The sequence below is a fragment of the Phoenix dactylifera genome, chromosome 4 (genome assembly GCF_009389715.1).
Source record: "Phoenix dactylifera cultivar Barhee BC4 chromosome 4, palm_55x_up_171113_PBpolish2nd_filt_p, whole genome shotgun sequence".
In the NCBI taxonomy this organism is placed as follows: domain Eukaryota; kingdom Viridiplantae; phylum Streptophyta; class Magnoliopsida; order Arecales; family Arecaceae; genus Phoenix; species Phoenix dactylifera.
This window is the reverse complement of record NC_052395.1, coordinates 28,271,804-28,343,892: the sequence shown is the minus strand read 5'-3', so window position 1 is coordinate 28,343,892 and position 72,089 is coordinate 28,271,804. Positions and strand designations below refer to the sequence as shown.

At 39.2% G+C, this 72,089-nt stretch overlaps 1 protein-coding gene across 3 annotated transcripts; it reads left to right on the top strand.

Moving 5' to 3' along the window:
- Positions 1 to 47,768: 47,768 nt before the first annotated feature.
- On the top strand, positions 47,769 to 64,020 carry LOC103697810 (beta-glucosidase BoGH3B-like). 3 transcript variants are annotated; one of them, XM_008779746.4, is made up of 11 exons: positions 47,769 to 48,167; positions 49,364 to 49,583; positions 49,689 to 49,893; positions 50,275 to 50,365; positions 50,492 to 50,637; positions 51,134 to 51,377; positions 51,480 to 51,584; positions 51,769 to 51,951; positions 52,110 to 52,311; positions 62,820 to 63,303; positions 63,488 to 64,020. In XM_008779746.4, exons 1-11 carry the CDS (start codon positions 48,165 to 48,167, stop codon positions 63,585 to 63,587), a joined length of 1,983 nt encoding a protein of 660 aa, XP_008777968.1. In that variant the 5' UTR covers positions 47,769 to 48,164; the 3' UTR covers positions 63,588 to 64,020. The 3 variants fall into 3 exon arrangements, with proteins under 3 accessions (XP_008777968.1, XP_026657186.1, XP_026657187.1); XM_026801385.2 differs by lacking the exon at positions 47,769 to 48,167 and adding an exon at positions 48,174 to 48,423; XM_026801386.2 differs by lacking the exon at positions 47,769 to 48,167 and adding an exon at positions 48,440 to 48,886.
- The last annotated feature ends 8,069 nt before the right edge of the window (positions 64,021 to 72,089 follow it).

Genomic DNA, 72,089 nt, shown 5'->3' with positions numbered 1-72,089 from the left:
TGCTAGGGACATACTGGCACACCTGCAAGAGTTGTATGGTGAGCTGAGTTGCACAGCTCGTTTTGAAGTGTCCAAGAGGCTTTTCAAAGCAAAGATGCGCGAAGGGCAGTCTGTCCATGATCACGGTCTGACCATGATCAAGGACCTGGAGGAGCTTGAGAAGCTCGGTATGGACATGCACAAGGAATTACAAGTGGATTTGATCCTACAGTCACTTCCTGATTCATTTGGTTAGTTTATAGTAAACTACCACATGAATAAGATTGAATGCACTAAGACTGAACTAATCAACATGTTGGTAACTGCTGAGGGAGCCTTGAAAGGTTCAAGGGGCAATGTCCTTGCTGCTGAGTTGACTTCTGGTTCCAAGAGAAAGTCTACTTGGAAGAAAAAGAAGCCTGCTAAGAAGCAGAAGAAAGACAAGAAGCCAAAGAAGGAAGCTCAAAAGAAAAAGGCTAACGACAAAGGAAAATATTTCCACTGCAATGTCGAAGGCCACTGGAAGAGAAACTGTCCTTCATACCTCGAGAGCCTGAAGAACAAGAAAAGTGACACACCTTCGGAAGGTATAGACTTGCTCATAATTGAAACTAATCTAACGGTTTCTTCTACTTCTAGTTGGGTTATAGATTCTGGTTCTAGTGCTCATTTGTGCACTACCATGCAGGGTCTAAAGGAAAGTAGAAGGCTGGCGGAAGGTGCGGTAACCCTTCGGGTTGGCAACGGGGCAAAAGTTGCTGCTGTGGCTGTGGGCACCTACCATCTGCGACTACCGTCTGGATTTAGTTTAATACTTAGAGACTGCTATTATGTACCTGCTGCTAGCAGAAATTTGATTTCTGTTTCATGTCTAGCACAGGAAGGTCATGTTTTTACATTTGACAAAGACTGCTGTTCTATTTATTTAAGAAATAAAATAGTTGCACGTGGTTTTATGATCGACAGTCTCTATCATTACATATGGATGTATCTGTGAATGTTACCGAGCAAGATGTGAGTGCCAAAGGATCCAAAAGATCCAGAGATGAGATAAACCAAAGATATTTGTGGCACCTCAGGCTTGGCCATATTGGAGAGGACAGAATGAACAAAATGGATAAAGATGGACTTTTAGGCTCATTGACTTCCGAGTCATATCCAGTTTGCGAGTCCTGTCTTCAAGAAAAAATGGCAAGACTGCCCTTTGTAGGACATGGGGAGAGGACCACTGAAATACTTACCCTAGTACATACAGATGTATGTGGCCCATTCGATGTGCTAGCCAGGGGACGTTATTCTTACTTCATTATCTTTACCGATGATTATTCGCGGTATGGGTATGTGTATCTTATGAGACACAAGTCTGAGTCTTTTGAAAAGTTCAAAGAGTTCAAGAATGAAGTAGAAAAACAAACTGGAAAACCTCTTAAGGCTCTTCGATCAGATCGAGGAGGAGAATACCTTAGTGGGGAATTCCGGGACTATCTCAAAGAAAACGGCATAGTCTCACAATGGACACCTCCGGGTACACCTCAACTCAACGGGGTGTCAGAGAGGAGAAATCGGACCCTATTGGATATGGTCAGGTCCATGATGAGCTTCACTGATCTACCTATGTTCCTTTGGGGAGATGCCTTACTCACAGCGATTAATTTATTGAATAGAGTTCCCTCTAAATCCGTTCCTACCACACCGTATGAGATATGGCATGGTAAGAAACCAAGTCTGGGTCATCTCAAGATTTGGGGATGTCCGGCCCACGTCAAGCGACTACAGGCGGACAAGTTAGAGGCTAGGACCATAAGTGCTCGTTTTATAGGATATCCTAAAGAGTCATTAGGATACAATTTCTACATCTCAGAGGATCACAATGTGTTTGTGAGTCGTCATGCCATCTTTTTGAAAAATCAGTTTATCCTTGATAGAGGCAGTGGGAGAAAAATTGAGCTTGAAGAGAAAGTCTCTGAAAAGCAACGAGTCATGGATCCTATAGAACCCATTCATAAAGAGCCAGTACACGATGTCCCTCGACCACCTCGTAGATCTAGTAGGGTCTCCCATCCTCCCGATAGATACTTAGGTATACTAGAAGAGGATACCGAGGAAATGTTCCTAGTGGGAGATAGGGATCACATACAGGATCCCAAAACCTACAACGAGGCGATATCTGATATCGATTCCGAGAAATGGCTGGAAGCTATGAAGTCAGAGTTAGACTCCATGCATTCCAACCAAGTCTGGACCTTAGTAGACCCACCAGAAGGTATTGTACCTATTGGATGCAAATGGATCTACAAAAGGAAGATAGGTTCGGATGGAGAGGTAGAGACCTATAAGGCAAGGCTTGTGGCGAAAGGGTATAGTCAGCGCGAAGGCATTGACTATCAGGAGACCTTTTCACCTGTAGCCATGCTAAAATCCATCCGAACATTGCTTGCCATTGCAGCATTTCATGATTATGAAATCTGGCAGATGGATGTGAAAACTGCTTTCCTGAATGGATATCTTGATGAAGATATCTATATGGAACAGCCTTTGGGTTTCACTTCCAGTGATGGAGATCACAAGGTCTGCAAGCTGCAAAGGTCCATCTATGGACTAAAGCAAGCATCTCGGAGTTGGAACACTCGTTTCGATGATGCAATCAAAACGTTTGATTTCATCAAAAACGAAGAGGAACCGTGAGTTTACAAAAAGGTGAAAGAGTAGATGTTCTACAAGCCAATCGCAATATGTATTGCGAAAGTTTTTTTTCTTTTGATTTGTCCAAATCATGTACATGACATTTAAATATGAATAAAGGCGTTATGTTTTATCATATGCTGTTGATTATATTTATGATAAACTCCTTAGATTAGGGCAATGGTTTTAAGACTATGATGAGATCATACTAGTGAGACTTAAAATCCTAAAATCCTAATCTTAAATATTCCCAGTCATTGGTACATTGAGTCGGGGATCAATGATTACCGGAAAGACTGGCATGTCTTATGTATGCTCGATGCAGAGGATGATTGATCTCACAATCATTTGTGTGGAGACACTAATACAAAGATGTGGGTGCTCATTAGAGGAATGAGTTCACTGAATTGACCTACAAAGAGAAATCTTATGAAGTCTTACTTACATGTCAAAAGATGATTCTCTTAGTGGGAGTTGTGCAACTGATCCTATGACCTGAGATCACCATGGTATCTTGTGCACATGAACCCATATTTTGGTTTACACTCATTCATGACAATAAGTTATGTACGAGGTCTTCTGGATATGGTGAATTGTGTACGAAGATTATGAGTAGGTCAACAAGGAATTAATCACTTCTAGTAAGAGAAGATAGCATCCTATTTATTCTAATCATATGATAATTCAGGAAGCCTTTGATCAAAGCAGAATGAAAATTAGAAAGAGTTTCTAATGTTTCATTATTTGAATTATCATTAAAAGATTGAGAAAAATATGAATATGAAATTGAGTTTGACATATATTCATACTCATATACATATTTGGGATGCAGTTTGATTAAAGGATTGAATTGCATGGTAACTTGCCACTGAAGGGTATTTTTGGTATTTCCACCAAATTTCATATTTTCCGGGTAGACATGACACGTTGCTAGACGTCAATCTTGTTTTATAGGTTTGATCAAATTAAAGAGTTTAATTCGATCACCAATTAGAAAGGATTCTAATTGTTAAGTTCGGGTTCGCGCAGTTTGGACTTAAATCGATTAGAAGAGTTCTAATCAAGTTGGGTCAACTCGCACTCACACCTATTGCTGGCTAAGTATGGAACCCAATGGGTCACACACAAGGAAACTTATCAAGGGTCTAATTGGATTAGATCATGTTTGCAAGATAAATATCCTAGCAGGTGTTGCAAACCTTAGCTCCTGATTCGAATTGGATTCGAATCTGATTCGAATTGGATTCGAATCTGATTCTTAATTGATCTAATTTGATTAGATCATATTCTAATATGGGTTAGCCAAGAGTTGGCACCTAATTGGCTTGGTTTGAGTCTAATTGGATTACATTTAATAAATCATTCAATCTAGACCGTTAGATCTTGATCTACCGTTGGATGAAGACATAATGGAGAGTTGGTTTAACCCAATTGGATTGGGTTAGAGGATGGCTACCATAATTGACCATTGGATTTTAATCCCACCATTGGATGAAGACATAATGGGTCAAGTGAATGGCGCCTTGCATTGGAGCCCTTGGATCATCATCATGAAAGATCAAGAGGTGAGGCATGATGGACATGTGATTAGCATGTGATGTTGACTTGGTCAAAATATGGCACCACATGAAAGGACATATCATTTGATACACCTCCTCACTTGATCTGCACCTCCTCTTATTTGATATGGCCCTTTAGATGATGCCCTTTCATGAGAGGATGTGTGGATGGGATGCATCCCTTGGAGATGCATCCCTACACCTATTATAAATAGGTTAGTACTCCATGGGTTTCATCATTCCAATTCCACCCCACTCCTCTCTTCTTTCTTTCTTACATTAGTTTCTTTCTTTCTAGCATTGCTTCTAGTGTGTCCTAAGCCAAGACAAGGTGGTCTTCTTTAGGACAAAAGGATTAGAAGTGATTTTAGAAGGCTAAAGGAAATTAGAAAGGAAGGAAAGCAAGCCATTAGAGTTCTTTAGAAGAATTCTGCATTAAGGATCAAAAGTCTTTGGAGCTAAAGTCTTGATCAAGTTTTCGTGTGGATCACCATTGGAGGGCGGACACTTGGACGCCTCGTGGAGATTGTACACTTTGGATTAGCGTTTGAGGTATTCTACTAATTCTGCATTTATTTTATATTATTTGATTGTAATCATTAAGGTGATCTAGGCTTAAAAGGGTTTCATGCATAGGGACTTTATTAAGAAAATTTTAAAATCCCTAGCTTCCGCTGCCCATTATAACATGCTAAAACCCTACAGTGGTATCAGAGCTATCCTTAATTGGTTCAATCAAATAATAATGCATGATGTATGATTATTAATTTACTATGAGATAGTAATATCATATGCTTAATGAAATGCTGAAATATATGATTCATATATGATATGATATGTAATAAAATATCATGATATGAAATTTTCCATATGAAGATATGTTGAAGCATGTTAATTAGTTGCTTATGATTTATACATGCTATGAGATAGCTATGATGCATGATAGCTTATTTTAGATATGTTAAATATATGTTACAATTAAAGAATGTGCTAGAGACTAGTAAGCCCTCAATAAAAATTATATTAAGTCATAGTGTTGAAAAACTTTGAGCTAACCCATTCTAGAACAATTAATCTAATTGGTGTCTAAGGAAAGCACTAAAGGTGGTTACTTAATTAGGACCTTACTCTCTGAGTAAGGGGAGCCTCCCACCTGCTTACCTGGCCAATTGTTTGATTGCCTATTATGGATAAGCTTAATATTGATATAACACTATTGATAGCCTTCCTTCATGCCTCGATATTATTATGTCAAGATCCATGCTAGTTTGTTGTGCTAACACAAGACTTGCAATGGGGACTGATGTTATACTGTCTTGGTGCATTAAGATGCTTATGGCATATTTTAATATATTGCCTTGTTGTGCAACCACAAGGGCAATATTATTTGAATATGACTATATGGAAATGAAGGGTTTGACTTAACTAAAATATTATTGTTTGTTGTGCTAACACAAGGCAATAAGTATTTTAAGAGGACAAGATAAAGTTGAGAATTGCATGAGATGCAATTGGAAAGAGTTTCCTACCTTTGAACTCATAAGAGTTTGTTGTGTAAACACAAGGCTTTTTATGATGAATTAGGATCTCAACCCTACTAAGAAAAATTATATTTTCACGTTTATCATAGGAGAGGGCTATGATATTCGATAAAAATAGTAGGAGACAAATTAGATTAAAGTCCTTATCTAGTTGCAAACATGTCATCATGATTGGTCTGCTTATATTAGTTTTGTTCTTGCATATGTAGAATTATTAAATGGCTTCTTCACTTTCACTAAGAGGCATCTTAGATGCCAACAAGTTGACCGGACCAAACTATGTGGACTGGTTGAGGAATTTAAAGATAGTACTCACTCAGGAGAAAATTTCCTATATACTTGAAACCCCTGATCTTGGAGATCTAGGGGATGATGCTACAGAAGAGGAGGTTGCCACACATAAGATGTGGAAAAATGACAGTGTGACTGTCAAATGTATCATACTTGCCTCTATGAATAATGAATTACAGAGGCAACATGAAGGCATGGACACTCAATCCATACTTCTCAATTTAAAAGAGTTGTATGGAGAACAAAGCAGGACTGCTAGGTATGAGATATCTAAGCAGTTGTTCCGTGCTAGAATGAATGAAGGAACTCCAGTGCAAAACCATGTTCTTATGGTTATAGACTTGATCACCAGATTAAGTCAATTAGGTTTTGCTATGGATAGTGAGCTCAGTCAGGATTTGATCCTGCAATCACTGCCTGATTCATTCTCTCAGTTTGTTGTGAACTTTCACATGAACAAGCTGAACACCTCCCTGCCCGAGCTGTTAAATATGCTCAAAACAGCTGAAGGGCATATTAAGAAGGATAAAGGTCCACTCCTTCTTATAAATAGCACCTCTATGAGGAAATCGGGAAATAAGGGTTCTAAGAAACGATTGAACCCCAAGAGTAGCATCAAAAAGAAAAAAGGAAAGAAAAACTCCGGATCAAGTACCTGTTTTCATTGCGGCAAAGCTGGCCACTGGAAAAAGAATTGCAAGAGTTTTCTTGCAAGTATGAAGACCGATGCAAGAGTTGCATCAAAAGGTATGTTTATGTTACATGCCAACTTGTCATTAAGTTCTTCAAATTCAAATTCATGGGTATTGGATACCGGCTGTGGTTTTCACATTTGCAAATCTTTGCATGGACTACAGAAAATTAAAATTTTGAAGAAAGGTGACTTCGAGCTGTATGGCGCTGGAGGAGAGTCCATCCAGGCTGAAGCTGTTGGAACCTACAACTTGGAATTGCCTTCGGGAAAGCTCCTACAATTAGAAGATTGTTATTATATGCCCAAAATTATTAGAAATGTAATTTCCATTCCTTTGTTGTTAAAGAAAGGTTTTGAAATTAATGGAAAGGGCAATGGTTGCTCTATTTATTTTTCTAATAAGCATCTTTGCAATGGCATTATGAAAAATGGTCTTCTAGTTTTATTACTTAATGACAATGTCTTTCATATTAATAAAAGCAATAAAAGAAAGAGAGAGGAAGTGAATAATACCCTCCTTTGGCATTGCCGACTTGGTCACATAAGTGAATCAAGAATCAACAAGTTATACAAAGAAGAGTTCTTTGATCCTTATGATTATGAATCATTAGGAACTTGTGAATCTTGTCTTATGGGAAAAATGACCAAGTCTCCATTCACTGGACATGGAGAAAGGGCAAATGAGTTATTAGGACTTATACATACAAATGTATGTGGTCCTATGACAACTCCAGCTAGAGGTGGATACTCTTACTTCATCACATTCACTGATGATTTATCAAGGTTCGGATTTGTGTATCTTATGAAACATAAATACGAAGCCTTTGATAAGTTTAAAGAGTATCAAAGTATGGTTGAAAAACAAACCGGAAAGTGTATTAAAATCCTTCGATCTGATCGAGGAGGCGAATACCTTTCTAGTGAATTTTTAAATCATCTTAAAGAAAAGGGCATTCTCTCTGAATGGACACCTCCGTATACGCCACAACTAAATGGTGTAGCTGAACGGAGGAATCGTACTCTATTAGATATGGTAAGGTCCATGATGTGCTTTACAGATCTTCCTATTTCCTTCTGGGGTTATGCCTTAGAAACTGCTACATATGTGCTAAACAGGATACCTTCAAAATCTGTATCTAGTACTCCATATGAGATATGGAGAGGTAGAAAGCCCAATCTTAAATATTTTAAAATATGGGGCTGCCAAGCATATGTCAAAAGAAATTTTGGACATAAGCTAAGTGCTAGATCAGATAAATGTACATTTATAGGTTATTTCAAAGAAAGTATTGGATATCTCTTCTATCACCCTACTGAACAAAAGGTATTTGTTAGTAGGCATGCCACTTTCTTAGAAAAAGAGTTTATCTTAGAAAAGGGCAGTGAAAGAAGAATTGAACTTAATGAAGTTCAAGACCTACAAATAGAAACACAAGAAATTCTTCAACCAGATGTACCCATTGATGAAGTACAACCACAACACACATCTCCTCTCCAAAGGTCAGATAGAGTGCGAAATGCACCTAAGAGGTATGGGTTTATCATTGAGAATGATGAAGCCCACATCGTCGAAAATGATGATCCTCTGACCTATTCGGAAGCTATCATGAGTAATGACTCTAACAAATGGTTAGAAGCTATGAAATCCGAAATAGACTCTATGTATACCAACCAAGTATGGACTTTGGTTGATGCACCAGAAGGTGTAAACCCTATAGGTTGCAAATGGGTCTATAAGAAGAAGATTGGAGCAGATGGCCAAGTAGAAACCTACAAGGCTAGGTTGGTGGCAAAAGGTTTCAGGCAAAAGCAAGGAATTGACTATGATGAAACTTTTTCACCAGTTGCCATGCTTAAATCTATTCGGATTTTGCTTGCAATAGCTGCATACTATGATTATGAAATTTGGCAGATGGATGTCAAAATCGCCTTCCTTAAAGGTTATCTTGAGGAAGAGGTTTACATGACACAGCCAGAAGGATTTGTCTCAAGTGGGAGAGCAAATCAAGTATGCAAGCTTAAGAGATCCATTTATGGATTAAAGCAAGCATCGAGGAGTTGGAACATCCGTTTTGATACAACAGTCAAAGAGTTTGGTTTTATCAAAAATGTGGATGAACCATGTGTGTACAAGAAGACTAGTGGGAGTGCTGTTGTCTTCTTAATATTGTATGTAGATGACATACTAATCATTGGAAATGATATTCCAATGTTACAATCGGTCAAGACTTGGCTATCAAAAAGCTTTTCCATGAAAGACTTGGGAGAAGCATCCTATATACTTGGTATAAAGATCTATAGGGATAGATCTAAAAGGATGCTAGGCTTGTCCCAGTCTAAGTACATAGATCGTGTGCTGAAAAGATTCAGCATGGAAGGAAGTAAAAGAGGTTACTTACCTATGAGTCATGGCATACGTCTCTCTAAGAAGATGTCTCCTAAGACATCTGAAGAGAGGAATAGAATGAATTCTATTCCCTATGCTTCGGCAGTAGGATCAATTATGTATGCTATGCTATGTACTAGGCCTGATGTTGCTTATGCCTTAGGCATAACAAGCAGATTCCAGGCTGATCCAGGAGAAAATCATTGGATAGCTGTGAAAAATATTCTTAAGTACTTAAGAAGGACTAAAGATATTTTTCTAGTTTATGGAGGATCTGAGTTGAAACTAGAAGGATTTTCTGATTCTAGTTTTCAATCAGATCCAGATGATAGCAAGTCCACTTCAGGGTATGTCTTTACCCTAAATGGTGGTGCAGTGAGCTGGAAGAGTTCCAAGCAGCAAACTGTAGCTGACTCAACTACTGAGGCAGAATACATCGCTGTAAGTGAAGCCGCTAAGGAAGCTGTCTGGATGAAGAAGTTCATCGCTGAGTTGGGAGTAGTTCCTGAGATTGCTGGACCAGTTTCAGTTTATTGTGACAACACTGGAGCTGTTGCTCAAGCAAAGGAACCAAGATCTCATCACAAATCCAAGCACATTCTAAGACGCTTCCACCTCGTTCGAGAGATCATCGAGAGACAAGACATAGTCATTGAACGAGTAGACACAAAGAACAACTTAGCAGACCCGTTCACTAAAGCTCTACCACAACAGCAGTTCGATCGCCACCTCGATTGTATGGGGATAAAATATAAGAGCGATTGGCTTTAGTGCAAGTGGGAGATTGAAAGAGTAGATGCTCTACAAGCCAATCGCAATATGTATTGCGAAAGTTTTTTTTCTTTTGATTTGTCCAAATCATGTACATGACATTTAAATATGAATAAAGGCGTTATGTTTTATCATATGCTGTTGATTATATTTATGATAAACTCCTTAGATTAGGGCAATGGTTTTAAGACTATGATGAGATCATACTAGTGAGACTTAAAATCCTAAAATCCTAATCTTAAATATTCCCAGTCATTGGTACATTGAGTCGGGGATCAATGATTACCGGAAAGACTGGCATGTCTTATGTATGCTCGATGCAGAGGATGATTGATCTCACAATCATTTGTGTGGAGACACTAATACAAAGATGTGGGTGCTCATTAGAGGAATGAGTTCACTGAATTGACCTACAAAGAGAAATCTTATGAAGTCTTACTTACATGTCAAAAGATGATTCTCTTAGTGGGAGTTGTGCAACTGATCCTATGACCTGAGATCACCATGGTATCTTGTGCACATGAACCCATATTTTGGTTTACACTCATTCATGACAATAAGTTATGTACGAGGTCTTCTGGATATGGTGAATTGTGTACGAAGATTATGAGTAGGTCAACAAGGAATTAATCACTTCTAGTAAGAGAAGATAGCATCCTATTTATTCTAATCATATGATAATTCAGGAAGCCTTTGATCAAAGCAGAATGAAAATTAGAAAGAGTTTCTAATGTTTCATTATTTGAATTATCATTAAAAGATTGAGAAAAATATGAATATGAAATTGAGTTTGACATATATTCATACTCATATACATATTTGGGATGCAGTTTGATTAAAGGATTGAATTGCATGGTAACTTGCCACTGAAGGGTATTTTTGGTATTTCCACCAAATTTCATATTTTCCGGGTAGACATGACACGTTGCTAGACGTCAATCTTGTTTTATAGGTTTGATCAAATTAAAGAGTTTAATTCGATCACCAATTAGAAAGGATTCTAATTGTTAAGTTCGGGTTCGCGCAGTTTGGACTTAAATCGATTAGAAGAGTTCTAATCAAGTTGGGTCAACTCGCACTCACACCTATTGCTGGCTAAGTATGGAACCCAATAGGTCACACACAAGGAAACTTATCAAGGGTCTAATTGGATTAGATCATGTTTGCAAGATAAACATCCTAGCAGGTGTTGCAAACCTTAGCTCCTGATTCGAATTGGATTCGAATCTGATTCGAATTGGATTCGAATCTGATTCTTAATTGATCTAATTTGATTAGATCATATTCTAATATGGGTTAGCCAAGAGTTGGCACCTAATTGGCTTGGTTTGAGTCTAATTGGATTACATTTAATAAATCATTCAATCTAGACCGTTAGATCTTGATCTACCGTTGGATGAAGACATAATGGAGAGTTGGTTTAACCCAATTGGATTGGGTTAGAGGATGGCTACCATAATTGACCATTGGATCTTAATCCCACCATTGGATGAAGACATAATGGGTCAAGTGAATGGCGCCTTGCATTGGAGCCCTTGGATCATCATCATGAAAGATCAAGAGGTGAGGCATGATGGACATGTGATTAGCATGTGATGTTGACTTGGTCAAAATATGGCACCACATGAAAGGACATATCATTTGATACACCTCCTCACTTGATCTGCACCTCCTCTTATTTGATATGGCCCTTTAGATGATGCCCTTTCATGAGAGGATGTGTGGATGGGATGCATCCCTTGGAGATGCATCCCTACACCTATTATAAATAGGTTAGTACTCCATGGGTTTCATCATTCCAATTCCACCCCACTCCTCTCTTCTTTCTTTCTTACATTAGTTTCTTTCTTTCTAGCATTGCTTCTAGTGTGTCCTAAGCCAAGACAAGGTGGTCTTCTTTAGGACAAAAGGATTAGAAGTGATTTTAGAAGGCTAAAGGAAATTAGAAAGGAAGGAAAGCAAGCCATTAGAGTTCTTTAGAAGAATTCTGCATTAAGGATCAAAAGTCTTTGGAGCTAAAGTCTTGATCAAGTTTTCGTGTGGATCACCATTGGAGGGCGGACACTTGGACGCCTCGTGGAGATTGTACACTTTGGATTAGCGTTTGAGGTATTCTACTAATTCTGCATTTATTTTATATTATTTGATTGTAATCATTAAGGTGATCTAGGCTTAAAAGGGTTTCATGCATAGGGACTTTATTAAGAAAATTTTAAAATCCCTAGCTTCCGCTGCCCATTATAACATGCTAAAACCCTACAAAAGGTTAGTGGGAGTGCTGTCGTTTTTCTCGTACTGTACGTAGATGACATTCTCCTAATAGGGAATGATATTCCCATGCTAACCTCGGTTAAGGTCTGGTTGTCAAAAGAATTCTCCATGAAAGACCTTGGGGAAGCATCCTATATTTTGGGAATAAAGGTCTATAGAGATAGATCTAAAAGGATGCTTGGCCTTTCACAGAAGATGTACATAGAGGAGGTGCTGAAAAGGTTCAGCATGGAAAACTCCAAGAGGGGTCTCTTATCCCTAAGGCATGGAATTCATCTCTCCAAGAAGATGTGCCCCAACACATCTGAAGAGATTCAACGCATGAGCAAGATTTCTTATGCATCGGCAATAGGAAGCCTCATGTATGCCATGCTATGTACACGACCTGATATAGCTCTTGCTGTGAGTGTCACAAGCAGATATCAGTCGAATCCAGGTGAAGAACACTGGACAGCTGTGAAGAATATTCTTAAGTACTTGAGAAGAACTAAAGATTTATTCTTGGTTTTTGGAGGATCATCAGAGTTAAAGGTAGAAGGGTACACAGATTCAGACTTCATGACTGATGTCGATGACAGGAAGTCAACATCTGGATATGTGTTCTTGTGCAATGGTGGTACGGTAAATTGGAAGAGTTCTAAACAACCGATTATTGCTGATTCTACTATGGAAGCTGAATACATCGCCGCCTCTGAAGCTGCTAAGGAAGGCTTTTGGTTCAAGAAATTCATTGCAGAGTTGAACGTGATGACATCAGATGCCATAACACTCTACTGCAATAATAATGGCGCCATAGCCCTTGCTAAGGAGCCAAGGTCTCATCAGAAGTCTAAGCATATAGAGCGGCGCTTCCATCTCATACGCGACTATGTTGAGAAGAAATATGTAGAGGTGCAGAGAGTAGACTCCGCGGATAACGTGGCGGACCCGTTCACTAAGCAGCTGAGTCAGCAAAAGACTGAAGCCCACCTTGAGAAGATGGGCCTAAGATACATGACCAATTGGCTTTAGTGCAAGTGGGAGATTGTTAGATGTATGCCCTAGAAGCCAATTTGGCTGACACATTGTTGATTCTAGGGACATAATTTTGTACTTGACTATTTATTATTGAATAAATAAAAGGCATCTTTTCATTCATATTGTTTATGTGTCTATGAATCGTCCAAAGAATTAATAAGATGATGATACATATTCTCAAGAGTTGAGAATTTGAGCCATGTATCATTGGTGATTAATTTCTAAATGCTCCTGATCAATGGATCATCACGAGGACGGTGATCGATCCGATCAGTGCACAGATCACTCTCCTTCTGGATGGACGAGGCTGGAGTCCACAGTGTAGGGACACTGAAGTGATAGTGCAGGTGCTTGTTAGAGAACAAGGGTACTGAGCGTGACCAAGACAAGAAGTCACTTGGATGTCTATCCACTCGTCAGTGACTTGCTTGATGTTGCAGTAGTGTGACTGATCCTTTGACCTGCGGTGCTTCAGCTACTCACAGTGAGGTTATTGTAGTTTGACTGCACAAATACATGGTCTCTAGCCATATGGGTCCATGCAGTGTAGATTGGCTGCAGTAGGTTCACTGTAGGAGTAGGGTATGCACCTATAAGGAATCTATCGACCTTGATAGAAGAGGAGTGATCCTATGTGATTTATTAGACTGAGTTCTAAGACCTTGGCCAGGGCAGTAATATAAAGTGGAAAAAGAGTTTTCCACTATCGAACTCGAGTCGAATAAATCTTGACATATGACAGACGATGGGGTTTGACGAGTTGTCCATGACCTCCGTCCTGTAGGGATCCACGATAGTAGGACTGTATCACACGTTAACTGCACCTAGAGGTTCATCATTCCATTCTGCTGGGTGGCCACTACATGCTGCTAGGTGTCACTGGTGGATGGTGGGACTCATAGGGATTATCTTGATGATCGATAAACCCTAATGAGTTGAGTTGGAATCGTTCCAACCCATTGAAAGGAGTTTTCAATGATATTGAGATAGAGATCACAATATATCTCACTACCAGTCAGAATAGAACCTATGGGGTCACACACACTAGAAGTATTGACCGATCCGATGGTTGAAATCGTGATTAGGAATCACAAGAAATCAATTTGATTGATAAGAAGTTGAAGAAGAAAAGGGAATTAATTAATTGGACTTGAAACAAGAATCCTACTTCGGGTAGGATACCTAGAGTTCTAATTGGATTAGGACTGGGAATCCTAGTTGGAGTAGGACTGGGATTCCTACTTGGAATAGGATTCCTCAATCCTAATGAGATTAGGAGTTTTGAATCGAAATTGGATTCCTACTTGGAGTAGGATTCCTAGAAATCCTAATTGGATTAGGACTACGGATTCAAATAGAGTCCTAATTGGATTAGGACTAAAATTAAACAAATCCTAATTGGATTAGGATTCCTTAAGTCTAAATTAATTAATAATCTAATGAATCAATATGACTCCTAATTGGATTAGGATTGAAAAGTTCAATTGAGTCATGGTTCATTCAAGTCCTAATTGGATTAGGACTAGCGTAGATTGAACCCAATATGGTCAATCCTAATTAGATTAGGACTTAACCATAAGAGAGGCACCCAATCCTCTTTGGAAGAGGATTAGGGCATCACAAGAAGGAGGGATCACGCCCCTCCTCCTCTCCTTGTGTGCGGCATGAAGAGAGGGGCCGGCGCCCCCCTTCCCTCTTAGGCAATATGTCTAGGGCTCCTAGATTGTAGGAGCCCTAGATGGCTTTATAAGGAGGCATGAGGCCGGCGCCCTAGGAATAAGAGCTCTCCCTCTCCTTGCAGCCGTGGCCTCCTTCTCCTCCTTCTCCATCTTCAGCCGCAAGCAAGGAATCAAAAGAAGGTGATTGGCGGCCCTCCTCCATCCTTGCTTTCTCCAGCGCAAGGAAAATAAAAGGGCTGCAGTCAGGCTTTGGTTCTTCTTCAAAGATCCTTCTTCTTCCTCCTCTCTAGTGCAATCAAGAGTTGATTGAAAGAGAGGACATCAGCCATCAAAGCTATCTCTGCAAGGGAGCTAGCACCCCGGTGAGATAGAGAGCTTGGATCGGATCCTGCTTCGTGTGGATACCCGTAGAGGCCGGACGTTTGAACGGCTTCAAGCGAACCCTCTTCCAAAACCACGAATTCAGATTTGCGGTGATCATCTACCCGCGCAAGGTGAAGATTTGATCTTCCTAATAGTTTTAAAAGTTTTAATTCTTACCTAATTACGAAAGGTCTCGAAACAACATTCATGCGATGAACGTCGATCCCGCACATGCCTCTTCCGCTGCCACCTGATTTAATTTTTGAAATATCAGCGGCATGGGCGGGTTCCCAACACCACTCAGCCGATAGAGGTCCGGATCTCTCCTGAGCAGCTCCGGGAGTTGCGGCAGGAGATTGTACGAGATCTTCGGGACGACCTACTGAGGGAGCTCCGAGGTCCAGCCCCTGCCCCCTCTTCTGCATTAGTTTCCTTCTTATCAGCCGTGACCGAGATGACGGCTCATCTGAGGGAGGAGATCTTCAATGTCAGAAGCCTTATTCAAGCCCAATTCTCAAATATGAGCGATGTCACAAGCAACATAAGAAAGATGCGAGATGACATCCGACACGACATGGGCAGCCTGAGTCAGGGGGCCGAGCGACTGGCGAATGTGTTGATCGCCAAGTTGGACAAACTCCAGGAGACTCTGACTGAGCTTTCCACGATGCATAGTAGGGCCACCTCGGCGATCATCACACAGCTAGGGAACGTCACTGATGGGGTCAGTCTACTCATGGAACAATCAAGACTGACCAAGGGAGCCACATCCTCCTCGAGGAAGCCCTAGCTTATTTTTTTTTATTTTGACATGTATTTGCTGCTTTACTCTTTGTATTCACAAATGTACCTACACATACATCAATACAATGAGTAGACAATTTTCTTCAATATTGTGCAAATTTCATCTCTAATTGCTTATGTGATGTGATTTCTTCCTTTTTGATATGATGACAAAAAGGGGGAGAAATATATTTAATAGATATGTTAAAGGAATCAATGAAAATCAATAAAAAGAAAACTTTTAAAACACACAATAATTTGTTCTTAGTGGATTCGATACCTCGAGGCTCATTATCTCTCTGTTGGGGCTCCTAATGGAGTAATCTCCAGAATCTATTCAAGGGATATTCGGAGATTAGTTGAATCATACTCAAGAACAAATTGGCAGATTTTTTCTCTAAAAACCAAAAATTTAAGTTCAAAAGCTTTCATACACTAAAAGAAATTTCAGAGAATCAAAATAAAGTTGAATGCATGTGTTGAGGGGGAGAATCTGAATTTTTAAGAAAGCAAAATTATTAAATATATATAAGCCAAACAATTGATTGCATGACATGAAGGTTTATATAATTCCAAATGAAAGGGGGAGCTTTAACTTCAAAATTTATTGTTTCACACCTTTCAAGTTTGGATAAATTAAATAACCAGACACTTGAATTCATTTTAAAATTTTATTATAAATCTCCTTGTTTGTTGAGCAATTCACTTTACATATACTCAATATTTTGTCATCATCAAAAAGGGGGAGATTGTGGAGTGATTGATTATAACCCTATTTGATTTTGATGAGCTCAAAGCATTTGAGTATATCTTATGTTTACTAATGAATTCAATTTAGTGTTTCAGTGAAATTCTCTTAAATTTATGGTTAAGTGTCTCTAGATTTGGTTCAAGACATTTTGGATAAGTTAAGAAGTCAATATGAACCAAAGTCTGAGACTCGAGTCGACTCCGGGATATTACGAGTCGACTCCAAGCGTATCAGAAGCACTGGCACAGGCTCGAGTCGACTCCGGAACATTACGAGTCGACTCCGACTGAGAACAGACAGACGAACAGAAAGATCCAACTCAAAATCTGTCAGCAAGTCAACTCCTGAAGAGCGCGAGTCGACTCCGATGCTTGCCAAGTCGACTCCAGAATAGTATGAGTCGACTCCAGGGAGTTACAGACAGAAAGACAGAGAAGTTATTTTGGATCCTGAGAGCCGAGCCGACTCATGAGGAACGCGAGTCGACTCCGATGGTTGGCAGGTCGACTCCAAAGAAAGCGAGAGTCGACTCCCAGTGTAATACAAGGCAAAAGTTAGAGAGCAACTTTCGGACACTGAGAGCCGAGTCGACTCCCACAAAGTCCGAGTCGACTCCAAGGCAGCGCTACCCCAAAAAGACAGAAGACTGTTTTTTGGATACTGAGAGCCGAGTCGACTCCGAAACAGTTCGAGTCGACTCCAGGACGGCACGAGTCAAAAGACAGAAGATCGGGAGTTCGGACTCTGAGCGCCGAGTCGACTCCCAGAATTTCCGAGTCGACTCGAGTGAGCAAAGTTGAAGAATACATCTATGGATTCCTTGGAATGAGTCGACTCCAAAAGTGCCAGGTCAGCTCCAGACTTTGGGGAGTCGACTCCGGGTTAAGTCGAGTCGACTCCCAGTCGAGAAGAGCACTTTAATTCAAATCCGGAGCAGTTACCGAGCCGACTCCAGAAAAGCATGAGTCGACTCCTGCTGCAGCCGAGTCGACTCCGATCCCAACGGAAACATTGTCAGGATGTGCAGAGTGTGGAGAACGGCTAGAAGATTGTGTCTAACGGCTAGTTTCCGTGGGGAATGGCTTAAATAGCCACGGAGAACTGGAGCAAAGTAGTGAAGCGACATTCTATTCAAAGAAAACAAGAAATCTTCATCTACCAAAGGATTTCAAAGAAAAAGAAGGAAGAGGGCCATTAACTCCATTCAATCAACTCTTCCCAGCATTAAAGGAGTCTCCTTCAGTCTTCAAGTCTTCAAGACATTCAAGAGGAGACCCCGAGTTCCAGAAGCCCTCCCTTACATCTTCATAAATTTGTTTGAGGGCTCTTAACTTCTCTCTTATTTATATCGTTGTATATCTGCTTGTTTAGAAGCTCTATTTTTCTGTTTGTCTTTGTTCAAACCGTTTGTTCCTTACTTGATTCAATCAGGAGATTGAAACAAGGATGTAAAGGTTTGTTGGTGAGCCTAGGTTGAAACCAACGTATAAGGGTTTGATTGTGAGCCTGGAAAAACAATCGGGTGGTTCTAGTCGGTGAGCCTGAGAAAACCGACCGAGTTCGTTGTGATCTCGCAAAACAACAAGTTAGATTGTGAGCTTGTAAAACAACCGGCTGTAATCCGAGGGGTTATAGTGAATTCCCAAGTGAGGCTTGGGGAGTGGACGTAGGAGCAAAGGTTAGCTCCGAACCACTATAAATTCCTTGTGTTTGTGATTGCTTAGTTGTCTCTTACCTTCATTTCATTCACTGCACATAGCATCTAATTAATCAACTTGCAAAAAGTATTAATTAGTTATCCACAAATATTTAAATTGTAATAATTATTTTAAAACCCAATTCATCCCCCCCCCCCTCTTGGGTTGTCTATCTGGGCAACAGAGGTGCTGGGAACGGAACTGGGAGCTGATCCCTTGTCGATGGAGGAGGCCATGGAGAGGATCTCGGACGGTTGCTGGCTTCCAGATGCTGTGAAGATGAGTTGGGATCTTGTTCCAAAATAGGGGAGGATGGAGTTCCTTGCCGTGAAGCTCGGGAGGATGAAGCTGCGGACGTGGAGCAGGGGGAGAGAGGAAGATGAGGATAAGGAAATGAACTCGGAGTGTGGAGTTGGGAGGTTGGTTGTGCTGCCGTTGGTTGGAGATCTGGGAGATGTGATCCGAGAAGATAAACTTGGGAAAGAATGGGAATAGGAACAGGGGATTTTGTTTAGACTTGGTTCTAGATGGATGTTGTGAATGCAGGGAAGCTGGGAAGGACGTGGAGGTTTGGATTCGGCTGGGAGGAAGTTGTTCCGAAACAGGGAAGAATACGTTTGGATTTGGTTGGGATATGGCTATGTTTTGAAGCTAAAATAGGGATGAACTCGTGATGAAGATACGATGGGGAGGCGTTGGAACGTGGAATAGATCACAAATGTGGTGAGCTGGACACAGAGGAGATGAGGAGGAAGCGCTTGGACCGGGATCTACCGGAAGAAAGATGGGATGCTCATCCAGCTGGGAGGGAACTCATGACTCGGACGTATGTGAAACAGGGGAGAATCATAGCATATGCGAACGGGAGATGAGGATGAATACAGTTGCTGGGTTCATGTGGACGGAAGGGGATGAGGATGCTGGGATAAGGTTGATTACAGGGGGAGTTACCATGTGAGATTTGTTGGACTTGATTCGTGAGCTAAGAAGAAGTTGGAAGAATAAGATCACGGGATAAGATTTGTTCCGCTGGAATCAGAGGATGAGCTCATCCGTGGATGCTGGAATAAGCTGGTTCGGATTTGGAAGTTGGGGAAGATGGAACGGCTGGGAGATACTTCGGAAGGAGATTGGCTGCGGATGTTTGGGATTAATCCGGGAGTTTGGATGAAGCTTTGAGTTTCGAACGGAATGAATGTGAGAACGATCCGAAAGAAGGGGAAGTTTGGATATGAGAGCTTATATGACTCTGTTCCTAAATAAATGACGTGGAGGGAAGCGGAATGGCTGGGAGGAGTTCTGGGATTATTCGTGGAAAGTTGAAATGGATTGAAGGGGCGAGGCTTTGGGATCTGTGCAACTAAGATGGTATGCTTTGAGATCTGAGAGACAAATATTTGAAGGGATTTTATTGTTTTTGAGATTAAAATTGGATATGTGGAAAAAGAGTTGGAACGAGTGGGAAGAAAATTAGGTGACTGAATCAGAGGGTCTTGATTTGCGGGGTGCATGCGATTTGGGTTCAGAGATCATCCTAAATCAATTCGGCTTGGCCTGCATCCATTAGACTCAACCAATAATAATAATAAAAAGAATCAAACTTGAATAATTTATTTAAAATGAAATGATGAAGGAAAACATATTTTTTAGTTAAATTTACAAAATATGCGGATTAAAATAATGATAAGTGCTATGAATAAGATATTAGTTTATGCATTAATTAGCACTTTTCAACTATGATCAAGGACCTCGAGGAGCTTGAGAAGCTCGGTATATCCATGCATAAGGAACTGCAGATAGATCTGATCCTGCAATCCCTTCCTGATTCATTTGGGCAGTTTATAGTAAACTACTACATGAATAAAATTGAATGCACGAAAACTGAACTACTGAATATGTTGGTAACTGCTGAGGGAGCCTTGAAAAGTTCAAGGGGCTCTGTTCTGGCTGCTGAGCTGACTTCTGGTTCCAAGAGAAAGTCTACTTAGAAAAAAAAAGAAGCCTGTAAAGAAGCAGAAGAAAGATAAGAAGCCTAAAAAGAAAGTTCACAAGAAAAAGGCTAATGACAAGGAAAAATGTTTCCACTGCAACGTCGACGGCCACTGGAAAAGGAACTGCCCTTCATACCTCGAGAGCCTAAAGAACAAAAAGGCAGACACACCTTCTGAAGGTATGTTAGACTTGCTTGTAATTAAAACTAACCTTACGGTTTCTTCTACTTCTAGTTGGGTTATGGATTCTGGTTCTAGTGCTCATTTGTGCACTACTATGCAGGGTCTAAAGGAAAATAGGAGGCTGGCGGAAGGTGCAGTGACCCTTAGGGTTGGCAACGGGGCAAGAGTTGCTGCTGTAGCTGTGGGCACCTATCTTCTGCGATTACCGTCCGAATTTAGTTTATTGCTTAGAGACTGTTATTATGTTCCTGCTGCTAGCAGGAATTTGATTTCTATTTCTTGTTTAGCACAGGATGGTCATACTTTGACCTTTGACAAAAACTGCTGTTCTATTTATTTCAAAAATAAATTAGTTGCACATGGTTTCATGATTGACAGTCTCTATCACTTACATGTCGATGTGTCTGTGAATGTATCTGAGCAAGTAGTGAGTGCCATAGGATCTAAAAGATCCAGAGATGAGATAAACTAGAAGTATTTGTGGCACCTCAGGCTTGGCCATATTGGAGAGGACAGAATGAACAAAATGGAGAAAGATGGGCTTCTCGGTCCATTGACTTCTGAGTCATATCCAGTTTGTGAGTTTTGTCTTCAAGAAAAAATAGCTAGATTACCTTTTGTAGGACATGGGGAGAGGACCACTGAAATACTTACCCTGGTACACACTGATGTGTGTGGCCCATTTGATGTGTCAGTCAGGGGTCGTTATTCGTACTTCATTACCTTTACCGATGACTATTCATGATATGGGTATGTGTATCTTATGAGATACAAATCTGAGTCTTTTGAAAAGTTTAAAGAGTTCAGAAATGAAGTAGAAAAACAGACCGGAAAAACCCTTAAGGTTCTTCGATCAGATCGAGGAGGAGAATACCTTAGTGGGGAATTTCGGAACTATCTCAAGGAGAATGGCATAGTTTCACAATGGACGCCTCCAGGTACACCTCAACTCAACGGGGTGTCAGAAAGGAGGAATAGGACTCTATTGGATATGGTCTGATCCATGATGAGCTTCACTATGTTTCTTTGGGAAGATGCCTTATTATCCGCGATTTATTTATTGAATAGAGTTTTCTCTAAATCCGTTCCTACCACACCGTATGAGATATGGCATGGTAAGAAGCCGAGTCTTGGTCATCTCAAGATTTGGGGATATCCGGCCCACGTCAAACGACAACAGGCGGATAAGTTAGAGCCTAGGACCATAAGTGCTCGTTTCATTGGATATCCTAAAGAGTCATTAGGATACAATTTTTACGTCTCAAAGGATCACAATGTGTTTGTGAGCCGACATGCTGTCTTCCTGGAAAAACAGTTTATCCTTGATAGAGGCAGTGGGAGGAAAATTGAGCTTGAAGAGAGAGTCTCTAAAAAGCAACGAGTCATAGATCCTATAGAACCTATTCACATAGAGCCAGTACACATAGTACCTCCTCCACCTCGTAGATCTAGTAGGGTCTCCCATCCTCCCAATAGATACTTAGGTATACTAGTAGAGGACACCGAGGAAATGTTCCTCATAGGAGATAGGGAACATATACAGGATCCCAATACCTACAACGAGGCAATATCTGATATCGATTCCGAGAAATGGCTGGAAGCCATAAAGTCAGAGATAGACTCCATATATTCCAACCAAGTCTGGACCTTAGTAGATCCACCAGAAGGTATAGTACCTATTGGATGCAAATGGATCTATAAAAGGAAGATAGGTTCGGATGGAAAGGTAGAGACCTATAAGGCAAGGCTAGTGGCGAAAGGGTATAGTCAGCGCGAAGGCATTGACTATCAGAAGACCTTTTCACCTGTAGCCATGCTAAAATCAATTCGAACATTGCTTGCCATTGCAGCATTTCATGATCATGAAATATGGCAGATGGATGTGAAAACTGCTTTCTTGAATAGATATCTTGATGAAGATATCTATATGGAGCAGCCTTTGGGTTTCACTTCCAGTGATGGAGATCACAAGGTCTGCAAGCTGCAAAGGTCCATCTATGGACTAAAGCAAGCATCTCGGAGTTGGAACACTCGTTTCAATGATGCGATCAAATCATTTGATTTCATCAAGAACGAAGAGGAACCGTGTGTTTACAAGAAGGTTAGTGGGAGTGCTGTTGTGTTCCTCGTACTGTACGTGGATGACATCCTCTTGATTGGGAATGATGTTTCCATGCTAACCTCGGTCAAGGTCTGGTTGTCAAAAGAGTTCTCTATGAAAGACCTTGGGGAAGCATCCTACATTTTGGGGATTAAGGTCTATAGAGATAGATCTAAGAGGTTGCTTGGCCTATCACAGAAGATGTACATAGAGAAGGTGCTGAAAAGGTTCAGCATTGAAAACTCCAAAAGGGGTCTATTACCCCTTAGGCATGGGATTCATCTCTCCAAGAAATCTGAAGAGATTCAACGCATGAGCAGGATCCCTTATGCTTCTGCAATAGGGAGCCTCATATATGCCATGCTGTGTACACGACCTGATATAGCCCTTGCTATGAGTGTTACTAGCAGATATCAGTCGAATCCAGACGAAGAGCACTGGACAGCTGTGAAGAACATTCTCAAGTACTTAAGAAGAACTAAAAATTTGTTCTTGGTCTTTGGGGGAGCATTAGAGTTAAAGGTAGAAGGATACACAGATTCAGACTTTATGACTGATATTGATGATAGAAAGTCTACATCTGGATATGTGTTCTTGTGCAATGGTGGTACGGTAAATTGGAAAAGTTCCAAACAACCGATCATTGCTGATTTTACCATGGAAGCTGAGTATATCGCTGCCTCTGAAGCTGCAAAGAAAGCCTTCTGGTTCAAGAAATTCATTGCAGAGCTAAATGTAATGCCATCAGATGCCATCATACTCTACTGTGATAATAATGACGCCATAGCTCTTGCTAAGGAGCCTAGGTCTCATCAGAAGTCCAAGCACATAGAGCGGCGCTTTCACCTCATACGCGACTACCTCGAGAAGAAATATGTCGAGGTGCAGAGAGTAGACTCCACGGACAACATGGCGGACCCGCTCACTAAGCAGTTAAATCAGTAGAAGACTGAAGCCCACCTTGAGAAGATGGGACTTAGATATATGTCTGATTGGCTTTAGTACAAGTGGGAGATTGTTAGATGTATGCCCTATAAGCCAATCTGGCGGACACATTATTAATTCTGGGACATAAATTTGTACTTGACTTTATTATTATTGAATAATAAATGGGTATCTTTTCATTCATATTATTTATGTGTCTATGAATCGTCCAAGAAATTAATAAGATGATGATACATATTCTCAAGAGTTGAGAATTTGAGCCATGTATCATTGGTGATTAATTTCTAAATGCTCCTGATCAATGGATCATCATGAGGACGGTGATCGATCCTATCAGTGCACAGATCGCTTTCCTTATGGATGGACGAGACGCGAGTTCACAGTGTAAGGACACTAAAGTGATAGTGCAGGTGCTTATTAGAGAACAAGGGTACTGAGCTTGACCAAGACAAGAAGTCACTTGGATGTCTATCCATTCGTCAGTGACTTGCTTGATGTTGCAGTAGTGTGACTGGTCCTTTGACCTGCGGTGCTTCGGCTATTCACAGGGACGCTATTGTAGTTTGACTGCACATATACATGGTCTCTAGTCATATGGGTCCTTGTTGTGTAGATTGGCTGCAGTAGGTTCACTATAGGAGTAGGGTATGCACTTACATGGAATCTATCGACCTTGATAGATGAGGAGCGATCCTATGTGATTTATTAGACTGAGTTCTAAGACCTTGGCCAGGGCAGTAATATAAAGTGGAGAAAGAGTTTTCCACTCTCGAACTCAAGTCGAATAAATCTAGACATATGACAAACGACGGGGTTTGACGAGTTATCCATGACCTCCGGTCTGTAGGGATCCACGATAGAAGGACTGTATCATACGATAACTACACCTAGAGGTTTATTATTCCATTCTGCTAGGTAGCCACTACATACTGCTAGGTGTCACTGGTGGATGGTGAGACTCACAGGGATCATCTTGATGGTCGATAAACCCTGGTGAGTTGAGTTGAAATTGTTTCAACCCATTGAAAGAAGTTTTCAATGATATTGTGATAGAGATCACAATATATCTCACTATCAGTCAGAGTAGAACCTATGGGGTCACACACATTAGAGGTATTGACCGATCCGATGGTTGAATGTGATTAGGAATCACAAATAATCAATTAGATTGATAAATGGATAACCCGCTAAGAGTTAGTGGTTAGAAAAAGGAATAATTGCAATCGGATTGCAATTTAATTTAATTAATTGGATTTAATTAATTGGACTTGATCACGAGTCCTACTTGGAGTAGGATTCATGAAGTCCTAATTGGATTAGGATTTCAAATTAAATTAGAGTCCTACTTGGAGTAGGATTTCTAAAGCCCTAATTGGCTTAGGGCTAAAATTTAATTAAATCCTAATTAGATTAGGATTATTTTAAGTCCTAACTAATTATAATTTTAATCTAATTAATTTCATGACTCCTAATTGGATTAGGATTGAAGAGTTCAATAGAGTCATGGTTCAATTAAATCCTAATTAGATTGGGATTTGGAGGAAATTTAAATGGGTTCACATAGATCCTATTTTGAATGGGATTAGACCCATGCATTAGACCCAAACCATCTTACCATTTAATTTGATTAAGTGGTTAATTAAAGGGGTTATGAGGGAGGGGCGTAGGCCCCTTGATTCCTTGCTTGAGAAGAAAAAAAAGGAGGGGCATAAGCCCCTCCTTGCTGCCGAACTAAAAGGATAAGGTGAGCTCCTAAAAAATAGGAGCTCATCCTTATCCCATGGGAAGATAAAAAGAGGAGGGGTTCGACCCCTCCTCTCATGAGTTCTTCTGGGGATCTCGACAGCAACTCTTCTCCTTTCATTCCTCCTTCCAGCCGCAAGAGAAAAGGGAGAAAAAGAAATCAAGGCGTGGCCTCCTTCTTCCTCTCATTCTTGGTTCCAACAAAAAGAAAAGGGAAAAGGCTGAAATTGTTTTGTTCTTGTTCCCTTTGATCCATCCTTCTTCCTCCTCCTCCCTAGGCATTCAAGAGTTGATTGAAAGGGACTTCAGCCATCAAAAGCCACCTCTGCAAGGGAGCTAGCACCCCGGGGAGATCCAAAGGCTTCGATCGGTTCAATACTTTGTGTGGATATCCGTAGAGGCCGGACGCATGTGCGGCTTCCATTGAATCTTCACCAAATACCTCGTGAATCAGATTTGCGGAGACCATCTACCCGCACAAGGTGAAGATCTGATCTTCTTAATGATTTTAAAATGGTTTAAAATAATTTAATTCTAATCTATCTACAAACGAAAGGTTTTAAAATACGTTCATGCGATGAACGGATCCCGCATAGATTTTTCCGTTGCAATCTGAAAATTATTTCAAAATTTTCATGGCATATGTGGGATGCTAACACATGAAGCTCATATGACTTCTGCTGCCACGCTCTAAAACATTGCCCTCAAAGTTCACCTTGAGGATACCAGGGGGTGGGGGCTCCTAAGATATCATGGGTACCATCGCATATCTGGGCGCTGCAAAGCCAAAGGGGGGCCCTAGATTTTCCTGTCATCCCCAGGTGGGATCTCAACTACAACGCTCGCCAACTCAGCTGCATGTGCAAATGCTCTGTCCACCACTGATCTCGGGTAGAATCTTGTACCCTCGAATATTCTCGTATTTCTGTCCAACCATATGTCGTATGCCAAGCAGGCCCATGCCACCCCCCTCTCTACTCCACTAGGTCTCCACCCTAGGTCCCTCAACTGACGCAGGAAAGTGTCCGTAGATTGGAATGTCTGTCAATGGGGCGAGGCCAGGCCCCATACTTGAAGCGCCAAGGGGCACGTGAACAAGACATGGCTGATGGTCTCCTCCTCCCTCGGGCATCCCTCATAGTCTGCAGGAATCCCAACCCCTCTCCTAGCCAGGGTCCCTTTGGTTGGTAAGATGTCCCTGATTGCCCATGAGTGCGTTGCGACGATCGCAGCAGAAAAACACGCCCGGGGTTTGTTCATCTCATAAACATTCCGAAAACATAGATTTCAAAAATTTCTTGAGTTCTCTAACTCAGAAGATCATGAAATCTTAAGGGAGGATTAGATTAAAAGCATGATTTAATTTTAGATTTATTTTTCAGAATTATAAAGATCATATCTTTACCTTGAATGGGTAGATCTTCACCGCTATCTGATGATCGTTGGATTTGGTTCGCTTGAAGCCGCACAAGCATCCGGCCTCTACAGGTATCCACACGAGGTACAGATCGCTCCAAGATCTCACCGGGGTGCAGCTCCCTTGCAGAGATCACCTTTGATGGCTGATTTCCTCTCCCTTGAATCAACTCTTTGACTCTTTTGAGAGGAAGAAGAAGAAGGACGAAGAGGAGGAAGAAGAAGACGCTTCTTCTTCTTTTTCGCTTGCTCACGCCAAGGAGAAAGGAGGGAGAAGGATGGCCGACTGCAAGGGGACTTCAATGCTCTCACACTTTTTTTTTAACCCTTCATGCCAGGTCCCTTTAAATAGGCATCTCATGCCATTGCAAACAAGGAATTATTTCAATAAGAAATAAATCCTTGATTCATCCCTCCAAATTCAGCCACACCCCTTACTTAATTCTATCACATCCCTTACTTAAAAGAGATTAGAGAGAATCCAAGGGCTCTCCTCATGCCATATGGCAATCCGCGTTAAAGGGGGAAGAGGGCTATCATCCCTCCATGTGGCGTGGACCAAATAAGTAAGGAGGGGCGGACGCCCCTCCTTTCCTCATGCGTGTGAGAAGGAGGAGGGGTGGATGCCCCTCCTTCTTTCCTTCTTTGCTTCACACGCATGAAGGAAGGGTTCTCTCCCTTCCTTCCATGCATTAGTATCACGACCCCCGCCCCGTTCCCGGCGGGCCGCCGCGATGGTCCTAGGGTGCGCATAGGGATAAGGCCACCAGCCACCACGTAGAACCCTACTACCTATCAATCATCCATAAATTCTGAAAAATTTTGGCATGATGCATGCACAAAATGATCAGCTTTCCTATAGTGACCTGTTAAGATTATCTCAATACATACAACAACACTACCTGTCAGAGCAGCAATCACATAATCTGTCACATAATGAACCTGGACAATATATATCAATACATCATCTCAGGCATATAACTCATATGTATAAAAATCTGGTTTCCATTCCATCCATGGTCAAACCCATATCCACAACAGGATCTATGACTGTAACTATACACTATTTACAATAGAAGGTTTATAATACACCAAAATGTATAAACCTTTATCTATATTATACTATACTATGGAGCGGCATAACTAGCAGGCAATCTCTAACCCTGCTCCTCTCTATACAATACCTGCCCTGCAATCAAAAACACCAAACTGGAGAGTGAGTATATAAATACTCAGTGAGTGGAGTAGAGAGTACTATGCACATGAGACAAGATATAATCATGGCTCGAGGTGAAATCTCAAGAGCATATGAGCAGTCGTCAAGAACAGGATACACATAACTCAACATAAGAAATAAGGAGTAAATCATCACAATTCCAATCAACTCATCTGGAGCATATATAGAATAATCAAATAAGTATGTATGATAACATGAATATGCTCAACAGGTCATAGTACTGAATCATATAAATTAGGTGTCAATAGGCTGAATCATCAACGTCTGCAAGGCATCAAGAGTCACCTTCTTCTTCCTTCCTGAGCCTGCATTCATCTGTGGTCGGTGGAGACAAACCTACTTTCTTCGACTTGGTTGGTCTTCTGATTCAGGTGGGCCCTCATCCTTCACTTCACTCAAAGAGAAGTGATGCGATTCATGGCAGTCAAAAGTCGGTCCTTTAACCTAGGTGGAAAAGAGATCTATTGATACCCACCATCAGTTTACCCAGAAGCCCACGGAGCGGTGAAGGGAACAGGATTTCTCTCTCCGAAGAAAAGCGTTCCTTCATTCGTCCCTGCGGGCGACTTTCAAGGAAAGAGATAACTTGAAAGACTTTCCAGCGCCCTTGGGAATACAACTGTAGAAAAGCAACATGGGGGGTAAGACTAACCTGCGGGCAGTCCGTACTTTTTTAGCAGGCTAAGACAGCTATCAGGAGGTGGATTTTACGCCCCAGGCGAACCAGCAACAACTTCCTACTGTCACATACATATGCAGGATAAGACACCATACCGATAATATAAATGCTAGACAGCTATCGGGAGGTGAGTTTTACGCCCCAGGCGAACTAGCAACAACTTCCCACTATCACATGCATATGCAGGATAAGACACCATACTGATAATATAAATGCTGGCCAGTATCCAGAACAGAAATCCATAGAAACATCTCACATCTATCTACTAAACGGCACCTCGCGGGAATTCTACATCCGCGAAAAGCCATACTGCACCTCACGGGGTCTTACTATGCCCGGCGGCAAGCAGAATATAAGTCGTAGGACCGGCCGATCCTACGCCTAGGGCCGTGTCCCCCCTAGGAAGGGACTGGGCTCCGCCCACCCAGAAGGCTACTATGTACACACAGGCCGATGTTCAATCCCATCGACTATAGGTGTCCTGTAGATACTGTCAAGCCATGCATAAATGCCATAATGCACCCTTCCAATACTCTACTAAAAAGGAGCATAATCAAGACTACCACTCACTCGGCCACGACCCAATCATAACTAACATCAGGGTTGGGAGTGAGAAATCACGGGAGTACAATGCAACTCAATATGCCATGAGAAGGGCTCTACAAGTCTTTGAAATAGAGGAAATGAAATCAATTTACAAAAGAAGTCATTTCACAATTCGGATCTAATTTAACTACTCATAAAGGAGTATAATCAAGGCTACCACTCACAAGTCTTTGAAATAGAGGAAATGAAATCAATTTACAAAAGAGGTTATTTCACAATTTGGAACCAATTTAACTACTCATCTATCCCTTGTAATTTCTCTCCATGTTTCCTCAAATGCATATACAAAATAATCAAGCATGGAGAATCAAGATTATAGAGGAATCTACTACAATATCAATCAATATGCTCAAGTGGAATCAATTCACACTTGGTGACATTCATGAAAATGAATTAAGGATGCTCATGGTGCAAAGTACATGACTCCCACTCACCTATCAATCTGACATAGCCTTGATACGCCTCTAGAACTTTATGGTAGGTAGTAGGGGACTTCCTCCTCTTGTTCCCTAGCTTCTTGCCCAATTGTTGCCCAAGGTGACAAGCCAAGAGGGGGGGTGAATTGGTTTCTTTTAATTTTAACTATCTTACTTGTGTTAAATGATGAGTTAGTGAACTTAAACAAATCACAATGCAAACAACAAGAAGTATAGTGGTTCGGTGCTCTCCTTAGCACCTACGTCCACTCTCCAAGCGACCCCTTGGGAATTCACTATAATCCCGCGTGTTACAGTTGGATTGTTTTCCGGGCTCACAATCCAAAAACCTTTACACTTTGGTTTTTCGGGTTCACCAAAAACCTATGTTGGTTTTACGGGCCCACCAACGAACCTATGTTGGTTTTACGGGCTCACCAACGAACCTTTACAATTGGTTTTTCGGGTTCACCAATCAACCTATTCCGTTGGTTTTGCGGGCTAACCAACTAACCTTTACAAGTAGTTTAATAAACAAAGGAAGAAGATTTAAACTCCTAGATGAGCAAATATAACAATATAATCTACAAAGAAGAGTTTAGAGAATAGTTATCGCTTGATATGACTTCTCTCTTCTTTGTCAAGGATGCTTCACTCTTCACGGGTGGATGGAGCTCTTAATGACTCTTTGAATCTGCTCAACCACTTTCTTTTGACTCTTGAATAAAGCACTTGGATAAAGAAGATTAGGGCACTTTGTCTTTCTTGTGTACTCTTTGATATTCTTGCAAAAGGATGTTCTCTCTGATGAATAGTGCCACTTTAAATAGTTTTCTTCATCCATTGGACAAGCCCCAATGGTTAGAATTCAAAAACTAGCTGTTACTCATTGTTGGAAGGACAAAAAGTACTTCTGCAGAACTAGCCGTTATGCTTCTGCCCATGTTTGGGTCGGCTCAACCTGTCCTTGGGTCGACCCAACTTTCACTTGGGTCGACTCAAACTTTCCTTGGGTCGACCCTCTCAGAACCACAGAAACTTGCAATTCAGCCTTCCTTCACTTGGGTCGACCCAATATTTCTTTGGGTCGACTCAAGGTTCAGTTGGGTCGACTCAACTTCTTCTTGGGTCGACCCTCTCAGGGTTTCCAGAGAACCTTTTCTGTCATCTGTTCTGTCTTGCCTTTGGGTCGACCCACTCAGGGTTTGAGTCGACTCAAGCTTGGGTCGACTCAACTTTATCTTAGGTCGACCCTCTCAGTATTTCCAGAGAACCATTTTCTGAGTTGTTGAGAAGCTTGATGTTTGGGTCGACTCATGCTTTCCTTAGGTCGACCCAACTTACTGTTCATCTGTGCCATTTTTGCAGAAGTGTGCCAAATGCTTTCTTGATGTGCCGGGGTCAACTCAATCATCCTTTGGGTCGACTCAATCCACACTTTGCTGCAACTCAAGGTTAGATTCATCCAAGTAAACAATGAAATGCATCTTTAACTTATTATACAAATATACTAAGAGTAACAGACTTATAAATGAAGTATCGAATTAACTTATAACATACTCTCGATTATTGCTTGTTAATCATCAAAATAACACTATCATCCTCAATCTCTCCCTTTTTGATGATTACAAAATATAGAATATGAGCCTATTGATACTTGTCTTAAAATCAGTTTTAAAAGGGCTCAAGTTGCTGAATTTCAGCTTTTCAAATATGAGAGTGAAGTCTCCCCCTATATCATTCAAATGTTTCCAATTTAACTTTTTGAATTGCTCCCCCTTTCATTTATATTTCATTAAAGATGAAACTCCAAAAATTTGAGATAAAGCATGAGTTTCAGGTTATGTATCGAGGTGTGAAAGGTGCGTGCCAAATTTTGAAATTCTATGTGCCAAATTCTGAAATTCTATAGAAATTTTAGATTTGATTGTTCTCATTATTACAAATTGTGCCCCCTAAAATGTATATGCTTTCCCATTATAATTTTCAATTTATTTTACAAGTTATTTCTCTTTTCTTACACAACTTATTTCTCTTTCTTTACTTCTCCCCCTTTTTGTTATCATCAAATAGGTGCATGGGAATAGACACAATAAATAACAAACATTCAAACTTCATTGATCAAAATAGGAACATTTTAGTACAATCATGCCAAAAACAAAAGCAAATACAATGTTCCTCAATCAAAGTTCAAAGTACATGATAAACACAAAATACATATGAGAACTAGATACCTATCCTAGGCTCTAAACAGAAATACTAATATCAGCCTAGGAAGTATCTAATGGCTAGGATCTAGTCCTCATCCTCCTAGTATACGTGGCGAGGGGAGGTCGAGCCTGATGAGACTGAGTCTGGCGTGGAGCACGATGAGCTGGATGACTCTGTGCCGAAATCTCTGACTCCGCAGCCTATGGCACAGATGGTCCATGAGTCTCTCTCTCTCTCCGTAGAGCTCCCATCTGCTCCCTTAGATCACTGATATCAGCAGACATGATGTCTAATCTGCTCGTCAGCCCATCAGTGATAGTCCTCGCATGAGCTGACAAAAGCTCTGTCATCCTACTCCAGAACTCATCTGTATCTCCCGCAGGAACAGATGATGATGGTCCAGCCTCTGAAGGTGCAGTAGGATGATCCATATGCTCCTCATCCTCAGGAATAGGGTCTCCAATATCTGGTGCATCACCCTCTGGTGCATCACCCTGAATTCCTGCTCCAGTATGAACTCACTGCCCGTTCATTTTCTCATAGCCCATGCGTATAAGTGATCGTGCAGTGTATGTATCAGTATGAAGTAGCTGCCTAGAGATCTCCCCCTCGACAGATATGTCGTGCTGTCGAAAGATCAAGGTGAGTATCATACCATAAGGCAGAGATACTCTGGAGTTGCAGATCACCTTCCTCATCTGCCTCAGGATTATGGCCGGAAGATTCAGGGGAATACCCTGAATAATATGCTCCATCACTACTAGATCTCACTCTGTGATGAGATCGAATCTTCCGCTCTTCGGAAAGAAAATCCTATTTATGATACTGAGCAATAACCTCATTTCAGCAGAAAGAGAGCTAGCTATTACCTTCTCGGAAAAGTCGAAGTTTTCATTTTCCATTATCAACTGTAGGGCTCTCATCTTATTTTCAGGCTTTTCTGGAGTGGCTCCTTCACATGAAAGATGAAGTAGCTCACTCAAACTCTCCTCGGAAACTCAAACCCTAACTCCTCGAACTTCCGAAATAAGCCCTCCCATTCCAGTTTTGAGGAAGGCATAGAACTCCCGAACTAATCCGGGGTAGATCATCACATCTAGGGAGCAAAGATACTCCCAACCTTGCCTTTGGATCCATTCCCTCAAACGGAACCCTTCTTGATCAAAGAACTCGGAATGGATCCTTCTCCCCGTTGTAACTGGTCTCCCCGCAAATCTTGCAAGTATTACTGAGGGAGAAGGAGGAGGAGGTGGCTCTGCACGTGCCTCACGTTGTGGAGACACTGTAAATGGCTCCGTAGCATGTCTTTCCTCACGTTGGATCCGTGAGACTCTTCCGGATCTCTTGGCTACGGCTCTTTTGGGTCCCATTTCTCCAAGATCTTAAAGTAATCTACTGTTTGGAGATAATTGGAGGAGTTTGGAGAGTGGGAAATAGGGTTTTCAGAAGAGGACAAGGGCAAACAGTGCCCTAAAAAAGCTCTCGGGTCCCCCTTTTAACAGTGGGGTCCCGACGTTGGGTCGACTCAAGAATTTTCTTGGGTCGACTCAACGTTGGGTCGACCCTATTCTGGGTTGGGTCGACCCAAGTTCAGAATTTTTTTTTTTTATTCCTTTTTGCTTCTAAAAATTTTCTTGCTTCCAATCCTTATAAATTCTTTCTGGGACAATGATACATGAGTAGGGAATCTATAGATGACAAGTTTGACTCATGTTTAATGGGTTTTTAGAAATGGGAGGAATATATCATGAGACAGCTTGCTCCCTTTTATATCTCTTCAATAAAAAGGATCACATATGCCTAATTCCCTCCTTAGCGTGCAGAATCTATCTTCACTCAAGGGTTTTGTGAATATGTCGGCTAATTGTTTTTCAGTGCATATATGCTCAATACATATGTTTCCATTTTGCACATGATCCCTAATAAAATGATATCGTATTTCTATGTGTTTGGCTTTAGAATGCTGAACCGGATTTTTAATAAGATTAATGGTACTAGTATTATCACACTTAATAGAAATATTATCTAGCTTAACTTCATAGTCCTCTAGTTGTTGCTTAAGCCATAGTACTTGAGCACAACAACTACCAGTAGCTATATATTCAGCTTCAGCTGTTGACAGTGCCACTGAATCTGCTTTTTGCTAAACCATGATACTAAGTTGTTTCCTAAGAATTGACATGTACCACTAGTGCTCTTCCTATCTAATTTGCATCCAGCAAAATCAGCATCTGAGTATGCAAGCAAATCTAGACAGGAGTCTCTTGAGTACCATAATTCTATATTCGTAGTTCCTCTTAAATATCTAAGGATTCTTTTAACAGCACTTAAATGTGACTCCTTAGGATCTGATTGGTATCTAGCACATATTCCTACACTAAATACGATGTCTGGTCTACTAGCAGTAAGGTAGAGCAAGGATCCAATTAGTCCTCTATAAAGCTTAATATCAATACTCTTTCCTTTTTCATCTTTGTCTAGCTTACTAGTAGGATTCATTGGAGTACCTACTCCCTTATGATTTTCATTCCCAAACTTCTTTAGTATTTCATTTGTATACTTAGTTTGATGAATGAAAATGCCTTCTTTAGTTTGTTTGATTTGTAATCCTAGAAAGAAACTTAGTTCTCCCATCAAACTCATTTCGAATTCTCCATGCATTAAATCAGCAAATTCTTTGCAAAGAGTATCATTTGTGGTACCAAAGATTATGTCATCTACATATATGTGTACCACTAATAGATTTTTGTCCTTTCTTTTGAGAAATAGTGTTTTATCTACATTTCCTCTACTAAAGTCATTATTAAGCAGAAATTTGCTTAATCGATCATACCAAGCCCTAGGTGCTTGCTTTAATCCATATAATGCCTTATGTAGTCTAAACACATGATTTGGCAATTCATGATTCTCAAAACCAGGAGGTTGCTCTACATATACTTCTTCCTCAATAAAACCATTTAAGAATGCACTTTTTACATCCATTTGATACAATTTGAAATCCATGAAACATGCAAATGCTAGAAGTAGTCTAATGGCCTCTAATCTAGCTACAGGAGCAAATATTTCATCAAAATCTATTTCTTCTTCTTGATTGTATCCCTTAGCTACAAGTCTAGCTTTATTTCTTATAACTAACCCATTTTCATCTAATTTATTTCTAAAGATCCATTTTGTTCCAATTACTGAATTATGCTTTGGTCTTTCAGTTAATGTCCATACATTACTTCTTTTGAATTGATTTAATTCTTCTTGCATGGCATTTATCCAATTAGTATCTTTTTCAGCTTCTTCATAAGTCTTAGGTTCTAATTGTGAAACAAAAGCAAGATAATTATTTAAATTTCTAAGAGATGATTGAGTTCTTACCCCTTGAAATGGATCACCAATGATTAAGTCTTTAGGGTGTCCATATGCATACCTCCATTCCTTTGGCAAGTTTTGAGATTGTGGTGGCACGCAATCATCTCCCTTATCTTGAATTGGCACGTCATCAATATTCAACTTTTCAAAGTCGATAATTCATGTATCATCATCAAGAATATTTTCTTTCCTAGCAGACTCACTATCAGACTCATCAAATATGATATTAACTGACTCTTCCACTACAAGAGTTCTTTTATTAAATACTCTGTATGCCCTGCTAGATGTGGAGTATCCTAAGAAAATACCTTCATCTGACTTGGCATCAAATTTACTTAGATCCTCCTTGCCATTGTTTAAGATGAAACATCTACATCCAGATACTCTAAGATATTTAGCAGTTGGTTTCTTATTCTTCCAAAGTTCATAAGGAGTTTTCTTGGTTATTGGTCGTATTAAAACCCGATTTAGAATATGGCAAGCAGTGTTTATAGCTTCAGCCCAAAAGTACTTTGGAAGATTTGACTCACACAACATCGTGCGTGCCATTTCTGCCAATGTCCTGTTTTTCCTTTCAACAACCCCATTTTGAGCGTTCTAGGTGCTGAGAATTGATGTGAAATACCATTTTTATTACAAAATTCTTCAAAGTGTTGATTTTCAAATTCAGTACCATGATCACTTCGAATTGCTACTAAGGTGAGCTTCTTTTCATTTATGATATTACTATATAGTTTCAAGAATTCTAAAAATGCTTCATTCTTATGTGCCAAAAATGAAATCCATGTATATCTTGAGAAATCATCTACAATTACTAGTCCATATTTCTTCCCTCCTAGACTCGCAGTTCTAGTGGGTCCAAATAAATCCATGTGTATGAGTTCAAAAGGCCTAGTTGTTGATACTATATTCTTTGATTTGAAAGATGATTTAGTTTGTTTTCCTAATGAGCATGGTCCACAGATTTTGTCTTTTTCAAAAATCAGTTTTGGCACATCTTTTATTAATTCCTTCTTGACTAGTTTTGATATTAATTCCATACTAGCATGTCCTAGTCTACGATGCCAAAGCCAACTTGTTTCATTTTTCTTTTCTTCATTAGTAATTAAGCATAATCCATTTTTCTTGCCTAAATCATGAAGATCTACCAAGTAAATATTTCTTTGCCTTTGTCCTACAAGTACAATGCTATTATCTTTAAGATTTGTGATTATACATACTGATGCTTCAAATGTGACTTTAAACCCTTTATCACAAAATTGACTTATGCTAAGCAGGTTATGTTTCAAACCCTTAACTAATAAGACATTTTCTATAAAAATGGATGGAGTAATGAAAACTTTACCCTTTCCAATGATATGCCCTTCACCATTGTCTCCATAGGTTACTACTCCACCCTTCTTTGATTCCAAGGTGACAAATTGGTCTATCACCGGTCATGTGTCTTGAACAGCCGCAATCTAGATACCATCGTTTTTTCACTTTATCAGCTGCAAGACACCCCTGCAATCAAGATCAAGAAAGAGCTTTAGGTACCCAAATTATGTTGGATCCTTTAAGGTTAGTACTTGATGTTCCTTTTGGAACCCAAACTTTCTTGAATTTAATCTTATGATTATTACTTAATTTGTTTTGACTGGACTTTCTATAGTTACATTCATATGCTTTATGTCCTAATTTATTGCAGCAATGACAAGTAATATTTTTATTTTTAGCTTTTACAAAAATGTTCTTTAAGAATTTTTGTTTCCTATTTGTTTTATATCCTAATTCAGCCTTATCATATACAGCTTTTTGACTATCAAGAATCATATTTAATTTAGTAGAACTAAGTGTAAACTTATCTAAAAGAATTTATATTTTTCAGCATCTTCTTTTAACTTGATATTTTCAGCAATTAGATTCTTGGTTTCATTTGTAAGTTTCCTACTTAATGTTTCATAGTTATGAGATAGTTTTAACTTATCTATGATAAGAGATTGATTTTCTTCTTTTAGAACTTTATTTTTATTGATAAGTTTCTTATGTTCTTCCATGAGTTCTAAGAATGCATCATGTAATTCATCAACAGTAAAATCACATTCAAGTTCAGAATCTACCTCATCGTCATTGGCCATATGACACATTTGGACCGTCTCTTGATGATCTTCCTCTTCCGAACTTGACTCCTCACTTTCACTCCATTCAGCCATGAAGTTCTTCTTTTTCAGTTTTCTTGCCATCCCTTTCAAATTTGGGCAATCTATCTTATAATGCCCGGATTTGTTACACTCATAGCAAATAAGAGTTTCTTTTTCCTTTTCTTTGTCCTTACCCTTTTCTTTGCTTGAGCTACCTTTGAGGAAGGGTTTCTTTTTATAAAATCTGTTCTTACCTCTCATAAATTTTCTGAATTTTCTTCTAAGCATAGCCATCCCTTCTTCATCAAATTCATCATCATCATCTGAATCTTCCGATTCAGTTTGTTGTTTAGGTGTGGTAGTCTTTAGGGCAATGGGCTTTCTTCTCTTGACCTCATCTTCCGATTTTTGCCTCATTGTCAACTCATGGGTCATGAGTGATCCTAGAAGTTCCTCTAATTGCAGTGTGTTGAGGTCCTTAGCTTCCTGAATTGCGGTTACCTTGGCCTCCCAATTCTTGGTAGAGACCTGAGAATTTTTCGCACCAATTCAGAGTTAGTGTAAGACTTTCCTAAACTCTTAAGCCCATTTATAATTTCAGTAAAATGAGTAAACATATCAGTTATGGACTCAATAGATTCTATTTTAAACAATTCATACTTGTGTACTAATATGTTTATTTTTGACTCCTTAACTTGATTGGTCCCTTCATAAGTGACCTCAAGTTTGTCCCAAATTTCTTTAGCAGAGATGCAAGTAGATATTCTATTAAATTCACTTACATCTAATGAGCAATAAAGTATATTTATAGCTTTTGCATTTAACTGTGCCAATCTTCTATCACTTTCATTCCAATCCATTTCTGGTTTGGGTATGATAGTGCCCTCTATATTAAGTATGGGTGTGTGAGGCCCTCTAGTAATGATGTACCATAATTCATAGTCTAAAGCTTGAATGAATATCCTCATCCTAGCTTTCCAATATGTGTAGTTTGTGCCATTAAATAGAGGTGGTCTATTTGTGGATTGCCCCTCACTCATAGAACATCCCACTTGGGTTGTCATGATCTTTAACTCTTGATTGTGAGATCAATGAGTACTATTGGAGCACCTTGCTCTGATACCACTTGTTGCCCAAGGTGACAAGCCAAGAGGGGGGGGGGGGTTGAATTGGTTTCTTTTAATTTTAACTATCTTACTTGTGTTAAATGATGAGTTAGTGAACTTAAACAAATCACAATGCAAACAACAAGAAGTATAGTGGTTCGGTGCTCTCCTTAGCACCTACGTCCACTCTCCAAGCGACCCCTTGGGAATTCACTATAATCCCGCGGATTACAGTTGGATTGTTTTCCGGGCTCACAATCCAAAAATCTTTACACTTTGGTTTTCCGGATTCACCAAAAACCTATGTTGGTTTTACGGGCTCACCAACGAACCTATGTTGGTTTTACGGGCTCACCAACGAACCTTTACAATTGATTTTTTCGGGTTCACCAATCAACCTATTCCGTTGGTTTTGCGGGCTAACCAACCAACCTTTACAAGTAGTTTAATAAACAAAGAAAGAAGATTTAAACTCCTAGATGAGCAAATATAACAATATAATCTACAAAGAAGAGTTTAGAGAATAGTTATCGCTTGATATGACTTCTCTCTTCTTTGTCAAGGATGCTTCACTCTTCACGGGTGGATGGAGCTCTTAATGACTCTTTGAATCTGCTCAACCACTTTCTTTTGACTCTTGAATGAAGCACTTGGATGAAGAAGATTAGGGCACTTTGTCTTTCTTGTGTACTCTTTGATATTCTTGCAAAAGGATGTTCTCTCTGATGAATAGTGCCACTTTAAATAGTTTTCTTCATCCATTGGACAAGCTCCAATGGTTAGAATTCAAAAACTAGCCGTTACTCATTGTTGGAAGGACAAAAAGTACTTCTGCAGAACTAACCGTTATGCTTCTGCCCGTATTTGGGTCGGCTCAACCTGTCCTTGGGTCGACCCAACTTTCACTTGGGTCGACTCAAACTTTCCTTGGGTCGACCCTCTCAGAACCACAGAAACTTGCAATTCAGCCTTCCTTCACTTGGGTCGACCCAACATTTCTTTGGGTCGACTCAAGGTTCAGTTGGGTCGACTCAACTTCTTCTTGGGTCGACCCTCTCAGGGTTTCCAGAGAACCTTTTCTGTCATCTGTTCTGTCTTGCCTTTGGGTTGACCCACTCAGGGTTTGGGTCGACTCAAGCTTGGGTCGACTCAACTTTATCTTGGGTCGACCCTCTCAGTATTTCCAGAGAACCATTTTTTGAGTTGTTGAGAAGCTTGATGTTTGGGTCGACTCATGCTTTCCTTGGGTCGACCCAACTTACTATTCATCTGTGTCATTTTTGCAGAAGTGTGCCAAATGCTTTCTTGATGTGCCGGGGTCGACTCAATCATCCTTTGGGTCGACTCAATCCACACTTTGCTGCAACTCAAGGTTAGATTCATCCAAGTAAATAATGAAATACATCTTTAACTTATTATACAAATATACTGAGAGTAACAGACTTATAAATGAAGTATCGAATTAACTTATAACATACTCTCGATTATTGCTTGTTAATCATCAAAATAACACATCATCCTCACCAACTGATACATACATTTATAATACATTTAGTCTTGTATTAAGGGCCATAATCTACATGCCAATCCTAAATATAGAAAACTTTAATTGATTCAACTCCTCCTTTTTCTAAATCCTTTCCTTTTTCCCTTTATTCTTATTAAATTAATCCTCAATTTACATAAATTATGATGCAAGAGTATCCCACACACACCTTGGACCAATGCTATAGGGGTAAGGTGTGCGAAAGGATCGAATCCCTTTTAATCCAAAATTTTACTAAATCTTGGGTTGACCCCAACTTTGAGAGTCGATCCCCGCTTGGATCGACCCCAGCTTCCCCTGAGTCGACCCCCAGCATAGAGCCGAAAGTCCCCATTCTCTGGGATTTTCTGAGAGAGTCGATCCTACCAAACTTGGGTCGACCCCACTCAGCCCTGAGTCGACTCCGGCTTACTTTGAGTCGACCCAACACCATTTTTTCATCTTTTTTATCTCGGATGAAAAGAAGGGGTTCTCAAACGGCGAAGCCTTATACCAGTCGTGCTTGGAAAGCACTCCCTTATCTAAGGACTAGGTTATGGCACCTTGTTTGGAGTAAAAAAAGGGACCCTAAAAACCAATTCGGATGGAAGGAGCCAACATGTATAACCCGGACCGATAGTGGGTCACTTCATCCCGATTTTGGTCCACTTTCCGAACTCCATTTTTTATGAAATTTATACCCAATGTTCTACACTCATAGGGATTTCCAAAATGGTAAATGCATCCCCATCGGAGGCCGATTGACCCCCAAAATAATTCACCGAAGTTGGGACTTCGACACGGTTTTTCCATAGTACCGGAAAAATTTGTCGAAATCCGATTCTTCCCCTTTTAACACCCTTTACAACTGTCATCTACCCTTTCTATAACATAAATTCTTTAGAATACTAGGTAGGAACGGGTATTTACCTTTTTCTTCTTGTAAAACTTGGATCCTTGCGTAGAGGGGAAGGAGACTTACATTTTTTTCTTCAGCTCGCAGTGCAACCGGAGCTCTCTTCTACCTCGAATCCCTCTTCCTTCTTCTTTTTTCTTCTTCTTCTCCTTCTCTTTTTTTTCTTTCTCTCTGTTTCGCGCCTGAGACTCCCCCTCTCTGTGACTCTCTCTCGGTTTCCATCCAAAAGCCACAGCAAACCCTCCCTAATTAAGTCACATCAAAACACTATTCACCCTTTGTTTAATATTATTAAATTTCCATTTTACCCCTGCCACTTCAACACATCTACAACTATACCATTATCTTTTAATTTCTTCCAATTTTACCCCTTATATCAATTTTAAAGGACTATTCTATCCCTTTTTATTAAAAAAAACAAAAATTTGGGGTTATTACATCCTCCCCCCCTTATATAAAATTCGTCCTCGAATTTAAAAGAGTAATTTACCTGATTACTCAAAGAGGTGAGGGTATTTGCTCTTCATACTTTGCTCCGACTCCCAAGTGCATTCTTCAACATTGTGCCAGTGCCATTGTATCTTCACCATACATATTTCCTTATTTCGCAGCATCCTGATCTAAGTATCAAGGATAGCTACAGGAAACTCTTCATAAGAAAGGTTTTCCTCTACTGTAACTTCCTACACTAACAGCACATGGGATGGATCCGGCACATATTTTCGGAGCATAGATATGTGGAATACTGGATGCACATAGCTGAGGTTTGGAGGTAGTGCTAATTTGTAAGATACATTGCCAACCTTGTCTAGTATCTCAAAGGGGCCAATGTATCGGGGACTAAGCTTGCGTCTCTTTCCAAACCTCATTACCCCTTTCATAGAAGAGATTTTTAGGAACACATGATCCTCCGTGCTAAACTGCACATCTCTCCTCCTGACATCTGCATACTCTTCTGCCTACTAAACACTGTCCTCAACCTTTCCTGTATCACTAACACCTTTTCTGATCACTGCATCTACCACAACATTAATCAATATGAGTGTGGTACTGAGACATACAACCTATTCCCAAAATGATGTCAAAGTCTTGCATGTCAAGTTATATAAGATTTGTCACTAACTCTCCTACCCCTATTTGAATTATGCAATTCTTGCACTAATGTCAACAATTATTACTGTTTTCTATAGGGGTGTAGGAACATACAATGGTTCTTCTAGTTTCTCATCACAGTCAATATTTTTGACCAATTTAAATTGACTCGATCCACTATACTTTCGCTGCACAACTTTGATCAATATCCTCTGAATTTATTAATTGACTTCTATCAAAATGCAAATTTTGATTGCAAACGGAATGATATAAGATTTTATGTCTCAAGTAGAGCTAAAAGAAGAACTCTTAAGTCTCATCCCGAAATATATCTTACTGAGTTGTAAATGACTCATAAAATAACATACAAAAAAACCCTATGCTCCATAGTATAATCCTATACTTAATCCTGACTCACCCTCTTGCTCTAACATGACTCTTCTTAACCTTTGCTCTGATACCACCTCTTTGTCACGACCCCCGCCCCGTTCCCGACGGGCCGCCGCGACGGTCCTAGGTGCGGGTAGGCATAAGGCCACCAGCCACCACGTAGAACCCTACTACCTATCAATCATCCATAAATTCTGAAAAATTTTGGCATGATGCATGCACAAAATGATCACCTTTCCTATAGTGACCTGTCAGGATTATCTCAATACATACAACAACAATACCTGTCAGAGCAGCAATCACATAATCTGTCACATAATGAACCTGGACAATATATATCAATACATCATCTCAGGCATATAACTCATATGTATAAAAATCTGGTTCCCATTCCATCCATGGTCAAACCCATATCCACAACAGGATCTATGACTATAACTATACACTATATACAATAAAAGGTTTATAATACACCAAAATGTATAAACCTTTATCTATATTATACTATACTATGGAGCGGCACAGCTAGCAGGCAATCTCTAACCCTGCTCCTCTCTATACAATACCTGCCCTGCAATCAAAAACACCAAATTGGGGAGTGAGTATATAAATACCCAGTGAGTGGAGTAGAGAGTACTATGCACATGAGACAAGATATAATCATGGCTCGAGGTGAAATCTCAAGAGCATATGAGCAGTCGTCAAGAACAGGATATACATAACTCAACATAAGAAATAAGGAGTAAATCATCACAATCCCAATCAACTCATCTGGAGCATATATAGAATAATCAAATAAGTATGTATGATAACATGAATATGCTCAACAGGTCATAGTACTGAATCATATAAATCAGGTGTCAATAGGCTGAATCATCAACAAGATAGCTATCGGGAGGTGGGTTTTATGCCCCAGGCGAACCAGCAACAACTCCTTACTGTCACATGCATATGCAGGATAAGACATCATACCGATAATATAAATGCTAGACAGCTATCGGAATGTGGGTTTTACGCCCCAGGCGAACCAGCAACAACTCCCCACTATCACATGCATATGCAGGATAAGACACCATACTGATAATATAAATGCTGGCCAGTATCCAGAACAGAAATCCATAGAAACATCGCACATCTGTCTACTAAATGGCACCTCGCGGGAATTCTACATCCGCGGAAAGCCATACTGCACCTCGCGGGGTCTTACTATGCCCGGCGGCAAGCAGAATATAAGTCGTAGGACCGGCCGATCCTACGTCTAGGGCTGTGTCCCCCCTAGAAAGGGAATGGGCTCCGCCCACCCAGAAGGCTACTATGTGCACACAGGCCAATGTTCAACCCCATCGACTATAGGTGTCCTGTAGATACTGCCAAGCCATGCATAAATGCCATAATGCACCCTCCCAATACTCTACTAAAAAGGAGCATAATCAAGACTACCACTCACTCGGCTACGACCCAATCATAACTAACATCAGGGTTGGGAGTGAGGAATCACGGGAGTACAATGCAACTCAATATACCATGAGAAGGGCTCTACAAGTCTTTGAAATAGAGAAAATGAAATCAATTTACAAAAAAAGTCATTTCACAATTCGGATCTAATTTAACTACTCATAAAGGAGTATAATCAAGGCTACCACTCACAAGTCTTTGAAATAGAGGAAATGAAATCAATTTACAAAAGAAGTCATTTCACAATTTGGAACCAATTTAACTACTCATCTACCCCTTGTAATTCCTCTCAATGTTTCCTCAAATGCATGTACAAAATAATCAAGCATGGAGAATCAAGATTATAGAGGAATCTACTACAATATCAATCAATATGCTCAAGTGGAATCAATTCACACTTGGCGACATTCATGAAAATGAATTAAGGATGCTCATGGTGCAAAGTACATGACTTTCACTCACCTGTTAATCTGGCACAGCCCTGATACGCCTCTAAAACTTTATGGTAGGCAGTAGAGGACTTCCTCCTCTTGTTTCCTAGCTTCTTGCCCAACTGATACATGCATTTACAATCCATTTAGTCTTGTATCAAGGACCATAATCTACGTGCCAATCATAAATATAGGAAACTTTAATTGATTCAACTCTCCCTTTTTCTAAATCCTTTCCTTTTTTCTTTTATTCTTATTAAATTAATCCTCAATTTACATGAATTATGATGCAAGAGTATCCCATACACACCTTGGACCAATGCTATAGGAGTAAGGTGTGCGAAAGGATCGAATCCCTTTTAATCCAAAATCTTACTAAATCATGGGTTGACCCCAACTTTGAGAGTCGACCCCCGCTTGGATCGACCCCAGCTTCCCCTGAGTCGACCCCCAGCACAGAGCCGAAAATCCCTATTCTCTGGGATTTTTTGAGAGAGTCGATCCTACCAAACTTGGGTCGACCCCACTCAGCCCTGAGTCGACTCCGGCTTACTTTGAGTCGACCCAACACCACTTTTTCATGTTTTTTTATCTCGGATGAACAGTAACTTGGACCGACAGTGGGTCACTTCATCCCGATTTTGATCCACTTTCCGAACTCCAATTTTTATGAAATTTATACCCAATGTTTTACACTCATAGGGGTTTCCAAAATGGTAATATGCATCCCCATCGGAGGCCGATTGATCTCCGAAATAATTCATCGAAGTTAAAACTTCGATACGGTTTTTTTCGTAGTGCCGGAAAAAATTTGTCGAAATCCGATTCTTCCCCTTTTAACATCCTTTACAACTCTCATCTACCCTTTCCATAGTATAAATTCTTTAGAATACTAGGTAGGGACGGGTATTTACCTTTTTCTTCTTGTGAAACTTGGGTCCTTGCGTAGAGGGGAAGGAGACCTACGTTTTTTCCTTCAGCTCGCAGTGCAACCAGAGCTCTCTTCTACCTTGAATCCCTCTTCCTTCTTCTTTTTTCTTCTTCTTCTTCTCCTTCTCTTTTTTTTTCTCTCTCTGTTTCACGCCTGAGACTCCCCTTCTCTGTGACTCTCTCTCGGTTTCCATCCAAAAGCCACAGCAAACCCTCCCTAATTAAGTCACATCAAAATACTATTCACCCTTGTTTAATATTATTAAATTTCCATTTTACCCCTGCCACTTCAACACAACTACAACTATGCCATTATCTTTTGATTCCTTCCAATTTTACCCCTTATATCAATTTTAAAGGACTATTCTATCCCTTTTTATTAAAAAAAAATATTGGGGTTATTACAATTAGCCTCCTAATCCAATTAGGAATTACATGGTCCCACCTTATCAATTAAATTCTAATCCAATTAGAAATTCTTCTTCTTTAACTCACTAACTCTTAGTGGGTTAAACCAATTGTCAATCAAATTGATAATTAAGATTATGATTCTAAATCACAATCCAACCGTCGGAACAATCAAAACCTCTATTGTGTATGACCCATAGGTTCTATTCTGTCTGGTAGTGAGATATATTGTGATCTCCATCTTAATATCATTGAAACTTCTTTCAACTGGTTGAAACAATTTTAACTCTACTCTTAGGGTTCACTGATCACCAAGTGAATGCCTTCGAGTCTCACTCCACTAGTAACACCTAGCAGCATATAGTGGCAGCCCAGCAGAACGGAATGGATGAACCTCTAGGTGTAGTTAGCGTATGATATAGTACCTCTATTGTGGATCCCAACTAGACGGAGGTCATGGATAACTCGTCAAACCCCATCGTCTGTCTTATGTCTAAATTTATTTGACTTAAGTTTGAGATTGTAAAACTCTTTTTCCAACAACTGCCCTGGCCAAGCTCTTCTGAACTTAGTCTCATAAATTATATAGGATCACTCCTAATCTATCAAGGTCGATAGATCCCATCTAGATGCAACCCTAATCCGACAGTAAACCTACTGCAGCCAATCTGCACCACAAGGATCCATATGGTTAGGGCCCATGTTTATGTACTTGTCAAACTACAGTAACCTCACCGTAACTAGCTGAGGCATCGCAGGTCTAAGTACCAGTCATACAACTACAACATCAAGTAAGTCACTGACGAGTGGATAGACATTCAAGTGACGTCTTGCTTTGGTCACGCTCAGTATCCTTGTTCTCTAACAAGCACTTACATAATCACTCTAGCGTCACCACACTGTGGACTTAAGACTCGTCCATCAAGAAAAGTGATCTGTGCACTAATCTTATCGGATCGATCACCGTCCTTCGTGATGATCCTTCAATCAGGAGTAGTTTAGAAATTACCTAATAACACATGTCTTAAATTCTCAACTCTTGAGAATATGTGTTATTATCTTTTTAATTCATAGGACGATTCATGGACACATAATAACATGAATGAAAAGAAGACCCAATTTTATTGATGAATAAAATGATCAAGTACAATTTTTATGTCCTAGAATTAATACAATGCGTCTGCCATATTGGCTTCGAGGGCATACTTCTAACAGTCCCATGCCACCTTCCATAAGAAGAGGGCCACACGAGGGTGGACCGGTAGCCGCTAGATCCAATGCCCCTCCAGTCGGCGATTTGACTCCGGGTCCACTATAGCCTGAAGATTGCTGGCTGTGATTCTCGCCCTCCCTATCAGGCTCCATATCCTCCTATTAGTCGACCCCACACATGGTAGGGGTGTGGCTAGTCCTCTCTCAGCTAGGGCACCACTGAAAAACCTATGAACCCGGTCAGCATCCCATCTGCTCTCCCCCGGGGTGAGGAGAGAACTCACTCTGCTCCCACCACGCAGCTGAATCGAGGAAGGTCGGCCATCTGGCTAGCGATAGTGCTGTTAGCTATCTGTCCTCTACAACATCAATGCAGCAGCCATCCCCCACTGCCTAATAGATCCAATGGTGCACTAGTGGGGCCCTAGCGCACATCTCCCTCTAGATGTAGGAGCACTGCCGCCCAGGTCTGAGTACATCTCCCTCGATCTGTCTCCCATATTTGGCTCTCATCAATCTGCTCCACAATCCGTCTAGCTCCAAAATGAATCTGGCCACATAGTCACCAGTGCCTCCCGCTTGGTGATGAGGGAGTGAATACCCAATCCCCTACTGCTCGTGGACTGACAAAGAACCTCTCAGGCGAGTAGATGGGTGCCTCCTCCACGTGCTTGTCCACCCCATACAAAACTCCGAAGCAGTTGCTCCAATGACCTTAGGAAAGTAACTGGAACAATAGCGTTGGAAAGCAAGTATATGGGTATGAAACTCAACACTAACCTGATAAAGGTGATCCTGCCCATCATGGATAAGGTGCTCGTCTGCTACCCATCCAACCTCTGTCGAAAACTTAGCTCCACCTCCGAACAGTCCTCTCTGTGTAGCCGCCCACTGATGATGGGCATCTCGAGATACCAGAGTGTATCCTCCTGCTCGCCAATCCCACCGATCATCCGAACACCATGACACGTGAGGCAAGGGTTTAAGTCGAGAAACCTCCACAGTTACACCTAATCCTCCGACCGTCGCTTGCCATACGTCGAAAAAAATCTTCGTTTTTTTTCTCACAAAACAAAAGTTACAAAACTCTATGATTTATCTCTCAATAATTTTTTTTCACTCCAAACACTAACTCCCACACTCTCCGCGTCTCTCCCTCTCTCTCTCTCTCTCTCTCTCTTCTCCTTGTCCAAATAGCTGCGAATCCGAAGCAGGAAGACTAGGGTTATGGTTCGATTTCTTTTCGATGTCCTCTATATCTTTTTTTTCCCCGGTTAATTCTGTCTTCTAAATTAATGGCCAGAATTTTTTAAATCATCTGCTCTCGCATTTCCGACATCGGTGACTTGGATTTGAGCAATGCTGATGATTGCTTCCTTTTGCTGTTGCTGCTTCGTCGATTTTCATGTGCTCTGTTAATCTATGATGCTTATTAGCTGCTAAAGATGCCTTCTTTCCCCCTTGTGCATTTCATTTCTCGATGCTGGTAGTTACTTTTTCTTTCTGGAAAAAGCTGTTCTATGTTATGGTCCTCTTTTTTGCTTCAATTTTCTGTTTTTTCCTGATTCTTCTTGCAGCTTAGTAAATCTTGTGATTTCGAAAATTTGTTTTTAACAGAAGTTTCAGCGGAAGGAAATTTTTTGTTCATTCTTTGTCATTCTCCAAAGAATCTTTAAATCTCAAAGCAAAATCCTTTCTTTTTGCCTCTGGAAATAGGATTTTTTTTCGGTGATTTATTGTGCTTCATTTCTTTTCTCCATCTCGTTTCTTTTTGTCACAACCAACACAGTGGCGGTAATTGGCTTGTGCTTTCTGTTCCTCGCCACCATTCTCTCATTCGATCTTTTATCTTTTCCCTAACAAACACTTCACTGCCATTGTACACTGAGATCTTCGATCCGATAGCGTTCTGTCGCATCTCTTCCTATGGCACATTATACAATGACTTGGTAATGTTGGTGTCGAAAATTTTCTGTTGTTTCTGACTATACACTCACCAGATCCTTTATTCGTACCTCGTTATTCGACTAGAAATACATTTAGCTGTTGAGTGATTAAGAGTACCTCATCCTTGACCTTTGCTAAGCTTTATGTTATGTACTACTCTTTTCTTTCTAACACTTTGATTTGGGTTTCATATCATTTCATCTTGAACTTTTCAAGGACAGTGTCCAAAATTGTACAGTAAACTATCTTTATATTCTAATATTAGTTTACGAGCTCTTTATTTGTTAGAATATGATGCTGTTGATGATACGGCACTTTTTTCCCCTTTATTTTTCTGTTAAAGAATGATAACATAGTTTCACTTCCTTTTGAGTTGTACTTTCCCATTGTTTAATTGGCTTACCAAAATAATTTTGGTTCTTTTTTGCCTGGTTTGATTTCAAACCTCGACACTCATTCCATCACATCGGAGCTCTCAGATGGCATGTTCTCAAACTTCATTGCTGGGTCTTCTGTTCTTATTTTGTTGGGCATCTATTGGAAAAGCAGAGTATATGATCTACAAGGATCGTCATCAACCAGTGAATGTTCGAATTGATGACTTGATGAAGTGGATGACTCTTGCTGAAAAGATTGGTCAGATGACACAGATTGAGCGAAAGGTTGCATCAGCCAAAGTCATGAAAGATTATTTCATAGGTGAAAAATCTACTTACTGGTACATATAATCCTTATTATCGTGTCAATAAATGGTAAGGGAAGGATAACCAAACAGGAAATACTTAAACTGATGATGTTCTCTAGGTAGTGTTTTGAGTGGTGGTGGCAGTGTGCCTGCTCCTCAGGCTAGTGCTGAAGAATGGGTAAATATGGTAAATGAATTTCAGAAGGGCTCTCTATCTACGCGTCTAGGGATTCCAATGATTTATGGGATTGATGCTGTTCATGGCAACAACAATGCGTACAAGGCAACAATATTCCCCCACAATATTGGACTTGGTGCTACCAGGCAAGTATTGAATAGATTGATGACTTGAACTATTGCTCTGATATATGATACAATCTCCTAGCTAGTCAGAAACAGGAACTATCTTTATGGAAAAAAAATCTCATGGAAAGTATATGAAAGATGTTATTGATATATGATTAGTCATAATAGATATATATATTTATTTTTGAAAACTCTAATTCTTCTCATTGTAATGTATACTGGAGGCAGAAAAGAACTCTGTGCTGTTTTATCCTGAAACATATGTTTAAGGGAATATTGTTGTTGTTGGCATTAAGCAACTCATATGTTTAAGGGAAACAAATGAGTAAGTGTTTCTCAGAAGCCTCAGCCTCTTGTTCTATTATCTTAATTGAAATTTCAATCTACTCTATCTGCTAGGGATCCAGAACTTGCAAAGAAGATTGGTGAAGCAACTGCCCTTGAAGTGAGGGCGACAGGTATTCAATATGTTTTTGCTCCATGTATTGCGGTAAGCACAATGCATAAACACAATGCACCACAAATATCATAATGTTATTTTAGAATCTGCAACTGCAGAATCTTTGTGTTACAACTAAAGGAGCTACTACGTGCTGGATTGCTTGAACCATGTCAGGTTTGCAGAGATCCAAGATGGGGTCGATGCTATGAAAGCTTTAGTGAAGACTACCAGGTTGTGCGAGATATGACAGAAGTAATCCCTGGATTACAGGGTGATCTCCCTGCAAACTATAGTAAGGGTGTTCCTTATGTAGCTGGAAAGTAAGACTCAAAATCCATAATTAGTTGAAGAAGTAGTATGAGTATTTTGTTTCTGATTGTTGATGTCAATCCAAGGGGATATATTGTCTTAATGCATATCGATGTGTATTTATTTGTTAGCATTCAAGTTCTATTTGAAACTCAAGAATACTGCTCTTTCTATTGCTTCTGTAAAGATTTCTTCTGTTGCATCTGCCAGATGACATTTATTTTTTGGGTTATTTAGCTATAACTCGTACAGGTCATAACTAAACATTTGGTGATGCAACAAGAAAACTTGTTTTAGTAAGGAGACAACAGGAAATTATCAATTCTCAAACTTCCTTGATGAATTACTGTAATTTAACTTCCTAAATACCTGCTAGGCTGTTACTTCTCAATGGATTCTTGAAGTGCCATACTGTTTCGTCAAACCACTTTCTATCTCATGTCCAGATTTGGGATGATTTGTGTGTTTCCAATTTTGGAAATCATCTCATGATTACTGGCTGGACAGGAACAAGGTCGCAGCCTGTGCTAAGCATTATGTTGGTGATGGTGGGACACATGATGGAATCAATGAAAATAATACTATTATTGATTCCCATGGACTGTTAAGCATGCACATGCCTGCATATGACATCTCTATCATCAAGGGTGTCTCTACTGTCATGGTCTCTTATTCTAGCTGGAATGGAGAGAAAATGCATGCCAATCATGATCTGGTTACTGGTTTCCTCAAGAACACTCTTCATTTCAGGGTAGGTCTTCAGTGCACAGCATTCTCTTTTTAAATTTTTTTTTCTAATTGATTTCACCTATTGCAATTCATTACTAAATGTTGTGTTTATACAAATTTTCAGGGTTTTGTTATCTCAGATTGGCAAGGAATTGATAGGATCACCACTCCACCAGGTGCAAACTACACTTATTCTGTCCAAGCTGGAATTAACGCTGGTATTGATATGGTCAGTTCCTCTCTGCTATGGAACACATAATTACTTTTAGCTTTATTGTTGCACAACATTTTTCCTTGAGTCAAGATAGCTAACTATTTTCATGTAAATATCCCAGAGCAATTTTATATTAACATTTGAGTTTTTTCCTCTACTTCTTCTTGTTCTTATATTCTTTGTATTTCTTTTGTCACAGGTGATGGTTCCTTACAACTATACAGATTTCATTAATGACCTGACCTCTCTTGTTCAGAAGAATATCATTCCCATGACCAGGATTGATGATGCTGTGAGAAGGATTCTTTTGGTCAAATTCACCATGGGTCTCTTTGAGAACCCACTGTCTGATCTTAGCTTAGTTGATCAGCTCGGGAAAAAGGTCACATTGGTTTCTTCCCATTATATTGCTTGATACGTTCTTGTGATCTCAGAGTTTTTTCGCATTATTTTCAAAATTTACCATGATCACTTAAATACCACACAGATGTTATACTCTGATAAAATGCTCTTATTCACTTGAAGTTATGGAATTAACAGGAGCACAGGGTATTGGCAAGGGAAGCTGTTAGGAAATCACTTGTGCTATTAAAAAATGGAAAATCTATTAACGAGTCATTGCTTCCCCTCCCTAAGAAGGCTAGAAAGATCCTTGTCGCTGGAAGCCATGCCGATAATTTGGGATATCAATGTGGTGGGTGGACAATTGAATGGCAGGGAGCTAGTGGGAATATCACAATTGGTGTGTATCCTTTAATATCGTTCTTCATTTTTACGATGGTACCATTGTATTTCTGCTAGATTATTAATACTCATCTTTCTAAAGAAGCTTAATCTTTACCATATAGCTGAGACTCCTGGGGGAAATTTAAGCCAGCTATAGAACTAATGCTTATCTTTCTAAAGAAGCTTAATGTTTACCGTATAGCTGAGACTCCTGGGGGGAATTTAAGCCAGCTGCCTGTATAAAATCCACTTATGCAATTTGCATGTTGTTGCCCAAGGTGACAACTCAAGAGGGGGGTGAATTGGGTTTTCTAAATTTTTGGTGCTTTAAAAGTTTTTTTGTTAAGAGCGGTGGAAGCTTTCTTAAGTTATTTGTGTGAATTTACTCTAGAGCAAGAAGCAAATATAAAGCAAGAATAAATACAAGAATAAGCACAACACAAATAAGACAATGTATAGTGGTTCGGTGCACCCCAGCACCTACATCCACTTCCCAAGACCTCTTGGGAATTTCATTATAATCCCTCAGATTACAGCCGGTTGTTTTACAAGCTCACAACCTAACTTGTTTTCACGAGATCACAACAAACTCGGTCGGTTTTCACAGGCTCACCGACTAGAACCAATCCGACTATTTTCACGGGCTCACAATCCAACCCAGTTGGTTTTTTCGGGATTACCAACTACAACCTACAACGTTGGTTTTCACTGGCTCACCAACAACCCTTAACCCCTTGATTCAATTCCTTGATTGAATCAAGCTACAAGATGTCAGAATAGGAGTTTAAAACAAATACAAATTTCTCAAACAAGCAGATATAACAATATAAACAAATAGAGTAAAGAGAAGAAGCCCTCAAACAAGTTTTGCAGATGAAAGAACTCGGCTTCTTCTTTACTTGACCCTCTTCTGATTTTGCACGAGGTAGAGGATCACTGAGGCAGCACACAGTTGGAGAGGAAGCTTTGGGATTCACTCAGATGCTCTTCCTCTCTCTCTTTTGCTTTGAATGACCCTTTTGTGCTTTTGGAAAGTTTATCTTAAAATCTCTTTGAAATCTCTTTCCTATGTGTTCTCTCCCACTTGTCCACTTCTTCCCTTGCTCTCTCCTTGATTTTATAGCTTTGGATGACGTGGGAACAAAGATCTAGCCGTTAGAGACAAAAATAGAGCCGTTGGAGTCGAGAAAAAACTAGTCGTTATGCCTTCCAGCGTGCTTGAGTCGACTCGGCTGAAGCATGAGTCGACTCATGAATAGGAGTCTGCTTAGTACTGTAGCTGGAGTCGGCTCGCACTGTAGCTGGAGTCGGCTCGAGAACTGTAGCGCTGAAAACTACTTTCTGTCCTGACTGAGAGAGACGGCTCGAATGAAGTAGGAGTCGACTCGGCACTATAGCTGGAGTCAGCTCGTGAATAGTAGGAGTTGGCTCGAGCACTGTTCATTGAAAATCAGATCTCTGTCTTTTTTCTGTGGAAGTCGGTTCTGAACTTCCAGGAGTCGACTCGAGCACTGTTTCTTGAAACTCCAGAGTGCCAGAGCACTGTTTTTTTGAATTTTTCTTGGAGTTTGCTCCTCCAACTTGAATCCTTTGAACTTGAACCTTGGGCCAATGAAGTGTGGCTTTCTTCCAATTTTTCTTGAGAGCTTTTGAGGCCTTCTTCTTTCAACTTGCTATGTTCCTTGCAAAACAAATTATCTTTCTTCTTGCAACACAAACATTAGCAATTATACTTCAAGATTTTGTGATCATCAAAATCAATATTTGGGTCAACAATCTTTCCCTTTTTGATGATGACAAAACTTGGAGTATATGCAATATAAAATTGATTATATTCTAGAACTAATGATAATGCATAAAGTAGAAAAATGTATTTTTAAAATATACTTCATGATAATGCTTTAGATTTAATCAACTTAACATAATCAACACATAAAGCATTATGAGCATATACTCAGATATTTCTTCTCCTTTTTGACAACATCAAAAAGGTTGCAAGATAATGAAACATTAAGCACAAAGTAACAAATGATACTCCAATATTTCTCTCCCTTATTGTACCCTGATTTTCATTCAACGCATGTTAAGGCAAGAATATGAATCATGGAACTTAAGGCAATAATGTCAGAGTAAGTTAATGAGCATAGATCAGAGCTAATTAAAATAATTTCGAAGCAAATCAGAGCAAGTCTCGAATTTGATGATTTTAACATTCTGTTTAAAGGTTCTTTTACTCCTCTTTCAAAAAGAGTAAACCAGAAATAATTTCAGAGGTTAACACATATCATCAAAATCAAGGATGAAAAATGTGGCTTTTGGATAAGATACAGAATGCATTTAGATTGAATATCTAAAGCTCCCCCTCAAAAGATGCATTCTTCTTTAATCATTCTTTTCTTTTTATTGAATTTCAGATTTTTAATGATAAGCGTGAATAAAACTGAAATTCTATGATATCAAGGATGTAGAGTGATCTAGAGTTTTTCAAAATTTATAGCAATTACTCTTTTGAATCTTTCAAGAACCAGTCATACTTCCTCTTAATTTTTGTGAATATCTATTGAAAAATTAATCAGAAAATAATTCTTTTGAAGCTCAAAGTTCTTTCAAAAGTAATTACTCTTTCTTTTCTTTACGAATCATTTGAGTGAATTGAAATGTTTCTAGCTTTAAGATCATTCACTCTCCTTTTTAAAAAATAGCTTGTCCTTTTAATGATAGAGGCCCTTAATTATGCAGGAGAGAAAACATATAGATAATCATTCAAGTGTATATTTATAAAACTCAATTTCTTAATCATAGTTTCATAGCAATATATATATAAAACACAATGAATCTTTTTAATATCAAAATAAAATCATATATTTAGAAACATTTGTTCGCAATCAAGATCATTGAAAAATACATCATTTAGACCAATTTTAGTACACTTTAAAGATAAGAAATAATATGTTTCAACCAGATGCGTATCGGAGCAATCAACTAAGGCATCAAAATTAATTCTATATTTCTTAAGTTATAATTTTCATCTGGAAATCATATTGAGTTATTCTCCTGAATGATGCGATCATTGAAGTATATAACTAAAGTTACAAAGATGCAACGATATAAGCATTTTTAAATTTAGTTTAAGCTTTTATCCAAAATCAGATTTTGAATTTCATAAAGATTTTCAAGGAGGCTTTCAAAGTTATAATTTGATATATGTATCTTCTACATTGTAGCTCATCTTAAATCACTAAGATTAAAAACACATATTTCAAATACATTAGAGCCCATTCAGAATCTTTATAATTATCATTGAATTTTTGGTACAGATTGGAGCAATTTAATATGTATCAGGATATTATGTACCAAAGTTTAAGCAAGATGGAAGATAATTCAAAATCAATTCATTTTGCCTAAATTGCAAATTCAGTCTATTCTTTCCTTTTACTTTTTAAGAAGATATTCATTAAAATCAGAAAAGTACAAGGAGAGTCAATGAATCCAGAAAATACATATAATTGAGAAGTATATTTTGCAAGTGAAAACCATTTTCATTAAGCCTTGGAACACAAGTTACTTCGAAGACAAAGGTGAAGTAAAAACTTGTGTGCAGAGTTGAAACACATTTCAAATTATGAATGTCCAATGTTACGTGCAAAACATAATATGCATTAAATCATAACATAATGTATTAAAGCATTAGGAATAATCATGTCAAGGATCAAAATCAATTCTTTTCAAATAAATTTCCCCCATTTAAATACAATTTAGCACCAATTTTATCTTTAAGGTGTGGTTTAAAGTGATTGAAGCTACATTTGTTTTTCACAACTTTCTTTCTTTAAGCAATTAATGAACATTTTAATTTTCTTCATATATTTTGGTTTTACATTTACTTAGTTTTTACTCCCCCCTAAATAATGTTCATTTTCTTTTCTTTATCTTTCTCTCTTTTATTATCTTCAAGTAATTTTCATGAAAGAACAGAATAAAGAGATAATCTAATATGCTGCATAACACATAAATATATATCATGCAAACAAAATTCTTATTATGCTCAAAAGATCACAAATTAAGTTTTAATCTAATTATCAGTTGTTTCTATCAAAACTCTGAATATGATTCATTTGTTATCAATAAAAGATGATTCATTAGAGTTAGATTGAAGTCTTGCACAAGGGCACATAATGAGCATACAATCTGGTCTACTAGCTGTATGATAAAATAATTATTCTATCATGCCTTAATACAGCTTGAAAACAATAGATCCACCTTGCTCATCCTTTTCAAATTCTACAAAATGGGGTCATAGACATACCTTCTTCATTCCAATCTTCTATAAGAGTTTCCTTGTGGACTTACTTTGGCCAATGAAGATCCCCTTTCTTGTTTGTCTTAATTTGAAGTTCGAGAGAAAATGTTAACTCATTCATCATACATATTTCAAACTCACCTTGCATGAGCTTAGTAAAACTTTTATATAAAGCTTGCTGAAATTGATCCTCTCCTTGATCATTTTCTGATGCAGAGCAATTCTTTAGGGTCAAGGCCTTAATTCCTTTATCAAGCTCACCTGCATCAACAATAACGTCTATGTCCTTCCTTGATGAAGGATTATTAGTCTCATCAAGAGTAACATGAATTAATTTTTCTATAATTAGAGTTCTATTTATTTGAATACTCAATATGCTTTGCTTGATGAGTAATATCCAAAGACAAACATTCTTATCAGATTTGGCATATTTTTCATTATTGAGAACATAACATGTATAACTGAAAAACATGAAAGTATGCAACATTTGATTTTCTGTTTTTCATGAGTTCATAAGGAATTTTCTAAAATGGTTCTAATAGAAACCTTATAATATGACAAGCTGTGATGATAGCTATAATCAGAATTAGGCAAACTACTATCACATAGCATTGTCCATCATATTTCTTCAAAGGTTCTATTTTTACTTTTTATAAACCCAATATGCAATGATGTTCTTAGTACAAAAACAATTGTATTCAATATCATTTTCTGTGCAAAACTTAACATGAAATTAGTTTTCAAAACTGTGCCATGATACTTCTTTATTTTCACAGTTTGCAAATCTTTTTTATTTGAAACCTTTTGTAAGTTTGTGCCAATGCAGAAAATATTTCAATTTAAGTGCCAAGAACAAAACCAACGTTAGCTTTGAGAAATCATTCACAATTACAAAATCAAGAAGCTTATCTCCTAGGTTCACAATCCTAGAGATCCAAATAAATTTTTGTGGAGAATTTTCAAGGACTATGAGGTGGAAACAATGTTTTCAGATTTAGAAATGATTCTAGTTTGTTTTCCTAGATGGCATGCATAGAAAACTTTGATCTTGCAGAAATTAATCTAAGTAAACCAATGACAAGGTCTTTTGAAATTAAGTCCATACTAGTATGAGTTGATTTTATATGCCAAAACTAGTTTCTTTAATCTTGGTATTCATAATGTATATATCTAAAAATATACCAAGTACACATTCTTATGTCTAAGATCAATAAAAGATAATACTATGGATAAGAATTCTCAATCAAGCATATAGAGAATTCATAGAGTTATTTTAGGAGAATTGATTTACCAAATTATCCATCAATAAGTAAAGCATAATGTAGAAAGATGGAGTGATTTGGATATATTTTCTTTTCATACCAAAAATATCACTTATATCACAAAAATGATTAATACTTGCAAGTTATGTTTTAATCAACTAATAAAATAATTTCAGTATGAGAGGATGCAAGAATTACTAATTTCATTATTTCTTCTATTTTAGTCACTCTTCTTAATTACATTTTAAGTTTCATTCTTTAACCCGTGTCTAGAGCACCCACTGTCCGGATAATATCTTTCATTGAAATCTTGGGTAGCTAGACACACTTGCTGAAAAATAATCAAGTTTTCAACTTAGGAACCCAAGCTTTTTTGGGTCCTTGTAGGTTAGCTAAAATTGTTCCTTTTGGAACCCATATTCTCTTAATAGCTATTTTATTTATTAGTTTGTAGGTTTTTGATTTACAAGGAAGTATTTTTGCATATTCTTGTTAAATTTAACAATCATAGATTTAACATAAGTAGATGATGAATTTTTAATTTTCTGATTTTGTTCATTAGGTTCATCAAATTTATGAAAAACTATTTTAGGATGAACAGAAGAGATTTTAATTAATTTTTGTTGATCATATTTATAAGAATCTATTTTAGGATGGGCAATGGAGGATTTAACAAACATATTCTTGTAAGATTTTTGGGTGTACCAAGGTTGATATCCCAATCCAACTTTGTCATATCCAGCTCTTGAATTTTCTATCATTGAATTTAATTTTTCAGAGCTGAGAGTGAATCTTTCAACAATAGGTTTCATATTATCGACTTCTTTAGTTAGTTTTCTATTATCTTTTGAAAGCAATTCATTGTTCTTCTTAAGTTTATCATGGCTTTCAGTAAGAAGTTGATTTTTCTGGTTTAGTTCTTTATTTTTTTTTAATTAAGATTTCAGTTTTATTAGTCAGTTTCAGTTTTTCATCTATTAGAATTTGATTTTCATTTTTCAAGTTCTTGTTTTTACAAATAAGTTTCTTATGTTCTAAATATAAATCAGAAAAGGCACCATGAAGTTCATCAAATGTAAAATCGCTTTCAGTTTCAGCATGTACCTCATGTATCTCATTTTCATGTGCCATGAAGTATGGATTTGCAATATGATACTGCTCTTCTTTTACCAATGATGTTTCAGATTTGTTAGTGCATTCATATTTGACTTTAAGAATATTCCATATTTTCTTAGCAGTTGTGCAAAAAGATATGCAATTAAGTTCACTATCATCTAATGCACAATATAGAATATTCATGGCTTTTGCATTTTGCTGAGCCATTTTCTTATTATGATTGATGTTTGTGTGTGGCCCATTGATTATGATATTCCATAGATCGTAGTCATGTGCTTGAATGAAAATACGCATGCGTGCTTTCCAATGTGTTTAGTTTATGCCATTAAATAGTGGAGGTCTATCAATTAATTGTTCCTTTCCTAGAAAACTATCTATTTGAGTTGTCATGATCTTTGGCTCTTGATCGTGAGATCAACAATTAACCTTAGAACACCTGCTCTGATACCACTTGTTGCCCAAGGTGACAACCCAAAAGAGGGGGTGAATTGGGTTTTCTAAATTTTTAGTGCCTTAAAAGTTTTCTTGTTAAGAGCGGTGGAAGCTTTCTTAAGTTACTTGTGTGAACTTACTCTAAAGCAAGAATAAATACAATAACAAGCACAACACAAACAAGACAATGTATAGTGGTTTGGTGCACCCCAGCACCTACATCCACTCTCCAAGACCTCTTGGAAATTTCACTATAATCCCTCAGATTACAGCCGGTTGTTTTACAAGCTCACAACCTAACTTGTTGTTTTCATGAGATTACAACGAACTCGGTCGGTTTTCACAGGCTCACTGATTAGAACCAATCCGACTGTTTTCACGGGCTCACAATCCAACCCAGTTGGTTTTTTCCGGATTACCAACTACAACCTACAACGTTGGTTTTTACTGGCTCATCAACAACCCTTAACCTCTTGATTCAATCCCTTGATTGAATCAAGTTACAAGATGTCAGAATAGGAGTTTAAAACAAATACAAACTTCTCAAACAAGCAGATATAACAATATAAACAAATAGAGTAAAGAGAAGAAGCCCTCAAACAAGTTTTGCAGATGAAAGAACTTGGCTTCTTCTTTACTTGACCCTCTTATGATTTCGCACGAGGTAGAGGATCACTGAGGCAGCACACAGTTGGAGAGGAAGCTTTGGGATTCACTCAGATGCTCTTCTTCTCTCTCTTTTGCTTTGAATGGCCCTTTTGTGCTTTTGGAAAGTTTCTCTTAAAATCTCTTTGAAATCTCTTCCCTATGTGTTCTCTCCCACTTGTTCACTTCTCCCCTTGCTCTCCCCTTGATTTTATAGCTTTGGATGGCGTGGGAACAAAGATCTAGCCGTTAGAGACAAAAATAGAGCCGTTGGAGTCGAGAAAAAACTAGCCGTTATGCCTCCCAGTGTGCTCGAGTCGACTCGGCTGAAGCAGGAGTCGACTCGTGAATAGGAGTCTGCTCGGCACTGTAGCTGGAGTTGGCTCGCACTGTAGTTGGAGTCGGCTCGAGAACTGTGGCGCTGAAAACTACTTTCTATCCTGACTGAGAGAGACGGCTCGAATGAAGTAGGAGTCGGCTCGGCACTATAGCTGGAGTCGGCTCATGAATAGCTGGAGTCGGCTCATGAATAGTAGGAGTCGGCTCGAGCACTGCTTATTGAAAATCAGATCTCTGTCTTTTTTCTGCGGGAGTCGGCTCGTGAACAGTAGGAGTTGACTCGAGCACTGTTCCTTGAAACTCCAGAGTGCCAGAGTCGACTCTGAACTTTCAGGAGTCGACTCGAGGACTGTTCTTTTGAATTTTTCTTGGAGTTTGCTCCTCCAATTTGAATCCTGTGAACTTGAACCTTGGGCCAATGAAGTGTGACTTTCTTCCAGCTTTTCTTGAGAGCTTTTGAGGCCTTCTTCTTTCAACTTGCTATGTTCCTTGCAAAACAAATTATCTTTCTTCTTGCAACACAAACATTAGTAATTATACTTCAAGGTTTTGTGATCATCAAAATCAATCTTTGGGTTAACACATGTGAAAATTAAGTGACAAGGAAGAAACAAGCGGGCAACATTCAAATTCTTTAACAAGACTTTTTGACATCAAATGGGTTGCGCTCTTGTTAAATGTGAGTGATATAAGATGTTAGGGTTAGGACTGCACGTCTCATGGCAGAACTTGAAGGTATAGGGCTTTGAGGAAAGATTATGTGGTCAGCTCTCTGTACAGCACCAGAAATCTGGACACAGTGGGATCTGTTGCAAGATTAGGAAGAAATGAGGGAGCAACAGTTCCTAGGATCAATAACTGGTGATATGGAATTGAATATAGGATTTTATTTTGTAGGGAAAAGGCTCTTGATGCATTTTTAGGGTTAATAACGGATGGTGAGGCTTCTAGTGGTGTTAAGGAATCAAAGTAACACAAAATAAATTGATAATAAATCCAATTATGATCAGAATTAAGCTCAGTTATTAACTACAGAAAGCAAATAATAGATAAATAGAATAATAGGATGAAAAGTAGGAGAATGTAGAGTAAAGATTAGAATCAAAGAGAAGAAGAAATATGGAGCAAGAATAAGAGAAAGGGAGGGGATAATAGCCAAACCTTGGCTTTCTTCATTCTTTCAATCAAATCATCTCAAAATCATCCCTTAGAAAAGATGATTACAGCCTCTATATTGACTCAAAACGCTAACAACAATAAACATTGACCCTTGAGTTAGAAACTAATCCAAGCTGTCCATTAAAACATAAGAAGAGAAACCTTAAAAGATACAAAGTCCCCTGATAATTGTATTGCTAGAGTACTGTGAATAGTTCCCCCTGCTACAGCACCACCAACAATACCCATGAATAATGTGCGCTACAAGGATGCTCTGACTTGTCTATCCAAAAGCCTTCAGGCATATATAGGATTACATGCATGCCCACCTATCATTTAAGTCCATTATTTCCATCTAGCACTTCTCTTGCACAGGTAAGTTACATTTGCTTGTGTAAAATAACTTCCTCATGTAAGATCACTGTTGCCTGTCATATCATTACTCTGCCACGATATCATGTGAAATTGTGGTTGTCCATCTTCTCTACTCCATGCAGCCATTATGCAGTTCAAAATTCTAATTTCTACATTCGAAGTGAAGCCTGCAACTAACGTGACTGGACATTAATTTGATTGTGTAACATTGAAAATTGGTTCATGTTAAGCACTCATCAAGCATTCTTGGCTCTTGTATAATATCAAGACTATGGTTATGCTGCTAGTCTATATTACACTGGATGCAAAAATCACACATGATTCAAGACTTATTTTGCTCGCTCGGTGCCATCCCTTTGAAACTATGTTATGCTTCTATTGGGCCATGTGGAATATGATGTTTCATTTTCTGGTGCTGTTCCTCACTATGTTGTCCATGTTGTTCAATACTGTTATTCTTTGGAGCATAAATGCTTTAAGAGTTTGATTTGCTATTCTTCTCAAGGGGTTCATCAAGTGGTAATACTTGTTAATTGAGTGCCAAATTGCTGCCCAACACATTGTCTATTATAGATGCAAGTAATTCCATGCATCTTGCACCCCATTTGTTATAAGAATACATCCTTTTGAGAGTACCCCCAGGTTTTCATACGTATAGTTGCCCAACTAGTTTTTGGGATTGGATTATTTTGATGGTCGAGACTTATTTTGCGTTGCAAAAATCTATTAAGAAATTCATGAAAAATTTAATTGATGAATAATCCTCTTCCTGGTTTTCATACATACAGCTGCCCAATTAGGTATCAGCATTGCATCATTTTGATGGCTGAGACTTGCTTTGCATTGCGAAAATCTCTTAAGATTGATTGCTGGATCATCCTCACTTGCATGTTGCAGGAACTACAATTCTTGATGCCATTAAATCCACTGTTGATCCTTCAACCACTATCATCTATTCTGAGAACCCTGATGCCAGCTTTGTCAAAGACAATGATTTCTCTTATGCCATTGTTGTGGTTGGGGAACCCCCCTACACTGAAACTGCTGGAGACAGCCTAAACCTCACACTTCCTGATCCAGGTCCAAGCACAATCCAGACTGTCTGCAGTGCTGTCAAGTGTGTTGTGGTTATCATCTCTGGCAGGCCTGTTGTAATTGAGCCCTATGTTCCATTAATGGATGCTCTTGTGGCTGCTTGGCTCCCTGGTTCTGAAGGCCAAGGTGTTGCTGATGTTCTTTTTGGAGATTATGGATTCTCTGGGAAGCTTCCACGAACATGGTTTAAATCGGTGGACCAGCTCCCCATGAATGTTGGAGACAAGCACTATGACCCATTGTTCCCGTTTGGTTTTGGTTTGACAACCAAGCCAATGGCTACAAGGTAGAAATCATATTCCATTAAACTTCCACCACAGAATGATTGTCTGTCAGTTTATTTTGACAGTATAATATTTTACATAGGCAAAGGGGTCCAGCAAGGATTAACCCTTTGTTAAATTTTGCTACAATCAGTGGGAAAAGATCTTAATTTAACTTATTATTTGGCCCTTTGTCATCATTTTTAGGTCCTCTTCTTCGGCTCGTGTTGTGAGAAAGGAGGAATACTGTATGCTGTCTCTATATCTCAGTTTATTGGTTACATGGATATTATTTAGAGTTTCATAACTCCTGCATCAGCCATTCAATATGATTAAGACGGTATAATTGTGGGCTATGTGGATTGACATCAGATTGCTGTTTGAGCTGGACAGTAAGGTCAACTGTCGTGTTGCATTGCTCTCACGTCTATCCAGTCTTGGCCAAAGCATCATCCTTGGAACATTGATGTGGTTTGCATGCAATACTGTTTTTGCACAATTGCGGGCCTTGGCGATCGAACAAGTTCTTTTACATGCTTTGTTCCATCATTTTCATATGATTTTGTGTACATCAAAACTGATTTACCAAGGAGTTGATTGAAACTTTTTAGAAAGTGGATGTCCTTTATCTGCATGCGCTCCTTGGGTGTCTTTGTGTCATCATCTCTACCATTTTAACTGTGGATGCCTTCTGTGTCATAACTTTCCTCTTGTAACGGTTTGCCCATATGCTGCTTCATTTTTGATTATTTATGACTGTTTCCATCTGACTCGCCTAATCCTTTAAAATTGACCATTTCAAGTAAAAATGGATATGAGTGATACAGGCTTTTGATGTTCATGAATGTGGGCATTGCATATATGGTGCTGGTGAAATCGGTTTGAAATATCGAGACCAAAGGCTAAGGTTAGGCTCGATACTAGGAGCCTCAGTTCAGACAAAACCATCTTGTCTTGAAGTGGGGGTGGATTGCACGGCTTGAGGGCAAATTGAGGGTGGTTCTCAAATCACTGAATGGGATCAAGGCTGCTTTGTCTTGAACCAACCTCGAGCCACTCCCGAATCGAGTAGTATGCCTAGGTAGTGGTTGGAAAGTATGGGTGATTCTTTTTTGTTTTTGGCCATTTGGGTTGCAGGTGTTGTTATAGTTAAATGATATTCTAAGTATATTCTCTTTATTTCTTTGAACATACGTCTTCTAAATGTATTTAGGTTGCAATTTATGAGATATTATGTAATATTTATTCATGTTCAGGACTTTAACATAAATAAAATACCTTGATTAGGGCACTTAACTTGATGTCCCTAACTTATTTTTTACAAGAACATATATTTAGAAAAAAAATTGATAAAGGAATCAAAAGTTTAAGGCTAAAAAGGCTAGCAAGGGTATTTGAGGCATATCAATGTGTGAGGGCCCGGTGAATTGACCAGCCCGCACATTGTTGGGCCAATGGGCCGGCCCAAAGTGGCCCGCCCAAGAGCCACCGTGCTCTGGCATGATGCAGCAGAGAAGAAGAAGACTCTAATCTTTAGCAAAAAAAAAAAAAAACTTCGTTCGGGGTCTTCTTCCTCCTCCGAATATGGCGATAATCAAGAACACTCAAGGCAATCTGAGTTCGTCTAGGACTTGAGGACTTCGCCTAGTTAACTTCTCTCCTCCTTCTTGGATTTCTTCCATCAGAATCGTCAAGAATAGCTGCCGATTTCAAGCTTCTTCTTTGAGCATTCTTCCTCGTTTGCTTACTGGAAAGAGTCGCCAGAGAACGAGTTATGAGTTCTTCATCTCCTCCTCTTTCTTCCTTAGTGCTCTAGCCTTCGTTCTGTTAGATTCAAGCTGACAAATTGCTGGAATACCTTCCGGCATAAAGGAGCTCTGTTTCGACTCCCTTCTTCTGATGAACGCCCTCATCGGCATTCGTCGCCGAGGGCCTTAGCCCTTCCTTGCATCGGCCTCGAGCTGGAGCCAGACCTCAGCCGCTGGCAAGCGAGCTGGGAATCCGAGGACAACCAAGCCCAAAACCTTTCTTGTTCGACCTTATTTTGGATTGGTTTTGGCTGCTGGCCACTGCCGTCAGTTGCCCAACACTGCCCTCCACCGCCTCCGGCCATCACCTCGCTGGACCACACGACCATAACCACCAACTGTCGTCTCTCTTCTGTTTTGCCGAGGAAGAGGAAAGAAAAAAGAAAGAAAGAAGAAGAGGAGAGAGAGAACATCCCTCTCTTTCTCTCTCTTATTTCCTCCCTCTTCTTCCTATTCTCCTCTTTCCACTTTCTCTCTCTAGATTGTCCAAAAAACCCAGTGTCGGGTCCTGTTGACCTGATCTTCGAACCCGAGTTGACTCCTATAAAGAGCCTAATCCGCTCTGGTGCCTTGGCTGCCTATTGAACCGATCATCCCAACCCTGTTGAATGTTCTTGAAACCTTCATTGATGAACCATATTGATTAATCTTGTCTCTAATCGAGTCCATAGCTATGATTTATTGAGCCAATCATCTAGAACACCCACATGAAGCCACCGTACGTCCATAAATTAATTTTGTTGTTAATTTTTTAAATAGATCTAGCGAAGTCCCTTAGTGAAGTTTGACGGTCTAAGACAAAAGAGGTAAGTAAGCCTTATACTACTTATTAATTTTCAAATTTGTAAGTAAGCCTTATACTCCTTACCAATTTTCAAATTTCTACTTATTTTTTGGTATTATAAAAATATGAAAAAAGTGTTAAATATTGATGATATCATATTTTTCTAAAATTAAGTATCAAGCATAAGATATTATGAAACTCATGATTGCAAATTATTGGATCTATGATTGTTTTACCGTCAAGTACTATTTATGAATTATGAACTCCGTATTTATGAAATTATATTTTTGTTATGAAAAAATAATTTTATGATGTTTCTATTATTAAATGCTTATTTATGGGCTATGAATTTTATAAAGCCATTTAGTGTTGTTTTATTCAAGTATGATTTAAGAAAATATAATTCAAGAAATATGACTTAAGAAAATTATCTTAATGACTCTGGCAAAAAGGCTCCCAAATCTTTGTATGGCCCCTAAAAGTGGCGTAGATCGATATTTAGTTTTATACGACCCTAACAGTAGGTAATAGTACTTGGCATACAACCCTACCAGCATATAATAGCAATTGGCATACGACCCTACAAACGGATAATAGTAGTTGGTGTTTGTCGATTATAACCCTATCACGGATATAATAGTGACCTTAGTAATTAGTCTAAAAGTAGTAATTTGACCAATGTATGGTTAAATAGTAAATAATTTATGATTTTATTTATGCTATATACCAGAAACCATATTCTATGAACGATTTCTACATGCAAGATTGGCTTTATGACTTATTTTAATATATTGTACTATGAAATGCTTTGTTTTGTAATATCTGTTATTTTCTTTAAATGATGCATTGACATGCAAAAACTTATGCTTGATCTGGTAAGATAGTGAAACGTTTACTTACTGAGCTGTGTCGCTTATATACATCTATTTTTCTTTTTCTCTCTCTGATGAATAGGATTAGTAGGGATGAAGGTTGGTCTAGGCTTGGAGTTCATACTACAAGTTTGGCGATTTTGTCGAAAGATTTTAATATTTTAAATTGACTGTGAATTTGTAGTCAATAGATTTTTGAATATTGAGGATTATGAGTTTGGTACTTATGTTTGGATTTAGACGCTCTGAACCAGTATTTGTTGCATTTATGGATAATGAAATTGTATTCTTATTTATTCTATTGTATTTGAGATGGATTTAAAGGCTGAATATAACGTTGGCTTCGTGTTTGTTGCCCAGTAGGCAGCCCAAGAGGGGGGGTGAATTGGGGGTTAATTAAAAATGTGGAAATTCAAATTGTGCTTAATCTAAAGTGTGAGTTTACGATATGAAGACAATGAGACAATAGAAAAGCAAAACACAAAGACACACAATTTATAGTGGTTCGGAGCTACCCTTGCTCCTACGTCCACTCCCCAAGTTCCACTTGAGATTTTCACTATAATCCTAGAATTACAGCACGGTTGTTTTACAAGCTCACAACCTAACTTGTTGTTTTCACAAGATCACAACGAACTCGGTCGGTTTTCTCCGGCTCACCAACTAGAACCAATTCGACTGTTTTCACGGGCTCACAATCCAACCCAGTTGGTTTTTTCGGGATTACCAACTACAACCTAAACCCTTCTGATTCAATCCCTTGATTGAATCTAACACCAAAATATGAGAATAAATATTTAAGTACACGCTTCTAAGAAAGCAGATGAAATAGTTTAAATGAATAAGGGAAAAGAAGCTTCTCAGATGATTTTAGCCGATCGAGCCGTTGCTTCTCTTCTCCTGGATCCCTTCTCAGATCAAACAGCAATGGAGGATCCTTCTATTTCGGCTCTAGTGTGGAGAAAGAATGGATTCCCGATGAAGACTTGCTTTCTTCCGATTTTTCTTTGAATATTCTTTGAGCCCTTGTTTCAGACTGATTTGCTTTTTCTCTTTGTTTGGATTTTCTCGTCTTCTCCTTTGTTCACTCTGAATGTATCTTTTTATAGCTTAGTTTTTTTAAAAAAACTAGCCGTTATATCCAAAAACTAGTCGTTCTGTCGCGCTTGTCACTTCTGACAAAAAGGTCCGTTAAAGCTGGAGATGTCTCGCCCGTCCAGGAGTCGGCTCGACTAAAGTGGGAGACATCTCGTGTTTGTCTGGAGTCGGCTCTTGCTGGGAATCCTTCTGTCGGGTTATCGATCAACTTTTCGTTGGAGTCGGCTCGCGTGGTTCGGGAATCGTATCGCATCTTCGTCCGCCAAAAATAAGTTTTCTGTCTTTGTCTGAGAGAGACGTCCCGTAATAGTGAAGAGGCGACTCGCACTTCGTCCGCGGGATAGGAGACGACTCGCACTTGATTCGAGTCGACTCGCGCTTTGCGACTCGAAATACACTTTCTGTATACCTGAGAGAGTCGTCTCGTAACTGCCCGGGAGTCGTCTCGAGCTTTGTCTGAAGAATGGGAGACGGCTCGCGCTTGACTCGAGTCAACTCGCGCTTTGCGACCGGAAATCCCTATTTCTGTTTTCCTAAGAGAGTCGACTCGCGCTTTGTGGAGACGGCTCGAAGGTGTGCCAATACGCTATGCTTGTGCCAGAGTCGACCCGAACTTTCCGGAAGTCGACTCGAATTCTGAAAAATGCTTGAGTGGTTCCAAAGCTTGACTCTAAGATCCATTAACCATTTTTAACTTATTCTTTTGAAGTTGCAGCATCGTTATCCTGAAGATACTTATTTAAAACTGTTAGTCCAACAAAGAATGCACTCAAAATATTTTGGCACATCAAAACTAAGTTAGGGAATAATCAATTACTCAGCAATCTCTCCCTTTTTGATGATGACAAAACTTTGAGTATTTTCAACTAAGTATAAATTGCATAAGTAAATTCAATGAAGAGTGTATGCTTATTTTTTGATTTATCCAAGATATGAAATATGTGAGCAATAAACTTCAATATTATAATGCTCCCCCTTTCTTTTGGAATTGTATAGTTGTGTAAATTTTATTGTTTAGCCATTGTGAGTCTTTACATGGATGAATTAATTAGTGTAAACATTGTTCACTTAGCTCCCCCTAGATTAGTGCATTTGATTTCCCTTGGCTCCCCCTAAATTTGTGTATTATTTAAGTGTGTATTATTTAAGTTGTCTTCCCCTTTATACATAGTTCTTGTTTTCCTAATTCTTCTCCCCCTTTTTGTCATCAGCAAAAAAATACAATTGAAGAGAGCAGTAATTATAAAAGACTGATAAGAAATTGAGCATTTCATTTCATCAAAAGAGTGTATACATTTTTGATGTAAGAGTAAGTTCAAAAAGTACATCACTTGTGAGAGCGAAAAAAAAGATGACATGAGTTAGTAGTTCTGAAGGACTTTCTCCTATACATATACTAAGTCATAGGGGTTTAATTCTTGAGGAGGGCCCTGGTTGATTGTCGAGAAGATAAGTGATTGCCGTGAGGATATCTCCAAGACTTTTGAGGATCTCGGAGCTCTCCAACCGTTGAGACTTGCTGAGTTGACTTGTTGTCTCATTGTTCTTGTGCAAGTCCTCTAGTAGTAGATTGGCAAGTTTCTCGGCATTCTCGTTTAGCTTCTCTATTTCTCTTCGGACTAATACTTGTAAGCTCCGTGTGTTCTCTTCTATATCTAGAAATCGTTGATATTGAGCTTGAAGAAGACAACAGAGACTTGACAATTCTGCCGTTATCTCACTTACGGTCTGAGTGAGAGCCACTGAAGAGGGTATGATCTATGATGAAGATCCTCCACTTTGCAGGCCTCGAGAGACCATCTCATCAACCATGAAGGAGGCTATCCTTCACAGCTGATCATCACTCAATGTGGGTGGAGGAATCTGAGTAGGAGGTTCTGGATGTTCTATGGCTGAAGTAGTAGAAGGAGGTGGAGGAGGAAGTGGTGGTGAAGGTGAAGCTCTGGAGGAAGAGGTTCTTGAGGTGTGACTAGGCTTTCTGACCCAACCATTTTCCAATTTTACGAACCCCATTCTTTGAAAGGTCTTCTCATCTACATAGTCAGTGTTTCGTAGCTCAAGAGAAGTATCCTCTCTAGAAATGGGAACTCCAAATTCCCTAAAGATTAGGGTGAAGGCCATGCCATAGGGTAAACTAGTTTTCTTTTTGGACACGGGCTCTAGAATGCGGAGGTACATCAACCTAGCAAAGTTCAGTGGCAGTTCGTTTATAATGTGATACATGACTGCTAGGTCTCTTTCAGAGATGAAATCAAATCTTTTCGTTTTTGGGAAGAGGACCTGACCTATGATACTAAAAAGTAGTCGCATTTCAGCCGAGAGCTGATTAGTGAAAACTTCCTCCATTGGGTGAATGGGCTCTCGTCCTAAGATTGTCCTTAGTGCTTCTGCCCTATCGGGATGAGAGGAAGGTGAAGGCCTTGTATTGGGAAGGCAAAATAGTCTGGACAGTAGGGCTTCAGTCACAACTATCTTAACATTTTTTACCCATCCTACTAGGGCATTGTCCCCCTTTGCTACGGTGCTAAAAAATTCTCTAACTAGGCCTGGGTACGTAGGAACGCTCAGAGAGCAGAGAAATTCTAGACCTAGGGCTTTTAGATGATTTCCTAGGCCAAATCCCTCGTGGGAGAGGAAATGGAAGTTGACCTTTCTACCGGTCGTGACTGCCCTCGTGTCACACGAGCGATGGATCTCAGGTCTTGGAGAGGAAGGAGCCACGGAAGGATTTGGCTCATTCCTTGCTTTCGACCGTTGCTCCGACTCATTTGCCATGATTGGACGCTTTCCGCGTGAGCCGGTGGATCTCTTGGGAGCCATGGAAACCTAGGGTTTTAGGAGTACAGAAAGATCCTAAGCTCGGGGATGGAGAAGGCTTCAAGTGGAATGCTCAGGAAGAGATGAATGAAGAGACGGCTCGGATACATAAAGAGACGTCGATTTGAACTCGAGACGTCTCCTGCAAGGGTCGAGACAACTCAGCTTTGTCAATTTTTCTTCGAGATATCTCCCCCAAATGTTTGAGATGACTCGGCAAAAGTAGGACACTATGAGTCCGACCTCGAGACGTCTCATGCAATGGCAAGACGACTCGCACGCGAGTCGACTCGAAATCTTCTCGAGTCGACTTGAGGTCTGCCCTTCTTCAAACCATTTAAAGAGCTTAATCCAAAGGATCTAAAATTGATTTGATTGACTTTTACCTTTGGAAAACAGTCATGAATGTGCAATTTGATTGAGAGTTAGATCATGAAAGAATGTATTTAGGAAAGTGAAAGCATGATCATTGAAAGGGGTCAATTACTCCCAATTTTCTTCGAAGAGTACTAAACCTATCTTCACTTAAGGGTTTTGTAAGAATGTCGGCTAATTGATCATCGGTGCATACAAAATCAAGTGATATGTCTTCATTTGAGACATGATCCCTTAAGAAATGATGTCGTATTTTGATGTGTTTAGTTCTTGAGTGTTGAATAGGATTCTTAGATAAATTTATAGCACTTGTATTATCACAGTTAATGGGTATTTTTGTTTGCTTGATCTCCATAATCTTCTAATTGTTGTTTAATCCATAAAATTTGAGCACAACAACTACCGGCTGCTATATATTCAGCTTCCGCCGTTGATAATGCCACCGAATTTTACTTTTTACTAAACCATGAAATTAAGTTTTCACCTAAAAGTTGACATGTGCCGCTTGTGCTTTTTTTATCTAATTTACATCCTACAAAGTCAGCATCTGTGTATCCTATTAGTTTCAAGCTAGAGACTTTTGAGTACCATAATCTTATATGTTGAGTTCCAACTAAATATTTAAAGATCCTTTTAACTGCAAGTAGGTGTGACTCTTTTGGATTTGATTGAAATCTGGCACACATGCATACACTAAACATAATATCTGACCTACTTGCTGTAAGATACAAAAGAGACCCAATCATACCTCTATAGAGCTTTTGATCTACACTCTTGCCTGCTTCATCTTTGTCTAATTTGCATGATGGACTCATGGGTGTGCCTATGGATTTATTGGTTTCCAACCCAAATTTTCTTAACATTTCTTTGATGTATTTGGCTTGATTAATAAATATTCCATCCTTTAGTTGTTTGATTTGTAAACCAAGAAAAAAAATTCAGTTCACCCATCATACTCATTTCAAATTCACTTTGCATTAATTCTGCGAATTCTTGACATAGACTGTTGTTGGTAGCTCCAAAGATAATGTCATCATCATAGACTTGTATTATCA

Coding starts and splice junctions, on each gene's coding strand:
- LOC103697810 (XM_026801385.2), top strand. Junction 51,952..52,109: donor TTGATCAGCTCGGGAAAAAG/GTCACATTGGTT, acceptor TGGAATTAACAG/GAGCACAGGGTATTGGCAAG. Junction 63,304..63,487: donor ACCAAGCCAATGGCTACAAG/GTAGAAATCATA, acceptor CATCATTTTTAG/GTCCTCTTCTTCGGCTCGTG.